This window comes from Miscanthus floridulus, chromosome 5 (genome assembly GCF_019320115.1).
Source record: "Miscanthus floridulus cultivar M001 chromosome 5, ASM1932011v1, whole genome shotgun sequence".
Taxonomy (NCBI): Eukaryota; Viridiplantae; Streptophyta; class Magnoliopsida; order Poales; family Poaceae; genus Miscanthus; species Miscanthus floridulus.
In genome coordinates this window covers 14038034-14109170 of record NC_089584.1, presented here as the reverse complement: position 1 = coordinate 14109170, position 71137 = coordinate 14038034, and the positions used below count along the sequence as shown (strand labels likewise).

General features: G+C 46.6%; 5 protein-coding genes and 2 pseudogenes across 6 annotated transcripts in view; 4 read left to right on the top strand and 3 right to left on the bottom strand.

Moving 5' to 3' along the window:
• The window catches only part of LOC136451572 (wall-associated receptor kinase 3-like), a 23442-nt gene extending 5289 nt beyond the window's left edge, over positions 1–18153 (top strand). The window contains exons 2-4 of the mRNA XM_066452268.1: positions 10064–10108; positions 16321–16525; positions 16704–18153. Of these exons, the coding sequence (XP_066308365.1) occupies positions 10064–10108; positions 16321–16525; positions 16704–18076 (1623 nt within the window). The 3' untranslated portion in view covers positions 18077–18153. The remainder of the gene's footprint in view (positions 1–10063; positions 10109–16320; positions 16526–16703) is intronic.
• Positions 18154–24382: 6229 nt separating this feature from the next.
• Positions 24383–24919, bottom strand: LOC136451571 (histone H4). The gene has a single exon (XM_066452267.1). The coding sequence runs from the start codon at positions 24851–24853 to the stop codon at positions 24542–24544; it is 312 nt and encodes a 103-aa protein (XP_066308364.1). The 5' UTR covers positions 24854–24919; the 3' UTR covers positions 24383–24541.
• A 3034-nt stretch (positions 24920–27953) lies between these two features.
• LOC136454267 (wall-associated receptor kinase 17-like) lies at positions 27954–29124 on the bottom strand (annotated as a pseudogene).
• A 10440-nt stretch (positions 29125–39564) lies between these two features.
• LOC136454266 (wall-associated receptor kinase 2-like) lies at positions 39565–40494 on the top strand. The gene has a single exon (XM_066454746.1). It carries the CDS (start codon positions 39565–39567, stop codon positions 40492–40494), a length of 930 nt encoding a protein of 309 aa, XP_066310843.1.
• Positions 40495–42634: 2140 nt separating this feature from the next.
• On the top strand, positions 42635–47702 carry LOC136449557 (wall-associated receptor kinase 3-like; annotated as a pseudogene).
• A 1615-nt stretch (positions 47703–49317) lies between these two features.
• On the bottom strand, positions 49318–49889 carry LOC136451570 (histone H4). The gene has a single exon (XM_066452266.1). It carries the CDS (start codon positions 49814–49816, stop codon positions 49505–49507), a length of 312 nt encoding a protein of 103 aa, XP_066308363.1. The 5' UTR covers positions 49817–49889; the 3' UTR covers positions 49318–49504.
• Positions 49890–54757: 4868 nt separating this feature from the next.
• Positions 54758–59235, top strand: LOC136449555 (probable staphylococcal-like nuclease CAN1). 2 transcript variants are annotated; one of them, XM_066449602.1, is made up of 9 exons: positions 54770–55289; positions 55429–55484; positions 56544–56658; positions 56751–56861; positions 56949–57130; positions 57215–57274; positions 57390–57549; positions 58267–58335; positions 58474–59235. In XM_066449602.1, the coding sequence occupies exons 1-9, from the start codon at positions 55158–55160 to the stop codon at positions 58573–58575; spliced, it is 987 nt and encodes a 328-aa protein (XP_066305699.1). In that variant the 5' UTR covers positions 54770–55157; the 3' UTR covers positions 58576–59235. The 2 variants fall into 2 exon arrangements, with proteins under 2 accessions (XP_066305700.1, XP_066305699.1); XM_066449603.1 differs by lacking the exons at positions 58267–58335; positions 58474–59235 and adding an exon at positions 57715–57895 and having other exon boundaries at positions 54758–55289.
• The last annotated feature ends 11902 nt before the right edge of the window (positions 59236–71137 follow it).

Sequence of the window (71137 nt, the reverse complement as noted above, 5' to 3'; positions counted from 1 at the left end):
CACCAGCATCGTCTTCAGCCACGCCGATAATCTGTCGTTCGCTTCCTCGCTACAAAGGGAGGCAGATCGACAACACCGACCTGCTCGACTCCATCGATCAGGTCGGCGCCAAGCTTGCTAAAACCCTAGCTCTGGTAGATTCGATTCAAAATCAACCTATCGAGCAGGTAACCACTACCCACAACAGATCTACCCGACCAGCTCGGGCCAGTCGTCCTACACGACTCGGTATGGATCTCGTGGTCACGTCTACTCCTGAAGGGCGCTCCATTCGTCGCCGACCAGCCCCCGCAACGGGTCTCTGGCTCTCCGAGTGCAAAGCCTTGATGGAGAATTACCAGGCTTAGCCCTACGGCCTGCGAAACACTGCTTCCAACTACGCGTACAATATACAACACAGCTCGGATCTGTGTTTTATACATCGACCTCGGCTAAAGCCACGCAACTTCGTCAACATGGTTCGGATTGAGGAGTATCAAGAAGGATTGGTCCACACAGTTCAAGAGGGCGGCTCAAGCTCCCCGTCCGGCATCGCATCTAATGGCTCCATCCACACTGAGCTCCAGCATCGTGATAATGAAGAAGTTGAATACGATCTAGATATCCCATACCACTCCCCGGGGTTCCCACGATTCCCATCCTTCCCACCAAGGCGAGGAGACTTGATCAATGTCGTCAGTAATGACGAACCACCGGTAGTTGGCGAAACAGAACAAGAAAGACTAGCACGCGAAGCACGCAATATTGACTGGTTTAATCGCAGACAAGCCGAAGCCGAGGCAGAAGAGGATGCACGACGCATAAGGTTCCAGCCATGCGATCTCAACAATGCCTTTGATAGGGTAGGGGAAAAGCAGGTCTTCAGGACTCCAAGCGCCAACGTAGCTGTTGCTATGGTGACAATGCAATGACTACCCAATACCCCAGAAATCTAGGCAATTCATGATGATGTACAAGCCTACCTGACGGCTGCTATAGCCCAGACCGCAGAGATTGCAAACCAAGCCCGGGCTTCATCCCTCTCAGTCGAATCAAGCCACAGTCGCCAGTACTCAAGTCGCCCATAGTCACCCAACCAACGTGGCTCGCGCAACAACGACCCACCAGACAACTGTCAAGGCGGAAACGGTGGTCATGATGGTGATCGGGATGACAACCGCCGTAACAACTGGGACGATAATCGATGAGACAACCGTGACAATCGCTGTGATAACCATGGTCGCAGGGTCAACCAGGGTGGCAATCAGGATCGCCGTGATGGCAATAACGATCTCCGCCATTCCCTCGGAGAACGCGATCTGCGCGATCGCATTAACCAAAGAGCCAACGATCGTGCATCCTATGAAAGCTATCGCCGTATGGAATGTGATACTACCCACGGCCCTTCGGGTTTGAAGCAGTTTACTCCTCACCTTCACCAAGTTGTGTGGCCAAAAAACTTCAAGCTCGAAAAACTCTAAAAGTACGACGGCAAGGAGAACCCCGAGTTATGGGTCATGCTCTACGAAACCACGTGTAGATCAGCCATGGCTGACGAGCACGTCATGTCTAATTACTTCCCAGTCACCGTCGGCTATGCAGGCCACCAATGGCTGGTCAGCTTGCCAGCGAACTACTTTGATTCTTGGCAAGAGCCCAAGCAAGCATTCATCGACAACTTCATTGCTACTTGCGAACAATCCGGCAACAAATATGATCTACAGTGGATTTGAGATCGCAAAGATGAGCCACTGTGCGAGTACGTCCGACGCTTCTCGGAGATGCGCATCAAGGTCCCATCAATCTCCGACAATGAGGCAATCAAAGCTTTCATCACTGGTCTCCGCTTCCACGATGCCCTAAGGGACAATCTCCTCCGCAAAAGACCTGAATTGGTCACAGCGCTCCTAGCTACGGCTAAAAAATATGCGGACGCCGATGATGCTAAAAAGATAATCATCGAAGAAGCAGCAAGGGTTCCACGCTCCGACCACCCCCACACCGCGACGACTACCACGATAACCGTGGTCGGAACGACAATTTTGATCGCTGCAACCAGCGCAACGATTCCCGCGACCACCACGTCCAGCGTAATCAGCGACGTAATCGCCGTGGCGATTACAGGGGCAAGCGTGCTCGAGAAGATGACGGTGAAGTCAACATCGTTAAAAAAGGCGACGGACGTCGCAACTATGAAGAAGACTACGCCAAAGCATTGAAAGGACCCTACCAGCTCCATCCCAAGTCAAACCATACCATGGAGAATTGCCGTGTTCTCAAATCCTTCTACACGCGCCAACAGGCTTCGGATAAATCCGACAAGCCTAACGATGCAGGGAAGCAGCGTAACAAGGACAACGATGATGAAGACGTAGATCCCCGTCACAAGTACGTCAAGCCAACCGACTGCGTCCACACCATCATTAGGGGCAGAGTGTCCATCGAGACCAAACGAGAGCGCAAGCTGCTCGCCCACGCTTGCTTGAACGTGGCCAATGCCGACAACCTCATCGTCGATCCGCGGCTCCCTCCTTGGTCTCACCGCGAGATCTCCTTCAGTAGAAAGGACCAATGGGCTGCAATACCTGAGCCAGGGCGTTTTCCTCTTGTTCTTGATCCTTGTATCAACAAGGTTCAGTTCGATAGAGTGCTGATTGACAGCGGTAGTTCCATCGATATACTGTTCAAGAATAGTTTGCCAGCCCTGAAGATAACCCAGGCTGATCTCAAGCCATATGAGGCACAGTTCTAGGGTGTTCTCCCCGGATAGAGCTCCACACCTCTTGGACAGATCGCGCTACCTATGCAATTTGGTACCCAGACCACTTCCGCACCGACTACGTCAACTTCGTGGTCGGCGACTTCGAAGGCACCTACCATGCTATCCTTGGCCGACTAGCGCTCACCAAGTTCATGGCCATACCTCACTACAGGTATTTGGTGCTCAAGATGCCTACTGAGAAGGGGGTTCTAACTCTCAGGGGCAACGTATACGCAGCTTACACCTACGAGGATGATAGCTTCAAAATAGCAGAGGCTCACGCCTCTCTATTCGCATGGCTGAGACCACGCTCGACACCAAGCAGACCCCAGCCGACCACCTGGAGATCCCAGAGCTCGAGGCCCCACGCAAGAACATCAAGTCCAAAGAGCACAAAGAGATCCAACTAGTCGATAGTGATCCCAGCAAAATGGCCCTTATCGGGGCCAACCTGGATCCTAAATAGGAAGACGTGCTCGTCAGGTTCTTGAGGAGCAACGTGAGTGTGTTCACATGGAAACCCACTGACATGCCCGGTGTACCTCGAAACTTGATCGAGCACTCCTTAAATGTCGATGGCAAGGCCAAACCCATCAAGCAGAAGCTACGACGGTTCGCTCACGACAAAAAGGAGGCTATTAGGGTATAAGTTACATGGCTTTTAGCAGTCGGATTTATCAAAGAAGTGTATCATCCAGGTTGGTTAGCCAACCCGGTTCTTGTACGCAAAAAGAATAAGGAATGGAGAATATGCATTGATTACACTGATCTCAACAAACACTGCCCTAAAGATCTCTTTGGCTTACCTCGCATAGACGAGGTCATAGATTCAACTGCCGGTTGCGAGCTGCTTTCCTTTCTCGATTGCTACTCTGGTTATCACCAGATCGCTCTCAAAAAGGACGACCAGATCAAGATATCCTTCATCAGGCCCTTCGGTGCCTACTGCTACACGACCATGTTGTTCAGGCTCAAGAACGCTGGGGCTACCTACCAACGCGCCATACAGGCCTGCCTCAAAGACGAGATAAAAGATGACCTCATCAAGGCTTATGTTGACGATGTAGTTGTTAAAACCAAGGAAGCATACACCCTTGTCGACAACCTAGAACGTACCTTTGCAGCCCTTAACACATTCCAATGGAAATTAAACCCAAAGAAGTGCATCTTTGTTGTTCCATCTGGTATACTGCTCGGCAACGTCGTCAGTCACGATGGCATACGCCCTAACCCAGAGAAAGTAAAAGCTGTCTTGGACATGAAGCCGCCCAAAAAGGTGAAGGTTGTTCAGAAGCTTACCGGATGCATGGCTGCCCTCAGTCGTTTCATATCAAGATTAGGCGAAAAAGGACTACCGTTTTTCCAGCTGCTCAAAGCATCTGAGAAGTTTGAGTGGTCAGAGGAAGTAGACGTTGCCCTTACACAGCTAAAACAATTCCTTACATCACCTCCGGTCCTCACTGCTCCTAGAGAAGACGAAACCCTCCTGCTTTACATTACGGCAACTAATCGAGTGGTCTCCACTGCCATGGTGGTCGAGCGCGACGAGCCCGACCACGTCTACAAGGTACAACGACCAATTTATTTCGTCAGTGAGGTGCTCAGTGAATCCAAGACCAGGTACCCACAGATTCAGAAACTGATCTACGCCATACTAATTACATCCCGAAAGTTGAAACACTACTTCGATGGATATCGTGTGATGGTCATGACCAAGTACCCTCTGGGAGATATCATTCACAACAAGGGTGCAAACGGGCGCATCGTCAAATGGGCAATGGAGCTATGCCCTTTCTCCTTGGAATTTGCAAGCCATACTACAATCAAGTCTCAGGCACTTGTCGATTTCATCGTCGAGTGGACAGACTTAAGCACACCTGCCTCTTAGGGGCCCGCTGAGTATTGGAAGATGTACTTCGACGGCTCTCTCAACATCAACGGTGCAGGAGCAGGAGTCCTTTTCGTATCACCATCCAAGGAGCAGCTCCGATATGTCCTCAGGATTTATTTCTCGGCGTCTAATAACGCCGCCGAGTACAAAGCATGCCTACATGGTCTGTGCATTGTGGTCGAGCTTAGTGTCAAGCGTCTCTATGTCTATGGAGACTCGGCTCTGGTCATCAACCAACTCAACAAGGACTAGGATACGACCAGCAAAAAGATGGACACATACTGCAAAGCGATCAGAAAGCTGGAAGGCAAGTTCTATAGCATCGAGTACACATATGTGGTCTGGGACAAAAATCAAGCAGTAGATGCGCTGTCAAAGTTAGGATCATCCCGAGCCAAAGTCCCACATGGCATATTTGTTCAAGACCTGCTCACGCCCTCCATCAAAGAAGAAGATCCCGCGGTCGACAAGCCTCTAGACCAGCCATTGGTGGCTACGGTTCCGGCGTCAAACACCACCAAACCACCTCCGACCACTAAGAAGCCCGACTAGAGAGTACCTTTCATCAAGTACCTGACAGATGGTAGTGGTTACACCGATCGGACAGAAAATGAACGCCTAATGCGTCGCAGTAAGCAGTATCTGCTCGTCGATGGCAAATTATGGCGCAAGAACGCGAAGGAGGAAATCTTGATGAAGTGTATACCCCAGGAGGATGGTGAACATCTCCTAGACAAAATCCACTCTAGCTCCTGTGGCAACCACGTGGCCTCAAGAATGCTGGTCGGTAAGGCTTTCTGAGTAGGGTTCTATTAGCCATCAGCCGTAGCCGATGCAGAGAAGCTAGTTCGCCATTGTGAAGGTTGTCAGTTTTTCACCAAGAGAATCCACGTACCAGCACACGAGATTCAGACTATACCAGCCTCTAGCCCTTTGCATGCTAGGGACTGGATATGATCGGGCCTTTCAAACCGGCCCCTAGAAAATTTACATGCGTCTTTGTGCTAATCGACAAATTCTCCAAGTGGATAGAGTACATGCCCCTAGTCAAGGCATCTTCAGAAAAGGCTGTCGCATTCCTTAACCAGGTCATCCACCGCTTTGGCATACCCAACAGCATAATCACTGATCTGGGTACTCAGTTCACCGGAAACACTTTTTGGGACTTCTACGATGAAAGGAGCATAGTAGTAAAATACGTCTCGGTGGCACACCCTAGAGCTAATGGACAGGTCGAGTGGGCAAATGGTATGATCCTGGACGCACTTAAGAAGAGGATGTACAGAGAGAATGACAAAGCTCCTGGAAGATGGCTCAAAGAGTTATCAGCCGTGGTCTGGGGTCTCAAAACCCAGCCCAGTCGCAATACCGGCGTATCACCATACTTTATGGTTTATGGCGCTGAGGCAGTGCTCCCAGCAGATATAGCCTTCAGATCAGCACGAGTAGAGAACTTTGACGAAGACAAGGCCAATGAAGTGCAGGAGCTAGAAGTGAATAGTGCAGAAGAGAAGCGGCTCAATTCTTGCGTACGTACAGCCAAATACCTTGTTGTTTTGTGCAGGTACTACAACAAGAACGTCAAGGAGCATTCTTCGTGGTCAGGGACCTAGTCCTGAAGTGGAAGACAAATCAGGCTGGTGTCCACAAACTCACAACCCTATGGGAAGGACCCTTCATGATCAAGGAGGTTACACACCCTATATCTTACAGGTTAGCTCGCCTAGACGGCACAGACGTACCCAATTCCTAGCACATCGACCAGCTTAGGCGTTTCTATGCTTAGCTACTAAGATATGTACCCCTCTTATACTTTTGATTTATTTCAATAAAGCTATTACGATTTCTTCGACCACTCCAATGTGTCACTTCGAAGTCTATTGTTATTCTAACTCTACCAGTTAAAACCGACCACCATTCCTTCTCGGGTTCTCGAAGCAGGCCCTATCTCTGGTTCCTCCCAATGCATGCATGGGTTCCGCTCTCTACCTACGGGTGATCGGCAGGTGCTCTCTGGTTTGACTTGTGTGTTTCTACGTGTGCACAAGCTACGCACCTCACACTCTGACTGCAAGACAAACCAGGGCCATACAAACCTTTCAGGATGACGTGTCGACTAAACTGGTACAACTAAACAGAACGCCAACATGTTCTAACTTAGTTACATCAACATGATATCCGAGCTTAAACACATTTTCTACAAAACAAACAAGCTTATGTTGATATACAAGTACGTTATTATAAGCTTGCTTGAAAAGGTCCAAGCTTACAATAACCCAACTACATCTTCTTCTACAGCTATAGCCTACACTATTGGCTGGTCGGGGCACGCGGCGCCTGCTGCTCGCTGGGCCTGACATCGTGCTCAGGTCTTGGGGACTCTGGCATTGATCGAGCTGAAGAAGATGGCCCCACCGATGCCTGGCTGGTCGAGACCGCAGGCTTCGCCGGTTGGCTTGAAGATAACGGCGCTCCCAGCTGACTTGTTGACGGTGTTCCTTGTACGGGTGGTGTCGCACCTCCACACAGGTTAATATCGCCAATTATTTTCGCTGACAAGTCCAGCTGGGTCATCCGTAGCTCCTCGACCTTGTCTGGATCTACATCCTTCGGGTATCCAGCCTCTAGGCGCTTGAGATCGATTAGGGGGTAGTGAGCACGTACCATGCTTAGCACATGTGCACCTACATACTCGCCCGCCTCCTTCATGAACCCCTAGAACCATCCCCATACCCTTTGGCATCTTTCGATCAATCCCAGCTGCGGCGTCCTTGGCACATCTTCTGCTAGCGCCGGATCAATGAGGTTAAGGACCAGCAAAATGCCCTTTGCCACCTCCTGGCACCGGCATTTCCAGGTGTCACAGTCCTTGGTGGTCTCTTGACATTGCATCTTCCAGCCGTCATGGTCTTTCATCATGGCCTCCAGATGCTTCTTTGCATTGATTTTTATAACTGCAAACCGCACACGCTATTAAAATGTTAGACCACGCCAAACTACGGTAGGCAACAAAAATGAGAAAAGGCGATTGGACAACTTACCTTTCAGCTCCTCTATCATCTTGGTCGTGTGGTTCCGGAGCTGCGACTGGTCTTGTGCCAGTTTTCTGTTGTCCTCATTCAGGCGATCACACTCCCCGACCTCATGACTGTTCTCCTCTCGGAGACGGATCACTTTAGCTTCTAAGCCTGCACTACAGCTGTTACTACCAACAACGCAACAGCACTTGCCAGTAGTCGGTATGATAAAATGGCTACTTACTTATTCTTTCCCACTCTTTCTTACTGAGCTGGATGACCAGGTTCCGGTTCTAGGAATCTTGCACCGTCTTTTCATGATCGGCGGCTTCAAGTCACTAGCACAAGCGGTCCACCTCCACCGTCAGCTCCTTATTGTTTGCAACGATTCCCTCGATCTGGTCGAAGCATTTCTTGCGGTACCTTGCGGTCTTCATTAAGTCCTGTGTGCAGATAGCTAAGTAAGACAACTACGACTAGACCGCAAGACCAGGGGGTGAAGCGAAGCTTACCTGCACTTCCATAACAAGCCGTTTCGCCGCCCGTTCAACTTTCTTGGTTTCTTCGACCTCTGGGATTTCCTCATGGATAACCCATTGGTCGTTCCGCCAACGTGACACATAAACATGTTGTCGCTTGTCTTGTGGATGGCCCAAGACCTCCTCCACCTCGTCCTCTTTGGGCTCTTCTTCGGGTCCTGGTGCTGGCCCGGCGTCAGCAGCATCTATGATCACCACAACCTTCCCATGAGCTGCAGTGTCGGTAAATGTGGTATGTGCTCTCACCTCCGGCCGCTGCTCCTCGGTCTACTCTGTTACACTCGATGCTGAGGTGTTGCCCTCAGCAGGTTTAGTGCTCAGAGCACTCGTGCCCGGCTCGGCTGGTCCCTCGACCACCTACTCAGGGACTATTGTCTGACTGCTCACTTGCTGAGGCCTCGACGGATCTTCTACTATGGCTTCCTCGGTGGTCGGCTGCTGGGAAGTCTGCTCTGTACTTATTGGTGGCGCCACGCCACTTCCGGCTGGCTGGTCCAAACTTTCTGTGGATGCCAAGCTAGTACACCCGAGATAAGTTTAGAAAGCAATCATATTAAATGCAAATTGCTCACTTATATCAAGGGTACAAATACTTACATGTTGGAAGCACGAAATGATATGGAGAAGGCACGTCTCTTCGGCCGTACTTGCTCCACATGCTGTGTGGATGACTCCTGGTCTCCCTCTACATCTAGCACTGTCGCTGGGCCTTGGTGCTCGACCCCTCCGCCACTTGTCCTTCGTGTTGCAGTGGTCGGTGGCGTGCTCAGTTGAGTTGTCGCTCCTGTCGCCGGTCGCGTTCCTTGCCCAGGTACTCCCGAGGTCGACCTGGCTGCATCCTTCACCGCCGTCGGTGATGTGGGTCCCATAGGTGCGGAGGACCCACCTTGCTCCACCGACTCCAGTTGCTTCCTCTTTTTTCGAGGGACAAGTTGAAAGGTGTCTGCATCTTCTCCCTCCTCTGCGCCATCGTCCGACCAAGCAAAAATCGCTTGTCGATGCTTGATGGCCGGGTTCTCCTCTAGGTCCTCCTCGGGCTCATTGATATTCAGCGCTCCCCCGGTGAACAGGGTGGTTACTGATCTCTTCTTTGACTGTTTGGGGGCAGCCGACCGCTTACCAGCAGCTTTGGCCGCTGCCTCCTCTCTAGTTCCGACCTCCGCCCAGTCGATGTCCTCATCCTCGATCTCGACGCTGGTCTGGGTGGTGGGATCAGCTCCTTGTGGCCACTCTGCTCTAGGGGGTGGTGACACAAACAATGTCGCTCTATCCCGACCATTAACCTGGGTAACAAAAGGGAGTGAACACATTAAGTTTCCACTTACCCTACCACAATATAAGACTACGAGTACGCGGCAAGACGACTTACCTTTAGGGGAGGTCGAGCAAGCTTGAAAGCATGCTTGATGTCGCTCAATCTAGCATAATTTGGATCGGCTAAGTTAAATAGCTCGCCAATTCTATCTTTGACTTCGATTTTGTCAAGCGCCCTCTGCCTCATCCTCGTCGGGTCTGCGCTCCCTTGATACTCATAGCCAGGATGTACCCTCCTCTGGTAGGGCTAGACCTGTCGGCTGATGAAACTCCCGACTACGCTTGGACCATCCAGTTTTTTCCACGGGATCATTCCAAATATTCCTGTTATCCGTCCTAGATGCTCGGGCTTCTCCGACTAGCTCGTCTTCTTCTTTGGAATGTAGCCCACGTTGCACAGCGTGATCGTGTTCGGCTCTTCGCGGATGTAGAACCATTTTTTGTACCAGTCATCGAGCGACGTGTTCCATGGGCAGTGCAGGTACTAGGCTTTCATGCTGTCTCGGAGGTTGAGGTATACACCCCCAGCTATCTTCGAACCACTGCTTCCTTTCTTCCACAGACAGAAAAGATGGCGGAAAAAATCGAAATGGGGCTGGAAGCCGCCATACGTTTCGCACAGATGAATAAAAGTGGTGACAAGGAGGATCGAGTTGGGATGCAGATTGCAAATCCCAATCTCGTAGTAAAGATAGAGCCCCTAAAGAAACAGATGTATCAAAACTCCAAATCCCCGTTTAAAGAAATCCTCGAACACCACGATCTCACCTGGTTGTGGATCAGGGTACCTCTCGCCCTTCGGCGCACGCCATCCTGCGAGCTCCTTGTTGTAGAGTACCCCCATAGTGACGAGGTCTTCAATGGTCTGCTCGTTGCTTTTTGACTTCCACCATTCCTTCGCCATGACCCCTGTTTTCTTCTACGCATCACTTTTCACCATTTCCATTCGTTTTCTGCTTCTGACTCCGGCCTTGCTGGTGAATGGGGAGTGCTCTGATCTTCAACAGCAGTGGGGATTAGCAGAGGCGGCAGTCGAAGCGGCGGCGAATTGATTGGTGGTGATTTCGGATGTGTTAGGGTTGGTTGGCGAGAGGAAGACGAAAGCTGCGGTTGCGAATGGCAATGGGGTTTAGTAAATAGTAACTAACCTATCATATACTGTATTTAACCCAAGAGTTATGCCGTTTCGTCTGCCCAGGACTCTTGGGGGACATGCGCACGCGCCGCAGACGGTTGTTTTCATAGCCTCGAGATCTACGCCAATATATGCGCCTCTTCGTAGCTAGTGTGGGAGGGCCCACGCTGACGCACCTACTGACAGGTGCCACGCAACTGTTTGCTTGATAAGACAAAAAGGCAGTATGACGTCCTATACCCGTCTACTTTTTTGACCAGACGTGTCAGACCGGACTTGTCAGAACAAATAAATAAATACATACATAAAATAATAGTAAAAGTGGCATATGGTTTTTTGCCACACTTTTTGTGCTCGGGGACTGTCGCGGCTATCCTCGTGCTCGGGGACTGTCCCGACCACCATCGTGCTCGGGGACTGTTCTGACCACTCTCGTGCTCGGGACTGTCTCGACCGCCATCGTGCTCGGGGACTGTCCCGATTACCTTTGTGTTCGGGGACTATCTCGACTATGGTTATTCTTGGGGATTCGTCGTTTTTCCCATGTTGCGCTCGGGGACTGCCCCGACCACTCTCCGACCATTGCTCGGGGACCGCTCTCCTCGGCTACATGTGATTTGTACTCACATACAGTTGAGAGGTATTTATTTTTTCTCACTTAGACCTTGCTACAAGGCTGATACCTCGCCTTCCAGCAAGCTCGGGGACTACATCGGTACGATGCACCTGCCGGTGCAGCTCGTATCGTTTGTACGATGATTGGATTCTCAACTTAACTGGGAATTCTTTTTAGACCCTGGCATCACGTGCCTACGTCACCTACTACCAGGCTCGGGGACTAAGTGGGCACACTTCACCTTACGATGAATGTGTTTATTTTATCGACCCCTACGCTCTGACTGTTGGCCATAACTACTACTGTACAAGGGTTATTTACATTTCTTTTCAGAAATACAAGTGGACACACTTGATCAGGAAAGAAATCTTTTTCTTTTTTCTTTAGAACACCATGCATTCTTCGGACAACCGGAATCTTCGGCTATAATCATGGTCTACTGCTCTCTGTGCTGACCAGAATACTGGCACATTTGCTTGGTCAATGTTTCAACAGTTGGAGATGACATGAAGACAGACCGTATTAGCCGAAGAAGATCAAATGGCGTGTCGCAACACAATACATGGTGCTCGGGGACTAGCTGTGGGGGTATTAACCCCTATACCTTTACAGCTAGGATTGGGCCGGCCTGGACCAGGGGGTCTGGTCCACTAGAAGACGACGCGTGGCCTAGCCGATCTGCTCGGAGTCCCGCGCAAGGAATCAAGGCAGACTTGGAGATCAATCAAGATCCTGGTCGGTTAGAATAGGAATCCTTATCCGGCCACCTATGGTAATTGTAACTGGTTAGGATTAGTTTCCAGATCTGTAACCCTGCCTCCCAGACTATATAAGGTGGGTAGGGGACCCCTCTCAAAAATCATCTCATTTACATACAGCAATACAATCAGACGCAGGACGTACGTATTACGCCTTCACGGCGGCCGGACCTGGATAAAACCTCGTGTCTGTCTTGCGTCACCATCTCGTTTGTAGCTTGCGCACCTGTCTGCCGATAATCTACTACCTTGGACATACCCCTAGGTAGACTGCCGACCATATTTCGTCGACACCCTGCGGTGGCGAAGGAAGCTCTTGGGCTGTGTTTACAGTAGAGAGGTCTGGGCCATTCTACTGGCCAAACTTCATCTCCTGGATATTGTGCTCGTCAACGAGGAGGATGTCATGGAATGGTGGCTGCGCAATAGAAAGCTCGTTGTCAAACTGGCGAGAAAGGGGTTCGATTCGCTCTTCTTCCTAGTTGGCTAGAGACTGTGGAAGGAGAGGAACTCGCGCACTTTTGATGGAGTTTCTACTGACGCGGCTGGTCTAGCTTGCTCGATCTTGGACGAGGCCGAGGAGTGGTGTTTGGCAGGATAGAAGCACCTCCTGTCCTTGCTAACACTGATGTAGTCTTCATGAGTCATTCCCGTCGTAAGCATAGTAGTATGTAAATCAAATTCGCTTGCTGTCCGTGTGCCGTTGTGCTTTGGTAATCGATGGATTACTATGGCGTTTATTTGTAATTTCGAGTAAACTACCTTCTCCTGCTTAATAAAAACCGTGCCCGAGGCACGTTCGAGGAAAAAAAAAGAAGAACCCAATTAACGAAGACTAGTTTAAAAAGTGATGCCAAAAACATATTCATGGAACGATCGAGTAGCTCTAAATTCCTAGTCCTTCCATCCACAAGTAGCTATCTTTAAGATTGTTTTAAGTTCGAATATTTTTATCCTTGACCACCAATCTCAGAATCTTGGAGCAAAAGAATCTCTAGCACATCTTCTGAATCAATGGACGGAAGCCTCTGTGTAACCGCTTTAATTTTCTTTGTTTCTTTTTGTTTTCTCGAGACTTCTCGGCCTTGATCGGTTGATGTCCAAAACTTACAGAAACCAAAATTTTAGCAGCCATTTAGTTGACTACCAAAATTTGCTAACATCTCACAATTAACATGTCAAATTTATGATAAATATTCTTGTCAAATCTCTGGTACGGCAAATTTTTTTCGTAGGTAACCAAGCAGGCCTGTATCAACATCCTTTCACCCCGCGTCACCCCCTATGGGCGGACCTTGCGCCGCCGCCCAGCCACCCTTCCTCAGCCCTATTCCTTCCGCGCCGCCGCCAGAGCCGGCCACCGGAGGTGTGTTCGACGGCGAGGACGATGGCGGTGAGGCTATTTTTTCCCCAGGTGTTTGCTGGTGGCACTTTCCCTGGTGTTCGCTGCCGGCGTCCAGTGAATGGTGCTTGCGTCGTCAGGTCATCATCAGCTATTTCGGCGTGGCTCCGGCCGGTTCTGGCTGGCACCTGCCCGGATCTTTGTGTCCCTGTCAGGGTTGGCCTGATTTGGTTGGGGTTTGGGCCGGCTTTGCTCAGAGCCTCAGAGCCAGTGCCGTCCGCGCGGGAAGGCCGGATTCGGGGCTCACGAATCCGGATCCGCTTGAGGGTGGCGCCTGAGCATTGCGGACGGCGGGGCGATGGGTTTCTCTTGGTGCCGGTGCCGGTGTGCTGCGAGGTCGGCTACGACGTGCGGAGGTGATTCAAAATTCGACAGTGGTGGAGGCTCTTTCGGCTCTGGCGGGCGGATACACTATTTCCCCGGCCAGATCTGTGAGGGGCAGCACGGAGGCCGCGCGGGCGGTGTGCCGGCGCCTTGCTTGCGAGCTATAGGCGCGGCAGCGCAGCACCAAGCGAGGCGTGCGGGCGTTAGCCAGCAGCACGCGGTCGCGGATGGTGTGCACGATGGCCGGTGAGGCTTGGCACGTTGACGTGGATCTGGATGGTGTGGTGTGGCGTTGGAGGCAGGGGCGGATCCAGAACGGGGCTACGTCCCGGGCTGAGCTGCTGATTCACGTTCAAAATAGTCTGATCTTGCTTCCTAAGTCTCCTTTTGTCTAATTAAGATCATAGTTTTTAGGCTAAACACCACATATGTTAAAGGGGCTACATAGACTCGCCCCGGGCTGCAGCCCGGGCCCTGGATCCGCCCCTGGTTGGAGGCCAGATCTTCGTGTTGGTGGCTGGATCTTGTAAGAAGCCGGACAAGCATGGCGATGCTGCTTGCTCCTACAGGCGGTGCTATTTATCTGGCGGTGAGGCCGAGCAGCTGCCCGTCATCTTCATGGTCTCCATTAGGTGCTTCGTGTCCTGCTCTTGCACTCGGTCTGTCGTTGGGGGTGCTTCCAGCGGTTGGTGCGCAGCCTCGCTGTTGGCGTGACTGTGCCTCACTGTTTTCTACGGGGGTTGGTCGGTTGAGGTCAGGGCGAAAGCTCGGATGGGCATCGCTTCCTCCTTGGAGGCGTGCAACCCGCCCAATCCTGCCGGGCTTCCATAGATGAAAACCTAGTCTATTTGTGGGCTGGTGATGGCGGCATCGTTAGTGTTGTCACCTTCTTGAAGGCATCGTCTTGGAAATCTTGAACCGTGCTTAGTTCCTCGACCGGTGGTGGCACCTAATTACATCTTGTTGAGAAGTCGGAGCTACTGTGTTGAGGTGTCAACGAGCTTGGCAACGATGACTCATAGTTGTGATTAGTCGTGGACAGTGGATGGAACGAGGATCTTAGTGGTAGATTTTCTGGAAGTGCCTGGTAGCTGTTTGGTGCTTTGACAAGGCTTTTGTCTCGTGGTTGTTCTTTTGTTGTATGGTTTTTAGGCCCAATTTCCCTTATAAACTGTGTCAAATTCTCCTCTTTCAAAAGAAAAGACTTTGTGTATCCTTTGATTTATAATATTAGTATATAATCAGTAGGCCGCAACTCCTCATGTTATTCAAGATCTCTAAAACTTTGTTTCGCGATGAATCTACTAACATCATTTTTATGTTGCCAATTTTTGTTTGTTACTAGTCATATTATTGGAAGTTAAAAAGGTTTGACATAGAAGTTGCATTGGTTTGGAGTTATATATTTTTAGTTAATTGTTTGCGTAAGAGCTGTGGTGGGTAATTTATCTTCATCTATACGGACACCTTGCAAAATTGTTCTCTAACTAGAAGTGTACTATTATTTAGGCTTTGAGAGTGATCGTGTAGGATTTTTCCGTTATCCAAACACAAAGCTAGGATAATAAACAGATTTCCCTCCCCCATGCATGCAGATATCGACGAGTGCAAGCTCCCAAGGGATGAGATTGAATGCTTCGGCGACTGTATCAACACGATCGGCTCAATGGAATGCCGGTGCCCGCATGGAACTTTTGGCAATCCCGGCACAAGTGGTGGCTGTGTCAAGATTAAATCCACTAGAGGTCAGTACACCCCTGTACGTACGTCCTGTGGCGCACTAGCTTATTCTTGGACGCATATAATAAAGCTCAGATCAATCAAATGTTGCTGCAGTAAGACTAGTAATTGATTTCATAATATATTTGCAGCAGATGATGTGCTACAGTCGCCTACTGTGGCTCCGGTGCCGTTAGGGCTGCAACCCAACTGCAAGACCAGCTGTGGTGACGTGAGAGTTCCGTACCCCTTCGGCATCGGCCCTGGTTGCTCCTTGCCGGGTTTCAACCTGACCTGCAACACAAGCTATTACCCCCCGCGGCTGCTTCTCGACAGCAACGGCACCCTTGAGGTCGTCAACATCTACTTGGCCGACTCCACGGTGCACGTCATCCATCACGCCAGGATCTTTAGTAATCCCACCAACCTCAAAGACACAACAGTTTCCTATGACATCCCTCACATCGGCGAGCCATATACGCTGTCGGACACGAACGAGTTCATCTTCTCCGGGTGCAACGTGCAAGCCACCCTGTATGGCGAGTCCGACAGCATCATCAGCAGTTGCAACTCCACCTGCAGCTCCAGCCGCAACTACATCCGGTATAAACATGGATATGCTGGGCCACTGGTCCAAAGAAACGCCAACGGCGGATACTACTGCTCCGGCCGAGGTGATGGCTGCTGCCATGCGCCCATCGCTGCAGGCAGCAGCACGCCAAAGAGAATGGAGTTTAAACTTCTCGAGCTGCAAATCCTGCCATATGGCTTGAAGGCAGTCGCCTTAATCTCAGAGGACGGGTTGACTAATCAGTGGGGCATGATCTTAAACAGAACTGATCTGTCGATTTTCACGACCAATTACATGTCATTTCCCCTTGTTCTACGGTGGGCAGTTAAGCAAGGCTTCACAGCGCTGCCCGGCAACTCGTCGGGACAGTGCGCCGGGGACATAACTAGCAGCATTTGCAAGAGCAAGGATAGTTTTTGCCGGCAAGAGAACGAAGGCTTTACGTGTCATTGCAACACCGGATACCAGGGCAACCCTTACATCGCCGACGGATGCAAAGGTCACTACTCACTACTGATTTTACTGTGTACTCCTTAAGCACACATGCACACTCTCTTTCTATTTCACTATGTTTGTTTAAGGAATATGTTTCTCGATGTTTGCATTGCTCATTATATTGGGGGATTTCAATTATATTGTTACTTATTGTTCATTCTGGTCTCGGCTAATGGCTACAGATGTCGACGAGTGCAGCAGCAACACAACAAAGCGGTGCTTCGGCGTCTGCCACAATTTGCCTGGAACATTCAAGTGCCAGTGCCCGCTAGGAACATTTGGCAACCCGCACAAGGGCAACGGCTGCGTCAGTTTATCCACTATTTTGTCTACGTTCATTAAAAAGAATAAAATTGGTTTATCAGCTGCCAGTGGCCCGGTGCTCCTACTTTTGGTTCTGGGCATAATGTTAGTACCCCGTAAGATTGAAGAGCACAGGATGAAAGTATTGAAACAAAAGTATTTCAAGCAAAACCGTGGGCAATTGTTGCAACAGTTGATGTCGCAAAAGGCAGACATTGCAGAAAGGATGATCATACCAATGGAAGAGCTTGCAAAGGCGACAAACAACTTCGACAAAACTCGTGAACTTGGTGGTGGAGGGCATGGTACAGTTTACAAAGGGATCTTATCGGACCTACATGTCGTAGCCATCAAGAAGTCAAAGATTACAGTCCAGAAAGAAATAGACGAGTTCATAAATGAGGTAGCAATCCTCTCACAAGTCAATCACAAGAATATTGTCAAACTCTTTGGATGTTGCCTGGAGACTGAGGTGCCATTGTTGGTTTATGAGTTTATTTCCAATGGAACTCTGTGTCACCATCTCCATGTTGAAGGTCCAAGGTCACTATCATGGGGTAAGAGATTAAGGATTGCAACTGAAATAGCTTCTTCTCTTGCCTATATTCACACGGCAGTTTCGATCCCAATAATCCATAGAGACATCAAGTCCAGTAACATACTTCTTGATGATAAAATGACATCGAAGATATCAGACTTTGGAGCTTCAAGGTACATTCCTATTGACAAAACTGGGTTGACAACAAGAGTCCAGGGAACAATAGGTTACTTGGATCCTATGTACTTTCAGACCGGCCGACTCACGGAGAAAAGTGATGTCTATAGTTTTGGTGTAATTCTGGTGGAGCTACTCACTAGGAAGAAGCCATTTTCATATCTATCCACCGAAGGTGATGGCCTTGTTTCTCATTTTCTTGACCTACATGCCGAGGGAAATCTTGTCCAGATAATGGATCCGCATGTTACAGAGGAGGGAGGCGAAGAAGTCCAAGAAGTTGCTGCACTTGCAGCGTCCTGCATAAACTTCAGAGGTGAAGAACGACCAACAATGCGACAAGTGGAGCATACCCTAGTGGGGCTTTGGGGTTCCAAGAAGTACAAGAGAGAAGATACGGTAGCAGCGGAATTCGAGGATGATAGCATTGTGACTAATTGTCCAACATCAGCTAAAGGAGGACAAAGTTTTAAAGAATCAAGCAGAAGATATAGTTTGGAGCAGGAGATGATGATGTCGGCGAGGTACCCTCGGTAGCATTGCGTGCTCTGTCCCTCATGCATTAGCACAAAAGATTATTCAACATCTAGCAGTAATTGTTGGCGATGATGATAATGTGAACTGGGGTCCTCTGTTTCTTACCATTGCTTTTGTTTTGTTAGCATAATTCAATTGTACCCTATTTGCAAAAAGAAAATCAATTGTGCCCTTTCAGTAAAAAATTACATACCAACTCATAGTTGGTAGATTTTCTTTTGTCTTTGTTGTCGGACAGCGGGATATTTTCCGTGGAAAATGATGCGGAAAGTATGCATTGTTGGTCAAGGTTGCAGGATGTGTCGTTGGTGAGGTTTGTTAAATGAAATCTGGTTCTCCATGCTTTCCTTTCACCTGTTCATTCCTATGTCTTCCCTACTTTTTGGAAAGCTAACCAAACACACAGTGTGTACTATACTACACTCCTTTTTCCGAAAGCTAACCAAACGCAGCACGCTAATCCTTAAAATATATAAAGGTATCTTGCTAATTAGGCTAATATAATGGCCTAATGCCCAAATATATACAAGGCGCACAAGGTATCTTTCAATAAAGTGAAGAAAGAAGTCCGCATTACCCCCTCAACTCTTCGTATAGTCTAAAAATCAACCTCCAACTACGAAACCGTGTATTTGACCCCCCCCCCCCCCCCCCCCGAATTACACAAACCGGGTACGTGAACCCCCCACGCCCATTCCAGCTGGTTTTGATCCACACCGGCCTCCACGTCAGCTTTGGGCTAGATAAAAGGAGGAGGAACAGATCACTCTCCCCTTCCAGCCGCCAGTCCGAACCTAGCAGCTCATGATCTCACGTTGGTGAAGATTAGGTGATTCTGCACCAAACTGAAGGAGATGTGGTAAGACTTGAAGAGATCCTCGGTGATTTAGGTGAGTCCCTTCTCTATATGCTCTAGATCTATATGCTTATCATGATGGGGTTGGGGGCTAAGATTTGTTCTGGTGCTTTGTATACCTCAGATTCTCGTCAGTTTAGATGGATGACATGGATAGCATTGCTGTTAGATTTCATTTTGGAGGAGAGTTTTTCTTTGATGGGAAGAGGATGCATTATATTGGTGGGTCTGAAGGAATGTCTTACATAGATCGGGATTTAATTTCATTGCCTGAGGTTAATGGTCACCTTATGGATCATGGAGTGGTCTCAGATGAGATTTTGTTGCATTGGTTATGTCCTGGTAAAGACCTAGACAGCGGGCTTCGGGTCTTGCATGATGACAAAGTGTGCCAATTAATGTCAGATTGTGTCACGGGCAATGGAGTTGCAGATGTGTTTGTTGAGTCAATGTCAATGCAACTGGAAGCACCTGCAGATGATGAGAGAAGTGTTGGTGAAGCAAATGACAATGCAGATGAGAAGGGGGAAAGAACATTTGTTGATGGTGGTGACTGTAGCTCAGATGAAGTGCAATTCATTGGGGAGAAGAAGGTTACTACTATCCAATCCCCTCCTATCAAAACAGAGGAGCCAAACTAGGAGGTGCAGCTATCCAACTACAAGGTTGGAGAGGAACAAGAAATAGACAACAGTTCTGATAGTGATTACCTCCTTCCTAGTGAATTTTATTCATCAGAAGAGGATGAGGAAGCACAAGAAATCAATAAAAAATTCATGGATTTCAAGAAGAAAGTTAAATCTGGTGAATTGAATAGTTTAGATGATGCTATTTTCAAATATGCTCCTGTCAATGAAATTGGTGAACTTGAAGGTTGTGATCTTGTAGAAGGAAATTCCACTCCATATGGTAACTCTAGTGATGAAGATGAATCATTTGAGGAAGGCCCTGATGGAGAGATTATTAGAAAACAAGATATGTTTCCTAGGTTTGACAGGAAGGCTCATGTTCCTAAATTTGTTATAGGAATGAAGTTCAGTGATAAGAAAGAGTTCAAGGATGCAATTATTAAGTATGGTCTCGCTGAAAGAAAGGTTATGAAATTTGTCAAGGATGAAGGAAATAGGGTTAGAGCTGTACGTGATTGGCCTTTTTGTCCTTGGGTGTGTCTTTTGATGAAGACATCTTTAGCAGAGAGTTGGCTTGTGACTAGCCTGCATGATGAGCATAGCTGCCCCAAAAGGAGAGACAATAAACTAGTGACATCTATAAGAATTGCAGATATATTTGAGAGTTTGATTAGAGCAAATCCAGCATGGAGCTTACATCACCTCCAAGCAACTGTTCAACAAGAAATGTTTGCAAATGTCAGTTTATCTAAGTGCAAGAGAGCCAAAGCAATAGTAATGGCTAGATGGTTGGATAGGACAAAGGGAGAGTACAGCAGAGTGTATGACTACCAGGAAGAATTTTTGAGGAGCAATCCAGGAAGCACAATTGTTGTAAAGTTAGACAAAGATTATCAAGACCATGTGTTTCAAAGGTTCTATGTGTGCTTAAATGTAAGTTAATGTACTAAAATATCAAACATAAATATTGGACCATTGCTTGCTCACTTGGTAACTAATTGCAACCTGGGATGTCAAACCAAAGAATTGTTATGTCAACTGCACAAGGAAGGGTGGCAACTATACCTGGTGGAACAGCTTCAATGAATATAGAGGCCAATCTGCCATCATCACAAGCTAGAGAAAAAGTGTCCATTAATGTCACATCAAGGACTGCAAATGCAATAGTTAAGGCCCGTGAACCATCCAGTCAGAAGGCTGCATCCACATCTTCTGTTGTCACCCAGGGGATCACACGTGTTAAACAACACACAGTGATGTAATAAGATAGATTATAAGCTATTAAGAAATGTAATATGCCAGACAATAGGCTGCTAAAGTCATGTAATCTGCCAAACCATTGGCTACTACTTTCTGTAATATGCTGCCAACCTGTAGGTTGCCACTTCCTGTAATATGCCAAACTAATGGTTCTTATGTCAGTGTAGTGCAATGTTATTGTTGTACAAGCATGCTGATATTAGTTCATTGTTGTACGCGCTTGACCGGGATGAGCTCGCACTCCGGGCACTCGCCATCTCCCTCTGTTGACCGGGCTCAATATGCAAAGAGAGAGGAAATGAGAGAAAGAGGAAGAACGCCACCGACAGAGAGAGATAAGAACGGGTGCTGAGCGTTGATGTGGAAAGCGGGCCGGGCGACGTGGAGGCCAGCGTGGCTCAAAACCAGCTGGAATGGGCGGGGGGTTCATGTACCCGGTTTGTGTAGTTCGGAGGGGTTAGATAGACGGTTTCGTAGTTGAGGGTTGATATTTAGACTATACGAAGAGTTGATGGGGGTAATGTGGACTTCTTTCTAAAGTGAAAGATGTCCGGCTCCGGTATACTTTGGATTGTACTACCTCGTCCCGCAAAGAATGCAACTATGGGTTACGTGCCACAAAAATTAGTTCATGTTTAACCAAGTTTTTAATGAATAATATTCACAGTTATATCTTTAAATTAATTTATTATGAAAATACATTTCGTAATTAATCTGATGGTATTTATTTGGTATCATAAACATGAATACTTTTTTATCTATAATTGGTCAAATTTTTCATACTAAAACGTTACACTGTGTTAGAATTGCATTCTTCTATTCGCTTTGCTGAAAAGCCAGGCTGAAAAATACTGTTCATTAATTTGTTGTGAGAGAAAAACACTATAGCATGGCTTTGCATGGTTGATAAGCCGTGCTGATAAGCGCGCACACTTGTTTTTTAGCGTGTTTGGTGAGTTGTGTTGGTTGCAGTGGCCACAAAGTACCCTGCGACGATTCACTCTCTTGTCACGTCCTTCGAATGCAACTCCTGAATTATAGTTTAGATTCCTAAAATTGGAGAGACTTCAGGGGACATATGTGAATAGAGAGGTCAACGGTAAACTCTAGCAGTCAATGACAAGATTAGAGAGAGGAAGTTGATTGACTAGGGTTGTGCAAAGGGGCAATTATGTATTTGGCACTGAAACAAATCAGTCTTCTTTATTTAGCAATAAAATTTTTGAACTTTCTTATTTGGCATCGAGTTAAAATTTTCTTCTGTAAATGGCACTACCGTCCATTTAGTGCATCCATCCGTCAGTTGACTACGTTGACCCTGTCATGTTTCTTTCCGAAGTATCAAAATGCCCCTCTGTACTCACTCGCGGCCGGCGGCTCGTCTCCTGCCCAGGAGCTCGCGGAGGCGCGGCGGTACAAGATCTACGTGGAGGGGTTCGCATGGTCGGTCAGCCTCAAGTACATCCTGTCGTGCGGATCCATGGCGCTGCTGATCGAGCCGCAGTACCAGGACTTCTTCAGCCGGGGCCTAGAGCGCTGGGTGAACTACTGGCCGGTGACGGAGATGGGCATGTGCGAGTCCATCAGGGACGCCGTCGACTAGGGCAACGCCAACCCCGACGAAGCCGAGCGCATCGGCCGGCGCGGCCAGCGGCTCGTGCACGGCGTCCGCATGCACGCCGTCTACGACTACATGCTGCACCTGCTCACCGAGGCGTGCGAGGCGTCGTTGCTCTGCCTCGCGAACGACAAGTAGCACAGGTTCCTCGAGGTGTCCAGGGCGGAGCTCGCAGCGCGGGGGGCGCGGTGGGGCGGTCTCGCCCGCTGACGCTAGTGCCAGGCCGCGACGCGGGGGACGCGACGGGGCAAGCTCCGCGATGGCCGTTCATGCGCAGCGTGCGTCTCGGCGAGGAGGAGGACGTCGTCGAGCAGCTTCTCTGTCCAGAGATGACGCGATGGAGCTGGAGCTCGACGCGACGCCGGTCATGTGGCTCCGGGCGTGGGACGAGCGGCGGCTGTGCTGCTGCTTGCCCGCATGGCCATGTGGCCGCCGCCGCGATGGCTCGCCAGCTCCACACCGTCCGCGTGCTCCGTGCGCTGCCCAGTTTGCCCGCTTCGCGCTGGCCGCGTCCTCGGCGCGCTGCCCAGGCCGCGAGCTCCATGCGCCGCCAATGGCGAGCAACATCAGCCGCACGTCGGGCGAGCAGCAGCAGCCACCCATCTGGAGAGCAGCAACAGCAGCAGCACATCGAGCGAGCTCCGCAAAGACCGCGTGCTCCGCGCACCGCGCTCCCAGGCCGCTAGCTCCCCGGCTGCGTGCTCCGCGCGTTGCCCGGGCCGCGTGCTCCGCCGGCCATGTGCGCTTGGCGTCAAACGCCATTACGTATTTCAACCAGCAGTCATCCTGAGCCATGCATCCTTGATCTGTGGCTGAGATGAAAGAAAGAGTAAGAGACATAATCTGTACCTGCTATTATCAATTTAAAATTTATTAATTATTTATTTACAGTCTTCAATTATCAAAACTCCACATTTTAGTTCAAAGTATATTTATGATATTTATGATTTTTTTATTTGACAACCTGTCTATTTTTTTCCATATTTAGCACCATTGACTTTTGCTACAGTCAAGGGCATTTATGTCATTTTGCTAGCCACTTGACACCGTTACTTGTCTAAATGGACGGCAGTGCCATTTACGAAAGAAAATTTCAATTCGATGCTAGTTAAGAAAGTTTAAATTTTCTAATGCCAAATATGAATGACCGATTTATTTTAGTGCCAAATACATAATTCTCTCTTGTGCAAATGCTTGAAAATTTCAGGGGATGCAAAGTAGTAGTTCAGTCTTGGTCTCAGCGGTTCACTAAGCCAGTGATATCCTAGAGCTAGGACTGACAGCATGCATATATCCATGGCAACATATAATCAGCAGCTGAAAGTGAACCATTTATTTTGCAGTCTTTTACAAAACAAACAAAATCCTATCCAAGCAGGCCTTTCATCGAAATCAAATAGAGAGAGGAATAAGCTTGCTGTACAGTCGTGCAGATATGCAATGTGAGTAGGAGTTAGGACACATCATGGCTCAAGTTTTTTAATTGAACTGAAATTGCAAGTCTGAAGTTCAGCAAAAAGAACTGAAATGGTTCACACTTGTACAAACAAAAGCGCAGTCAACAGCCACAGCAACGACAGAGTTTATGTGTGAACACATGGAGCATGTTTGAATCTGAGCAAGTCAGCATTGGCATTTCTTCAGACACGCACTGCACATGTATCTGAAAGTGAATTATTTACTCTGCCGACTTTTACAGAACAAACCAAACCCTATCCTATCACATCCTTAATGAAACAACTCATCGAAATGAAATGGGAACAGAGGTAATCGCCTATCCAGTATGCAATAAATAAGCCTGCTGTACAGAGATGCAATGTGCGTAGGACACATCATGGCTCAAGTTACAGCCACGGAACTGATAAGTCTGAAGTTCAGCAAAAGAACTGAAATGGTTCGCACTAGTACAAACGAAGCAGTCAAATGGAGCATGTTCGGAATCCTGAACAAGTCATCATCATTGCCATTTCTTCAAAGATAAGATTCAATATGAAACAGACAACATACGCACCATGGTTGCTCAGTTCTACAATAACTAGCATTTTCCCCACCCAGGCACAACTTGCAAATTGCAGCAACACTGGAACCATAGGGACAGCGGCCTAGCCGCCGAAGCCGTAGAGGGTGCGGCCCTGGCGCTTGAGCGCGTAGACGACGTCCATGGCGGTGACGGTCTTGCGGCGCGCGTGCTCAGTGTAGGTGACGGCGTCGCGGATGACGTTCTCGAGGAAGATCTTGAGCACGCCGCGGGTCTCCTCGTAGATGAGCCCGGAGATGCGCTTCACGCCGCCTCTCCGCGCCAGCCTCCGGATCGCCGGCTTCGTGATCCCCTGGATGTTGTCGCGGAGCACCTTCCGGTGACGCTTCGCGCCGCCCTTGCCCAGGCCCTTGCCGCCCTTGCCGCGCCCTGACATCTTCGCCGCGGAGACGAGGGATTAGGGATTTTTCGCTTGCTGTTGGGGTGGTGGTGGTCTGGTGGATTGTGAATTGGAGGGGGGCGGACGGGTGAGGAGGGGGAACAATATAGAGGCGGGAGAAAGCTGGGAGGCGTCGGATGGAGGCGCGATCCGCGTGAAGGGCGCGAGGGATAGCGCTAGCCGTTGGATGGGGATGGCTCCGCTCCTGTTGGCGGAGGAGCGGGAGGGCGGATCGAGCAGCGCGTGCGTTTTCCTGGCTTTGGCGGGCGCTGCGCGCGTGGGGATTCCACGTTACCTCCTTCCGTTTTTTTTTAGTCTGGAGTCTGAAACCGGACTCCTCGACTTTGAAACCATTCATCTTACCTCTCTATGTCCTGTTATAAACAGTTTTAAAGGTAATTTTATCTTTTTCTTTTTTATTTATTTCGACTCGATCTTTAAAAAATCATAGTAAATCATAGAAAATTATAAAATCAAAAATCTAATTTTGTTGGACTCCACATGAGTAGATCTACACAGTGAACATATGATATAGTTTGCTTTAGTATAAAGTTTTTGCTATGGCTTTAGATTTATGCTTTTCTGTAATTAATTGGAATAATTCATAGCTGCAGTTTCTATAGTCCAATTATGATGAAATTTTTATAGTGAGCTAATTATTGTATGATTGAACTGTAGTAAAAATTTCATACTTATTTGATCATGTATATCTTAGTTATAGATTTATTTATATTTAACAAGCATAAACCTAAATAAAATGTATAACTAAGTTATATATGATCCAATGAGTATGAAATTTTGACTGCAGTTTAAGCATACAATAATTAGTCCACCATAAAAATTTCACCACAATTAGACCATAGAAACTGCAGACATGAATTATTCCATTTAATTTAGAAAAGCATAGATCTAAAGCTACAACAAAAACTTTATAATAAAGCATATCATATTATATGTTCACTGTATAGATCTACTCATGTGGAGTCTAACAAAAATGGATTTTTATTTTATGATTTTTCTATGATTTACTATGATTTTTTAAAGATTCAGCCGAAATAAAAAAAAGACAAAACCGCCTTCAAAACCGTTTATAACCGGGCCAGGGAGCTGTCGATGTTTGACCACCGATAGCCTGCCACGGGGGTACCCGGGGCAGTATGTTCGGGCTTCAGCGTATGCAGAACTCGACGGTAAACGCAAGAGACAGTCGATTTATTCTGGTTCAGGCCCTTGATCGTGGATCGAGTAATAGCCCTACGTCCAGTCGGTGTTAGCCTTCGCATTGGATTGATCGTAAAGTGTTGTACAATTGTTGTCTTGAACTCCCGATCTAAGGAACCATGTCCACCTTTATATAGTCAGGAGACCAGAGTCCTAGCCGATTTACAATGAGAGTTCCTATTAGAATTATAGAGTAATACTACTACTAAGATCACAGTAGAAGAATACTAATTAGACTAGGTCTTCTCTCTTCCTTGTGGGGTATCCCATGGGTCCCGCACCGATAAGCCCCCGAGCACTTCATGGTTGAGTTCTGGAAGCCTCGTCTTGTTCCTTCAAGTCTCGTCGAGTAGGAATAAGCGTCGCCCGAGTGCTTTCTTGAATGAAACCGTGTAGCGTTTCATGAGATCTTTGCGTGGTGTGTACCTTTTTGAAGAAAAAAGTACTCCTATTTGTATGTAGCCCCCGAGCCTCTTACTGTTTGGCACAAGGAGCTTTGAGGGTCTTTTATTGAAATCTCTCTTACTCTTCGTCGAAAGGTTCCCGAGCATATACCCGTTTTCTTTGTTGAGAAGAGTTTGGATTTAGCTATGTTCGGGTTCTTTTTATCGAAAAGAGCTCGGATATAGCTATGTCCGGGTTCTTTTTATCTTGTGGCCTTGAAGTCGTCTGTCCTGAAGAAGTCTTCCGAGTGACGTGCGTTTTTTTTTAAAAGAGCACTCACTGAGTGTAGCCCCCGAGCCTCTTGCTATTTGGAACAAAAAGTTGGAGGGTCTTGAATCTGAGTTGTCCTGGAAAAACTGTATACCTTTCCTTTTGCAGCCCCTGAGCGTATATCCGGGTTGTTTTGTTCAGGAAGAACTCGGATGCAGAATCTTGGCGTATTCTCTGGTAGTCTGCTGTTTGTCAGATGTAGTTGTGTGGTGGTTGAGTGAAAATCCAATTTTATTTGTAATTAATTAGAATTTATCTATAACTAAGTTATACATAGTCCAATGAGTACAAAATTTTTACTATAGTTCAAGCATACAATAATTAGCGTACCATAAAAATTTCACCACAATTGGACCATAGAAGCTGCAGCTATGAATTATTCCAATTAATTACAGACAAAATTAGATTTTTCAATTAATCTAAGGCTACAGTAAAAAATTTGTACTAAAGCATACCGTATTATATATTCACTATGTAGATCTACTCATGTGGAGTCCAACAAAATTAGATTTTTTATTTTATGATTTTTCTATGATTTACTGTGATTTTTCAAAGATTCACCGAAAATAAAAAAAGAAAATTCAAACTCACCGTTACTGTAGCAAAACCGATGTCAAAAACCGCCCGGGGGGGTAAAATAGACGGTTTTGGAAAATTCAGGGAGTAAAACAGACGGTTTTATAGTTGGAGGGTGAAGTAGACCATGTATGAAAGGTGGTGGGTTAAGTAGACTTTTTCCTATATTTTAAGGATTAGCGTGCTGCGTTTGGTTAGCTTTCGGAAAAAGTAAGGAGTGTAGTATAGTACACCCTGTGTTTGGTTAGCTTTCCAAAACGTAGGGAAGACATAGGAATGAACAGGTGAAAGGAAAGCATGGAGAACCAGATTTCATTTAACAAACCTCACCAACGACACATCCTGCAACCTTGACCAACAATGCATACTTTCCGCATCATTTTCCACGGAAAATATCCCGCTGTCCGACAACAAAGACAAAAGAAAATCTACCAACTATGAGTTGGTATGTATTTTTTTACTGAAAGGGCACAATTGATTTAGCCATATGCAAATAGGGTAGAATTGAATTATGCTAACAAAACAAAAGCAATGGTAAGAAACAGAGGACCCCAGTTCACATTATCATCGTCGCCAATACAATTACTGCTAGATGTTGAATAATCTTTTGTGCTAATGCATGAGGGACAGAGCACGCAATGCTACCGAGGGTACCTCGCCGACATCATCATCTCCTGCTCCAAACTATATCTTCTGCTTGATTCTTTAAAACTTTGTCCTCCTTTAGCTGATGACGGACAATTAGTCACAATGCTATCATCCTCGAATTCCGCTGCCACCGTATCTTCTCTCTTGTGCTTCTTGGAACCCCAAAGCCCATCTAGGGTATGCTCCACTTGTCGCATTGTTGGTCGTTCTTCACCTTTGAAGTTTATGCAGGACGCTGCAAGTGCAGCAACTACTTGGACTTCTTCGCCTCCCTTCTCTGTAACATGTGGATCCATTATCTGGACAAGATTTCCCTCGGCATGTAGGTCAAGAAAATGAGAAACAAGGCCATCACCTTCGGTGGATAGATATGAAAATGGCTTCTTCCTAGTGAGTAGCTCCACCAAAATTACACCAAAACTATAGACATTACTTTTCTCCGTGAATCGGCCGGTCTGAAAGTACATAGGATCCAAGTAACCTATTGTTCCCTGGACTCTTGTTGTCAGCCCAGTTTTGTCAATAGGAATGTACCTTGAAGCTCCAAAGTCTGATATCTTCGATGTCATTTTATCATCAAGAAGTATGTTACTGGACTTTATGTCTCTATGGATTATTGGGATTGAAACTGCCGTGTGAATATAGGCAAGAGAAGAAGCTATTTCAGTTGCAATCCTTAATCTCTTACCCCATGATAGTGACCTTGGACCTTCAACATGGAGATGGTGACAAAGAGTTCCATTGGAAATAAACTCATAATCCAACAATGGCACCTCAGTCTCCAGGCAACATCCAAAGAGTTTGACAATATTCTTGTGATTGACTTGTGAGAGGATTGCTACCTCATTTATGAACTCGTCTATTTCTTTCTAGACTGTAATCTTTGACTTCTTGATGGCTACGACATGTAGGTCCGATAAGATCCCTTTGTAAACTGTACCATGCCCTCCACCACCAAGTTCACGAGTTTTGTCGAAGTTGTTTGTCGCCTTTGCAAGCTCCTCCATTGGTATGATCATCCTTTCTGCAATGTCTGCCTTTTGCGACATCAACTGTTGCAACAATTGCCCACGGTTTTGCTTGAAATATTTTTGTTTCAATACTTTCATACTGTAGCAAACCCACCGTTACTGTAGATCTACTCATGTGGAGTCCAACAAAATTAGTTTTTTATTTTATGATTTTCTATGATTTACTGTGATTTTCAAAGATTCAGTGAAAATAAAAAAAAGGAAATTCAAACCCACCGTTACTGTAGTAAAACCGCTGTCAAAAACCGTCCGGGGGTAAAATAGACGGTTTTGGAAAATTCAGAGGGTAAAACAGACGGTTTCATAGTTGGGGGGTGAAGTAGACCATGTATGAAAGATGGGGGGTTAAGTAGACTTTTTCCGCTGATGACTAAAGCACTAAAGCGTCAACCAGACTCGCAGGCTCCCGATTTCATTCATGGCCTTGTTTAGATTGGGGTTAGGAATCAGTATTTGACACTGTAGCACTTTCATTTGTATTTGACAATTATTGTCCAATTATGGCCTAACTAGGCTCAAAAGATTTGTCTCGTAATTTACAATCAAACTGTGTAATTAGTTATTTTTTTATCTATATTTAATACTCCATGCATGTATCCAAAGATTTGATGTGAAGGAGAGAGTGAAAAAACTTGCAATCTAAACCAGGCTCATGTTGTTCTGCTCATGCTAATCGTGCCACCGACGAGGACCTTGCAGTTGCAGCCCTCAAAAGCACCATCAGGTCTGGGCTGTCCAGGTCAGATCTCCTCCTCTCTATCTCTGACTACCTCGCTGTGCTACTCAGTCCTCGTTAGGGATGAAAACAGATAGGATACGGACGGATATCACCGATATTATATTTGTTTTCATATTTCTGTCCGGATTCGGATTCGAATACGGGTAGTGTCAACTATGTCGGATAGGATACGATTGGATATTGACATCATAAATATGCGATTTAAGTATTCGGATACGGATACGGATACGGTATTGGATGTTGGATATCCGGATTCGGATACGGACAGATCTCAACCCCTCTAAACGGATTCGGTTTCGAATACGGTCGGAAAATATCCGTACCATTTTCATCCCTGGTCCTCATGGATCATGCATGCAATTCATAGTTTCAGTACACCAATGATGCCAAAATCAACAAGGAAAACCCAAGCATGTTTCCATGAGTAAAAAGTGAAAATATGTTTATGGAAGCTAGAGAATTTACTGGAATATTCTGTGGCTAACACTTGAAGCATGAAATCTGATGCTATTCAGAATTCTATATTGATGGTCTTTATTTGATTCAACAATTTGTTAAGCATCTAAACTAAAAACAAGCAGGCTATATCTTTCTGAGTGTACTGATATTTTTCTGCAAGAATTTGCAATGTGCTTACCTATTTATGGCAAGACTGGAGGTAATGATTCAGCGATATGCAGTGCATTTGGACCTTTTTCTATTTTTTAGGGATGGACCATTTTCTATGGATACACCAAATAAGCACCTTATAAAAGTTAAAAGCACTGCAATGTTACACATTGAGAGTACAGACTATGATGTTTTCAGTCATTGACTTGTATCTGCTTCCCCTATGTTGGAGCATAAATAAAAAAATATATTTATTCACAGTGAGTTTGAGTTTGAGATTGGTATGGGTTGTTAAGCATCTTAACTAAAAACAAGCAGGCTATATCTTTCTGAGTGTACTGATATTTTTCTGCAAGAATTTGCAATGTGCTTACCTATAAATGGCAAGACCGGAGGTATACTGAATAATCTACTGTTTCCTTGTATGAACACACGGCAGAGGAAGGCGGCGCCGAAAAGATACCCTACTATGGTACTGTAGCCACAGCAGGGGCAGGCGCCGAACGGCTCACCTGCCACACCGTAGCCACAGTAGGAGCAGGCGCCAGAGTCAGCCCTGCTGTCTCAGCTAATCACTGTAGCAGCATGGCATCTGTACTAGGACTAGATGGATATAGTTGTATATATAGTTTGCCACTCAGAAAAGATAGAGCGAGTTCAGTTTTGTCATCTCCTCTGTAGAGCTCCGCCAACGCCGGTGCTTCTGCGGTGTGTGTATGTTCTGTTCTCTCTCCCTTCTTCTATCTCTAGTCATAGTGTGTGGTCGGACAACATTTGTCGTGGTCGGCAAGACTGGTGAGAGGTCGACTTACCTGAGCTGGTGATCCTGTGGGCCAACAAGGTAATGATTCAGCAATATGCAGTATATTTGGACATTTTACTGTTTTTTAGGGATGGACCATTTTCTATGGATACACCAAATAAGCACCTTAAAAGCACTGCAATGTTACACATTGAGAATACAGACTATGATGTTTTCAGTCATTGACGTGTATCTGCTTCCCCTATGTTGGAGCATAAATAAAAATGTATATATTTATTCACAATGAGTTAGAGTTTGAGATTGGTATGGGCGCTGTTAATAATAAGATTGAATCATTTGTGATTCAGCTGTCAATGAATCGATATGCACATTTTGTAGCTAACTGCCTCCTAGGTATTTAATCCTAGCCGCAGCTTCTGAGTTCTCACATGACCTTTGCAATTGTATCTCAAGGTGGGCCACCTAATCTTATTATTTTATTTCAGCAACATTTTTTAATTAGGCTGCAGTATATGTACATATTTTAAACATTGTTGCAAGTTTTCTGTAAGGTTTGTAGATAACTGAACCATCAAAATCCTCCATTTTGTAAGCAAAGAATTGAATTTGTTATCTGGCATATCAACGGGCTGTATGCTACCACACCTGTAAACTCTCCCTTCATTCTCTTGTTCCTTACTATTCAAGAAAACTATTTGTCGGGTTCATAAATCTGGGGTCCCTCATGGACCGGCTTCCCAGGAAAGGCTCGGCCCAACAGACAACGTTGCGAACGACGCGCAACTCTTGGGCCGGCCCAAACACGTAAACGACAGGGCAGAAGGACAATCCAATCTCCGACCGGAAGGCCTGGCCGAGGAGGAACGGTGCCCGCTTCCGACTCTGGCCCGCCTCTCCGACCGGAAGGCCTCACGGAGGAGGAACAACGCTCGCTTTCGACACCAGCCCACCTCCGGACAGACTCTCCTACCGGAAGGCCTGGCCAAAACACCACTTCCGATTTCGACCCGCTTCTTCGACCGGGAATGCGCCAAACCCCTGCTTACAGCTCCTCTCCGACTGGCGCAATCAGAGCCGACTGGGACCGACTGACCGGGGACGCCCGCTCGGTAAGGACTAGGAAACGGACGGAGAAAGTAAGGCAGGGCACTCAAGTCAACCGCAATACCAAGGACCGTACTCTGTACACCTGCAGGACAGTACCCTGCGACCTCCCTGGCATGACAGAACCGAAGCAGTGTTGTAGGCGCCGACATTTTCCCCTATAGTGTTGTGGGCGCCATCAACTCCCATACCAAACAAATACGGTTAGGCTCCCCCCACATGCCTATGAGGCATCAACAGTGTGTGGGCTTCGGCATTTACCTTACCAGGTAAACATGGTAAAACCCTCTGCATGCCTCTGGGTATTAACAATATGGCAGAAACCGACGTCTGCCATACCTGAAGAAGACGATGCAACCTCCCACGTGCATATGACATTAAATAGTATTGTGGGCGTCTACCATCATCTTGTACCCGCCGGCATGGGCAGTAAGACTTTACAGCATATGTACTCTCTCTTTCTCACTTGTAAGGCTATCCCCTTCATATATAAAAGGGGATGAGCTCTCTTCCAACACAGAGATCGATCAGTTCACTTGCTTTGATTCACCCCCTGTAGCTTTAGACACTCTAAAGTTATACCGAGCACACACTCGAACACTCAGCACATAGTGGGGCTCCTGTCACTCTCGGCCCTTCAGACCAGAGTCCGACCGGACCTCTGGTACCCCTATCTTTCTCCTTTTCGTTTGTAACCCCACAACAAACTTTAAGCACCTGGGCTCAGGAATAAAGTCACCGACCAACTCAAACTGGATGTATGGCACGTTGCCTGAACCAGTATAAACCATGTGTCATTGAGTGCTAGGCCACCTCCGATCACAACGTATAACAAAACTACAAATATTTACATATTGGTCACTTTCTGCACCGACACTATTGTTCTTTTCACTACGAAGGTGATATTATGACTCATGAATTTACAGTAGAATGTATGAAGGCATCCACTTTTTCATATTGATTTTCTATTTTATGATATGATTACAACCGTTTAAAAAATGATTTTCATTTACTCGTGCGTGCCGCACGCTCATGTTCACTAGTTTTTCATGAAGCGGCAATGGTTTCTTTCCTTCTGTCTTTTTTTAATGGTTCCGCGAGTCGTATTTGACAGCTTGCTTAAAGAGGTTTATTCATAGGATCAATGGCCTCGGGAAGTGTGGCCCCCAATGGCACGTGTTCAGGATAATTGAAAAAGAAAACTTTCTGAGTAATATGAGTTCAGTGTGAAATGCTCCCTCCGTTCCAATTATAAGTTATTTTAACTTTCTTAGAGAATTAAAGTATCTCAAGTTAGATCAAAATTATAGAGGAAGTTACAAAAATTTATGACATCAAATAAATACACTATGAAAATATAATTTAAGAAGAATTTAATGATACTTAGTTGTTGGTATCATAAATTTTATATTTTATTGTACAAATTTAGTTAAACTTGAGAAGTTTTGACTCTCTGAAAAGTTAAAATAATTTCTAATTTGGGATGAAGGGAGTAGATATAGACCTAGACCTTGATTATTGTGAAGTTATGTATACATGGGAGTACTACTGTACGGAAGCTGTGCAGGCAGCCATTTCCATGCTTGTTAAAAGGCATAATACTAGAACATATGGTGCGCGTTGCGCACCCTGTCATGAGATTAATTGTAGAAACAATTCATTTTAGATTTGAGAACCAAAATGATAAAAATTAATACACAAGTAAGGTTGAGTCCGATTTGCTTCAACTCCAACAGCAACAGGTCGACCACATGCGAAGACCGATCTTCCTAGCCTGGGAACAAAAGAATATACAAGCACAATATCAGGATCAAAACAACAACAACAACAACAAAAAGAAACTTTAGGCTTTACACCATGAAATGAAATACTAATATTCCAAACAGTATACACTTCAGTGTAGCGTGTATCTAAATATCAACATGCAGCAAAATGATTGGTCTCACTTCACAATAGTCTATAAGTTACCAATGGAATTCTGGATAATCATCTATTCCATAAAAAGCTACATTTTTCCAATTCCACAAATTTCTCTGTTTTTCCTAACCCCATCCTATTAAATTATTTTGGTCTGTAGACAAATTCACCAGCACCTAATGCACCATCGGTAAAAAGTCAACAAAAGGTAATCATGTGGGAGAAAATATTTCCTGTGCTCATCTGATGGGTGGAATTTGTCCCATAAGCTAGAATAACTCAACAGAAAAACGTGCAGCTCAAGAATAAGTTCAGTGATATCCGTCCCAGCATGCAGTAAGCAGAGAATATAGAGTTGTTTTTTGAGGGAAACTGGAGGGGTTTGCACCCCTACTGGACATTTTATTGAAACATAAATAGACAGGACAGGAAGGAACTAAGAAGTTCAGGAGACAAAGAAAGAACAGAGAATATAGAGTTAACATCACATGCATCATTAGCAGTTCAGACTAAATCCACCAAATGCAGTATCACAACTATGTTTACTCCTTATCAAGTATAAAGGATCCATATCACAAGCAGAATGCACAAATATGTTGTTTACTCCTTATTAAGTATAAATCACAAGCTATATTATCACTTGTTTCATAACACTGGACACAATCTTATAGGCACTCATTTCCCGTTTAGACACGTTGAAGTCCATGAAAATTGAGAGCAAGTCTCTCATCTCATCACCATTGCCAGCAAATAGGCTGCGTGAAAGGTCCCTAGTTTGGTTTTGGTAATTGAGTGACAACCTAGGTGAATTAATGTATTTAAATATGAGATACACAGGTGATTAGTCCACAAGTACATATGTGTGAGCAACTCATGCCATGATTGTGAAGATGGTTTGGATTTGTTGGCAAGGCTCACACATGTGATGAAGGAGCTCATTGCATATGAGACATGACATTGAGTCATGTGACTAAAGTGGAGAAGATCAAGACAAGACTTGGCTTGATGGACCTGTTGCAAGTGTGAAGCGCCGATGGACCGAAGCAACGGTGAAGAGCAAGTGAAGTCAAGATCGATGAACCAATACGGTCATGTGATGATATGAAGTGGATCATATCATTTGTTGATCAATGTTGGTGCATGTGTTGCATCAACATTGAAGGAGATGGAATGGAATACGCAAGGCAAAGGTATAACCTAGGGCATTTTATTTCACCGGTCATAGGTTTGTAGAGAAGTTTATGATCGGGTTTAGGATAGATAGCCGTACTATAAAGAGGGAAAATCTTTTAGTTACAACGGTTATCTAGTGCCACTGAGTGTGAGTTTCATTTGCATATGCAATGCGCTTAGTGACGTGGTGAGGTGCATGAGAAAGCCCAAGAAAAATCTTTATAAAAATGCTAACTCAAGTGCTAATTTTGGTTTAATACCTTGGAGGAGTTAGTGCCTTGAGAAAGGGTGAAAAAGGAGAAGTTTGAGACTGCCGCTGGAATTTCTTGCTCACTGGGCTTATTATTCTAGTTAGGGGTGCTCTGTTGGTTTAGCGTTATTAACTGGAATAATATCCTGCCCGAGCTGGAATTTCTAGTGCGGTAGGCACACTGTTGTGTGGTGCGTCCACGCCCAAGAAAATCCAGTCCGTCACTAGAATTTCCAGTGTGGAAGTCCTCCCGTTCTAACCGTTGGAGAAAGAGCCGTTGGGGGACGTTTGGTCCGCTCCTGCACTGGAATTCCAAGGCCGCGCTGACTGGAATTTCTAGTGCGGGTCTGAGGGCTCAGGGAGGGTGTGCATGAGGGGATAAGGCTGCCTCCTCCCCTCCTTCCTCACCTCTTCTATTCCCCATTGTTGCCATTGGAAGCTAGGGTTCATCCCTCTCCTCTCTCTCCCATGATTTGAGCTAAAATTCCTAGAGAGATTGAGTGCCCTTTGTGGTTGTGGATGAAAGATTGAAGATCCACCTCTTCCCCTTCCTCTCCCTCTCAAGATTGGTGCTAATTAAAGTGAGAGATTGAGAGCCTAGTGTGTGCATTCGGGATTTGTATTTGGTGGCACTAGGAAATCATTATGATTGGGGATTTCTTGTTACTCTTGGTGATTGACATCAACTAAACGGTTTGGAGGTTGTGGTCTCCATCGAAGCACGCGAAGAAGATTGTACGGTGCTCCGGAGAAGTGATTGTGAGGGGTATTATGCTCACCCTGTGGGAGCTACGAAGAGCAACTCTAGTAGAGCGAGACACGAAAAGCGACAAGTGGTCCGGCCGCGTCAAAGTGCTAGAGCTTGTGGTAAGCACTCCACGTGAAAGAGTGTGACTTGTGGGTCACCACTGGTAAGAGGACCGGGGGCAACCTTGGAGCTTGTCTCAACGGAGACTAGCGTGTTGGCAAGCACGTGAACCTCGGGATAAAAATCACGGTGTCATCCTTGTCTTCCTATTGGTTTGCATTCCTCTTTACACAAGCTTGTATTTACATTTCATATATTGTGCCTGTGTAGTTACCCTTATAATTAGTTAGCTTGTGTAGCTTGTTAGTTACCTTCTTGCTTGTGTAGCATAGAAGTAGCTCTCTTGCATAACTAATTTGGCTTGAGTAGCCTTGTTAGTTACATTACTTAGTTTGTGTAGCTAAGTAATTTGAGCTCTCTAATTTGGCTTGTGTAGCCTTGTTATTGAGCATTGCTACTGAGGTTAGGGGCTTTGTGCTTTTGCTCGCTAGTTTCTGTAGGAGCTCTCCCGGTTGCTTAAGGTACAAGTTGCATAGGTTTGTGTGACCTTGCTATTAGAATTGGTTAGGTGAGCTCTTGCTAGCCCGATACCTTAGTTGCTGTCGATACGGGACCCACTGGATACCCCATAATGCAGGGAGAAGATCTAGTCTAACTAGGATTTCTTTTCCTGTAAACTTAGTAGTAGTATTATTTTGTAATCCTACTAGGAATCTTATTATAAATCGACTAGGACTCTGGCCTCCTGACTATATAAAGGAGGGCGGAGTTCCTGGAGAAAAAAGGTGACACAACACAAGGCAACACTTTACAATCAATCCAACGCAAAGGCTAACGCCGACTGGACGTAGGGCTATTACTCGATCACGGTTGAGGGCCTGAACCAGGATAAATCGACTGTCTCTTGCGTTTACCGTCGAGTTCTGCATACACTGAAGCCCGAACAAACTGCCCCAGGTACCCCCGTGACAGGCTATCGGTGGTGAAACATCGACAGTTGCTTTTTAGGATCTTTTATAAGGTGCTTGAGAACATAGATAGAGGGGTATAGTCTTAGCTAGACCGATAGTTTTAATTCCGTATTTGTTTCGGTTAGCCGGTGCGTTTATTTTTTAAAAGGACTATTCACCCTCTCTAGTACGTCATCTTGACCCTACATCACGGCCATTTATTACTGATAGTAAGATTAGAATAATGGGGCTGAACAAAATATAGAAGATAATCAAGGATATCAAGCTGTTTCACCACTAATTCTTAGTGGTAATGCTTACACACAGGCGTCCGATCGTCCGGACACGCTCAGGTTGGCGTGGGCCGCAATGTTCCGAAAGACCCAACAACTTTGTCCTACGCTCGTGTTCGTGTCTCTTTATATTCGGCTGTTGTCTTCACTTAGAAAAGTCACTCTCTACTCGTCGCAGCGCGGTCCACTGCGACCACCTCACCATAACGTTCTCCACCACCCTCGCCCGACCAGCGACCTCCATCCTTCATCTCCACTGCATCCGAGCGCCGGCGACCTCCTTCCTCCCTCTCCACCGCACTCACTGACCATTGCGCGACTTCCTTCTCCATCATGCTCGCCCGACCACTTTGGTCCCTCTCCAGCGGCAGCTCGCGCCAAGAGTGGTGACCAATCGGCCTTCCTCTCTTTCTCCACCGCGCCCAATCCGCTTACTCGCTTGCGCGATCCTCACTAGGTAGGCCGTGGCCGCTGGCAACGTCGTGTTTCAAGTATTTCAGGTGTTTTAGACTAATGTTTCAAGTGTTTAATTTGGATATTATAAAAATAGATCTGGGATGTTGCATATGTTCCAATGATAATATACGCATACTGCAAGCCTATGTTTCAAGTGTTTCAGATGTATGTTTCAAGTGTTTCATCTGAATGTTGCATATGTTGCAGGTGTTTTCAGATATATGTTGCAAGTATTTCATCTAGATGTTTTAAAAGTAGATTTGGAGGAGCACATGTTACAATGGCGCCGGTGGTGTTGGCGGACAGTGGCCAGCCGCAGCCGCCTGATACTGTTGTTGGGGCGCCGTAGTGGGTCACTGTGTGGACGCATGAGGCTAGTAGGCGCCTTCGCGGCGCGCATCCACATGCCGAGGCAGGTGACTGGGACCCACGTCGGTTCCCCACGTGTGGGTACAACAGTCATCGGCCCCGTTCGCTGGTCTGAAACTTGGCTGAAACTGGCTAAAAACACTGTTTCGGCTGAATTGTTATGAGAGAAAAACACTGTTCCGGCTAGAAAAAAAAGCCGAACAAACCGAATATGGGTTAAGCTGAACATGGCCATCAGGTGAATCAGAGCGAGTGCAATGATAGGGCGGGAAGCAACATGGGGTCCACACGGTGGGGCGCACCAAAACAGGTGGGTGCAGGCTCCTTTTCGAGTGTGGCACGGTCTCCTGCCTGCATGTTAGGACGGACACGGGTGCCCGTCCAAACGTCTTGGGCTAGTGTCTCCGAATTATTATAAAGAATATAAAAGGCAGCAAGCTAATCAAATCAGGCATGCATTTGGTTAAACATAAAAAAAAGCAAATACGGTATCTCTCAACAAAGTTAGGCCGTGTTTAGTTACTCCAAACTCCTGAAAAGTGCACTATGCAAAAAGAAGATTTTCCATCACATCAAACTTACGGTACATGTATTGAGTACTAAATGTAGACGAAATCAAAAACTAATTGCACAGTTTGCTTTAACTTTGCAAGACGAATCTTTTGAGCCTAATTAGTCAATGTTTAGACAATAATTCACAAATACAAACGAAATGCTACAGTAGAGAATCTTCACTATACAAAGTTTGTCTACGCAAACTTTGCCTAACTAAACACCGCCTTAATGATGCGTGGCTCCAAAGTGCATGACTTTTATATATAGCTTGCAGATGTTTGTCCGCAGTACGTACTTGTTTCTGCACGTGGTTGGTTGAGTTGTGCTGTTTGCACTTGCAGTAGCCACGAAGTATCCTGTGCTGTGCTACTCCCGCTCGCTATTTGGTCACGTGCATCGCTAGCCAGCAAGACCAGCTTGTCAGCTAGTAGATTGCATCGCTAGCTAGGCGCGCGCGCACGCGTAGTCCTTGATGTCGCCAACAACCTCTGCGGTTGTTCTAGTACCAGCAGTGGCAGTGGCAGTGGCACTGATGGCATTGGCGCTGCAGCTCTCGGCTGCAGCCGCTGCGGCGGCGCCACCCATAGGGCTGCCCGGCTGCAACACAACCTGCGGCAACGTGAGGGTGCCGTACCCCTTCGGCATCAACCCTGGCTGCCACTGGCCCGGGCTCTACCTCAACTGCGACAGGAACCACGACCCCCCACGGCTCCTGATCGGCGACGGCACTCTCCGCGTCACCAACATCTCCCTCAAGGATACAACCGTGCGCGTGATGCGCACCGGCCCTATCATAAATGTAACCGGCGACTCCATCTCCGAGGGCTGGACGAACGCCTCGTTCGGCCGCGGCTTCACGGCGCACGGCTACCTGCTGTCGTCTGGAAACGAGCTGGTCGTCCTGGGGTGCAACGTTGTCGCGATGCTCCTCGCGGACGGCGTTGGGGTAAAAGCCCCGGGGAGCATCGGCGGCTGCGCTAGTTTATGCAGCATGGCATACGGTGGCGACATAAATAGCATCGACGTGTACGGGCCAATAAGGGGGCAGCAATGCACCGGCACCTCGGGTTGCTGCCAGTCCAGCGTCACTAGTGTTGCCAACCCACCCAGTAGAGTGCAGGCCAAGCGGCTCTACACTGGAAGCGACACCGTGGACGAGATGCAGGCGCCGTTGAACGTGTTTGTCGCGGAGACGGGGTGGATCCAGCAGCTGACCAGCCTCCACGACGTCCAGGAGGTTCCTTTTCTCCTCGGGTGGAGCGTCACGCAGGGCGTGCGGCCACGCCCGCAAAGAATCGACGACGACCTTACGCGGTGCGATGACGACGTCCGCGGCAAGCTGTGCAAGAGCGGACACAGTTATTGCTGGACCGGCTACCAAGCTCCAGGCTATACGTGCGAATGCGAGCATGGTTACGACGGCAACCCTTACCTCGCCGGCCCCGGTGGGTGCCAAGGTTAGTTGGTCCAGGTCTACTCATTACTCAAGTTAGTTTATTACTCGGATCCTAGTTTAGTTGTTGTACGTGCGCATGAATTACTACATAGCAAGAGTGAATTCCTCTCATCATATATTAATTAGTTATTTGTGACAAACGGAAGTATATAGTACTTGGTTGATACCAATGGCGGATGCACGGTGCGGGATAAGGGGGGCTAAAACAATGGAGATGTTGATTTGCATGAAGATTTAATGGTGAAATTAAGCTTTTGCTACAGTGATTAGGCTTGAAATCAAGAAATTAGGGGGGCTGGAGCCCCCCCAGCCCCCCCTTTGGATCCGCCGCTGGTTGATACGAATAGTGAGTATATATTTGCTCCGTTCGCTGATCTAAAACTTGGCTGAAACTGGCTGAAAACACTGTTCCGGTTGAATTGTTTTGAGAGAAAAACACTATTTCGGCTGAAAAAAGAAGCCGAATATAGGGTAAGCCGAATAGGACCATTATTGAAGAAAAAAATATACAACTAGTTTCATATGGAGTTTGCTAATTATCTGTTGGTGGATTTTTTAGTTATAAATCTGTTAGTTTTTTATACGTTTGATTGTGTTTTAGTATTTGTGCTACAACTGTCTACCTAGTCAAATTTATTAAAAAAATGATAGATTTGAAAATAAAAATCCATCGACGGATAACTAGGCACTCCCGTTTCATATTTCAGAAAGCTATAAAAACATATGCAGGCTTCTGTAGTGTTCTGTACTTGGGCTATAAATTAGGTATCGTATAGGCTCTGTTCGACTTATACATAAGCCGATTGATAAGTCGACTGAAACTATTTTATTGTCCAGAGAAAAATAATATAGATTCTAACTGATAAGTCGGCTGATAAGTTTAAACGAGCATTAAATTTTTGCCATCCTTACCAGGCCAGTTGACAACTTTAGTTTAGCGATTACACATTTGTCATATGAAGAGTTCTCGGTGCATTATTTTTTTGTCATTTTTTGCGACGCAGCATGGACTAGGCATGTGAAATGACCGTATTGCCCTGTCTCCATATCCCCTCGCACGGGCCCACTTGTCAGGTCCATCCCAAACCTCTAGCCGGGCCCTTCTCTCCCTCTCGGCCTTTCCTCCTTCCATCCATGGCAGCTGCTCCGGCAGTGGATAGTGGAGAACCAGGGGACGACGGAGGTGGCAGCGGCTCCGGCGGTGCTCGGATCAGGCGCAAGTCAAGGTGCGGGCGCAGAAGAGGGGGCATGGTCGAGATCCCGACGACGACGGCCTCGGCTCGTGCGGCTGCCGCAATCATCGGCTGCACCAGCTGCACGCGGCATTGGAAGCGGGGGCAAGAGCACCCAGCGCCGCCGACGCTACCGGCGAGGGTGATGACTCGACGCGGCGGAAGGGCAGGTGTCCGGGTCTGGGCCCGGCGTCCGTGACCGTGACACCTCCGATGCCTCAAAGCTTTGCCATTTCGGCAAGTGACGACTCAACGCGTTGGAAGCGCAGGTGTGCGGGTCCGGCCCCGGCGTCCATGACCGTGACACCTCCGATGAGTCAAACCTTTGCCATTTCGGCAGCGCCACCGCAGGGAATGGGAATGACGCCATGTGGGACATCGTTTGATGGAGCCTGGGGCGACAACGAGATCTCCATGCCGCCCAGGATCTGCAGCCTGGCCCAAGCTCTACAGCTCTGCAGCCAGGACGACGCCACGCGGAGCACGAACCTGGTGGACGAGCTCCACGCGCATGGCGAGCTCCCGCTGTGCTTCCTTCGCCGCTGCCTGCGCGTGTGCCCGCTCGGCCGCCCCAAGATCCGGCGGTGCCCAGTACTGCCCAGGCTGTGCCTCTTGCAGTGACGCGATGCCAGCGAGCGCTCTACGCGGGCGGTGCGCTGGGCCGGCCCCGCGAACCCCGGCCACATGCGCGCCTGCCCCGCCGCGCCCGTGCCGCCGCCGCCGCCGCCGTGCTGTGCCGGTCATGCGCACGCCCACCCTGCCACGCCCCTGCTCCTGCCGCCGCGCTGGGCCGGCCCCGCAAGCCCCAGCTACGCGCACGCGCCCTGTGCCAGGCCGGCTTCTTGGTCACCATGGAAAGAAGGTGCGAGCGGGAGGTAGAAGATGACAGGCGGGGTCCACGTGGAAGTGAGGCAGCGAGAGGGAGGAGATGGGCTAAAAGAGATCAAGCAAGGGCACAAGGGTCATTTCCGACGGCCTGTACACGCAAGCGAGATGAGCTGGCTTGCCACATCGCCCATAGTGGTAAATATATAGCACCGTCTGCTGTTTGTGTGGTAAATACACGATTGCCAAACTAGAGAGGACAACTGGAGGAGTGTCTCTGGCAGCAAGGATGGTAAAAATTTAAATTTCACTCGCGGAGGAGCGAACAGGCATCACTTCGTTACATTCTGTCAAAATTATACAACGAGTCATATTTCACAGCACTAAAAATTAATTGAGTTATAGGAGAAACCAATTAACGAAGACTAGTTTAAAAAGTGAAGCCAAAAACATATTCATGGAACGATCGAGTAGCTCTAAATTCCTAGTCCTTCCATCCACAAGTAGCTATCTTTAAGATTGTTTTAAGTTCGAATATTTTTATCCTTGACCACCAATCTCAGAATCTTGGAGCAAAGAATCTCTAGCACATCTTCTGAATCAATGGACGGAAGCCTCTGTTTAACCCCTTTAATTTTCTTTGTTTTTTTTTCTCGAGACTTCTTGGCCTTGATCGGTTGATGTCCAAAACTTAGAGAAACCAAAATTTTAGCAGCCATTTAGAATTTGCTAACATCTCACAATTAACATGTCAAATTTATGATAAATATTCTTGTCAAATCTCTGGTACGGCATATTGTTTTCGTAGGTAACCAAGCAGGCCTGTATCAACATCCTTTCACCCCGCGTCACCCCCTATGGGCGGACCTTGCGCCGCCGCCCAGCCACCCTTCCTCAGCCCTATTCCTTCCGCGCCGCCGCCAGAGCCGGCCACCGGAGGTGTGTTCGACGGCGAGGACGATGGCGGTGAGGCTATTTTTTTCCCCAGGTGTTTGCTGGTGGCACTTTCCCTGGTGTTCGCTGCCGGCGTCCTGTGGATGGTGCTTGCGTCGTCAGGTCATCATCAGCTATTTCGGCGTGGCTCCGGCCGGTTCTGGCTGGCACCTGCCCGGATCTTTGTGTCCCTGGCAGGGTTGGCCTGATTTGGTTGGGGTCTGGGCCGGCTTTGCTCAGAGCCGGTGCCGTCCGCGCGGGAAGGCCGGATTCGGGGCTCACGAATCCGGATCCGCTTGAGGGTGGCGCCTGAGCATTGCGGACGGCGGGGCGACGGGTTTCTCTTGGTGCCGGTGCCGGTGTGCTGCGAGGTCGGCTACGACGTTCGGAGGTGGTTCAACATTCGACAGTGGTGGAGGCTCTTTCGGCTCTGGCGGGCGGATACACTATTTCCCCGGCCGGATCTGTGAGGGGCAGCACGGAGGCCGCGCGGGCGGTGTGCCGGCGCCTTGCTTGCGAGCTATAGGCGCGGCAGCGCAGCACCAAGCGAGGCGTGCGGGCGTTAGCCAGCAGCATGCGGTCGCGGATGGTGTGCACGATGGCCGGTGAGGCTTGGCATGTTGACTTGGACCTGGATGGTGTGGTGTGGCGTTGGAGGCCAGATCTTCGTGTTGGTGGCTGGATCTTGTAAGAAGCCGGACAAGCATGGTGATGCTGCTTGCTCCTACAGGCGGTGCTATTTATCTGGCGGTGAGGCCGAGCAGCTGCCCGTCATCTTCATGGTCTCCATTAGGTGCTTCGTGTCCTGCTCTTGCACTCGGTCAAATTCTCCTCTTTCAAAAGAAAAGACTTTGTGTATCCTTTGATTTATAATATTAATATATAATCAGTAGGCCGCAACTCATGTTATTCAAGATCTCTAAAACTTTGTTTCGCTATGAATCTACTAACATCATTTTTATGTTGCCAATTTTTGTTTGTTACTAGTCATATTATTGGAAGTTAAAAAGGTTTGACATAGAAGTTGCATTGGTTTGGAGTTATATATTTTTAGTTAATTGTTTGCATAAGAGCTGTGGTGGGTAATTTATCTTCATCTATACGGACACCTTGCAAAATTGTTCTCTAACTAGAAGTGTACTAGTATTTAGGCTTTGAGAGTGATCGTGTAGGATTTTTTCCGTTATCCAAACACAAAGCTAGGATAATAAACAGATTTCCCTCCGCCATGCATGCAGATATCGATGAGTGCAAGCTCCCAAGGGATGAGATTGAATGCTTCGGCGACTGTATCAACACGATCAGCTCAATGGAATGCCGGTGCCCGCATGGAACTTTTGGCAATCCCGGCACAAGTGGTGGCTGTGTCAAGATTAAATCCACTAGAGGTCAGTACACCCCTGTACGTACGTCCTGTGGCGCACTAGCTTATTCTTGGACGCAAATAATAAAGCTCAGATCAATCAAATGTTGCTGCAGTAAGACTAGTAATTAATTTCATAATATATTTGCAGCAGATGATGCGCTACAGTCGCCTACTGTGGCTCCGGTGCCGTTAGGGCTGCACCCCAACTGCAAGACCAGCTGTGGTGACGTGAGAGTTCCGTACCCCTTCGGCATCGGCCCTGGTTGCTCCTTGCCAGGTTTCAACCTGACCTGCAACACAAGCTATTACCCCCCGCGGCTGCTTCTCGACAGCAACAGCACCCTTGAGGTCGTCAACATCTACTTGGCCGACTCCACGGTGCACGTCATCCATCACGCCGGGATCTTTAGTAATCCCACCAACCTCAAAGACAACGAGACAATAGTTTTCTATGACATCCCTCACATCGGCGAGCCATATACGCTGTCGGCCACGAACGAGTTCATCTTCTCCGGGTGCAACGTGCAAGCCACCCTGTATGGCGAGTCCGACAGCATCATCAGCAGTTGCAACTCCACCTGCAGCTCCAGCCGCAACTACATCCTGTATAAAGATGGATATGCTGGGCCACTGGTCCAAATGAACACCAACGGCGGATACTACTGCTCCGGCCGAGGTGATGGCTGCTGCCATGCGCCCATCGCTGCAGGCAGCAGCACGCCAAAGAGAATGGAGTTTAAACTTCTCGAGCATGATCCCCTTGAGCAGCACGCCCATGGCTTGGAGGCAGTCACCTTCATCTCAGAGGACGGGTTGACTAATCAGTGGGGCATGATCTTAAACAGAACTGATCTGTCGATTTTCACGACCAATTACATGTCATTTCCCCTTGTTCTACGGTGGGCAGTTAAGCAAGGCTTCACAGCGCTGCCCGGCAACTCGTCGGGACAGTGCGCCGGGGACATAACTAGCAGCATTTGCAAGAGCAAGGATAGTTTTTGCCGGCAAGAGAACGAAGGCTTTACGTGTCATTGCAACACCGGATACCAGGGCAACCCTTACATCGCCGACGGATGCAAAGGTCACTACTCACTACTGATTTTACTGTGTACTCCTTAAGCACACATGCACACTCTCTTTCTATTTCACTATGTTTGTTTAAGGAATATGTTTCTCGATGTTTGCATTGCTCATTATATTGGGGGATTTCAATTATATTGTTACTAATTGTTCATTCTGGTCTCGGCTAATGGCTACAGATGTCGACGAGTGCAGCAGCAACACAGCAAAGCGGTGCTTCGGCGTCTGCCACAATTTGCCTGGAACATTCAACAAGTGCCAGTGCCCGCTAGGAACATTTGGCAACCCGCACAAGCGCAACGGCTGCTTCAGTTTATCCACTATTTTGTCTGTCAGTGGCACGGTGCTCCTACTTTTGGTTCTGGGCATAATGGTAGTACCCCATAAGATTGAAGAGCACAGGATGAAAGTATTGAAACAAAAGTATTTCAAGCAAAACCGTGGGCAATTGTTGCAACAGTTGATGTCGCAAAAGGCAGACATTGCAGAAAGGATGATCATACCAATGGAGGAGCTTGCAAAGGCGACAAACAACTTCGACAAAACTCGTGAACTTGGTGGTGGAGGGCATGGTACAGTTTACAAAGGGATCTTATCGGACCTACATATCGTAGCCATCAAGAAGTCAAAGATTACAGTCCAGAAAGAAATAGACGAGTTCATAAATGAGGTAGCAATCCTCTCACAAGTCAATCACAAGAATATTGTCAAACTCTTTGGATGTTGCCTGGAGACTGAGGTGCCATTGTTGGTTTATGAGTTTATTTCCAATGGAACTCTTTGTCACCATCTCCATGTTGAAGGTCCAGGGTCACTATCATGGGGTAAGAGATTAAGGATTGCAACTGAAATAGCTTCTTCTCTTGCCTATATTCACACGGCAGTTTCGATCCCAATAATCCATAGAGACATCAAGTCCAGTAACATACTTCTTGATGATAAAATGACATCGAAGATATCAGACTTTGGAGCTTCAAGGTACATTCCTATTGACAAAACTGGGTTGACAACAAGAGTCCAGGGAACAATAGGTTACTTGGATCCTATGTACTTTCAGACCGGCCGACTCACGGAGAAAAGTGATGTCTATAGTTTTGGTGTAATTCTGGTGGAGCTACTCACTAGGAAGAAGCCATTTTCATATCTATCCACCGAAGGTGATGGCCTTGTTTCTCATTTTCTTGACCTACATGCCGAGGGAAATCTTGTCCAGATAATGGATCCACATGTTACAGAGGAGGGAGGCGAAGAAGTCCAGCGTCCTGCATAAACTTCAGAGGTGAAGAACGACCAACAATGCGACAAGTGGAGCATACCCTAGAGGGGCTTTGGGGTTCCAAGAAGTACAAGAGAGAAGATACGGTAGCAGCAGAATTCGAGGATGATAGCATTGTGACTAATTGTCCGTCATCAGCTAAAGGAGGACAAAGTTTTAAAGAATCAAGCAGAAGATATAGTTTGGAGCAGGAGATGATGATGTCGGCGAGGTACCCTCGGTAGCATTGCGTGCTCTGTCCCTCATGCATTAGCACAAAAGATTATTCAACATCTAGCAGTAATTGTATTGGCGATGATGATAATGTGAACTGGGGTCCTCTGTTTCTTACCATTGCTTTTGTTTTGTTGGCATAATTCAATTGTACCCTATTTGCAAAAAGAAAATCAATTGTGCCCTTTCAGTAAAAAAAATACATACCAACTCATAGTTGGTAGATTTTCTTTTGTCTTTGTTGTCGGACAGCGGGATATTTTCCGTGGAAAATGATGCGGAAAGTATGCATTGTTGGTCAAGGTTGCAGGATGTGTCGTTGGTGAGGTTTGTTAAATGAAATCTGGTTCTCCATGCTTTCCTTTCACTTGTTTATTCCTATGTCTTCGCTACGTTTTGGAAAGCTAACCAAACACAGTGTGTACTATACTACACTCCTTACTTTTTTTGAAAGCTAACCAAACGCAGCACGCTAATCCTTAAAATATATAAAGGTATCTTGCTAATTAGGCTAATATAATGGCCTAATGCCCAAATATATAAAAGGCGCACAAGGTAACTTTCAATAAAGTGAAAGATGTCCGGCTCCGGTATACTTTGGATCGTACTACCTCGTCCTGCAAAGAATGTAGCTATGGGTTACGTGCCACGAAAATTAGTTCATGTTTAACCAAGTTTTTAATGAATAATATTCACAGTTATATCTTTAAATTAATTTATTATGAAAATACATTTCGTAATTAATCTGATGATATTTATTTGGTATCGTAAATATGGATACTTTTTTATCTATAATTGGTCAAACTTTTCATACTAAAACGTTACACTATGTTAGAATTGCATTCTTCTATTCGCTTTGCTGAAAAGTCAGGCTGAAAAGTATTGTTCACTGATTTGTTGTGAGAGAAAAACGTTATACCATAGCTGATAAGCCGTGCTGATAAGTGCACACACTTGTTTTTTAGCGTGTTTGGTGAGTTGTGTTGGTTGCAGTGGCCACAAAGTACCCTGCGACGATTCACTCTCTTGTCACGTCCTTCGAATGCAACTCCTGAATTATAGTTTAGATTCCTAAAATTGGAGACTTCAGGGGACATATGTGAATAGAGAGCTCAACGGTAAACTCTAGCAGTCAATGACAAGATTAGAGAGAGGAAGTTGATTGACTAGGGTTGTGCAAATGCTTGAAAATTTTTCAGGGGATGCAAAGTAGTTCAGTCTTGGTCTCTGCGGTTCACCAAGCCAGTGATATCCTAGAGCTAGGACTGACAGCATGCATATATCCATGGCAACATATAATCAGCAGCTGAAAGTGAACCATTTATTTTGCAGTCTTTTACAAAACAAACAAAATCCTATCCAAGCAGGCCTTTCATCGAAATTAAATAGAGAAAGAGGAATAAGCTTGATGTACAGTCGTGCAGATATGCAATGTGCGTAGGAGTTAGGACACATCATGGCTCAAGTTTTTTAATGGAACTGAAATTGCAAGTCTGAAGTTCAGCAAAAAGAACTGAAATGGTTCACAGTTGTACAAACAAAAGCGCAGTCAACAGCCACAGCAACGACAGAGTTTATGTGAACACATGGAGCCTGTTTGAATCTGAGCAAGTCAGCATTGGCATTTCTTCAGACACGCACAGCACATGTATCTGAAAGTGAATTATTTACTCTGCCGACTTTTACAGAACAAACCAAACCCTATCCTATCACATCCTTAATGAAACAACTCATCGAAATGAAATGGGAACAGAGGTAATCGCCTATCCAGTATGCAGTAAATAAGCCTGCTGTACAGAGATGCAATGTGCGTAGGACACATCATGGCTCAAGTTAAAGCCACGTAACTGATAAGTCTGAAGTTCAGCAAAAGAACTGAAATGGTTCGCACTAGTACAAACGAAGCAGTCAAATGGAGCATGTTCGGAATCCTGAACAAGTCATCATCATTGCCATTTCTTCAAAGATAAGATTCAATATGAAACAGACAACATATGCACCATGGTTGCTCAGTTCTACAGCAACTAGCATTTTCCCCACCCAGGCACAACTTGCAAATTGCAGCAACACTGGAACCATAGCGACAGCGGCCTAGCCGCCGAAGCCGTAGAGGGTGCGGCCCTGGCGCTTGAGCGCGTAGACGACGTCCATGGCGGTGACGGTCTTGCGGCGCGCGTGCTCGGTGTAGGTGACGGCGTCGCGGATGACGTTCTCGAGGAAGATCTTGAGCACGCCGCGGGTCTCCTCGTAGATGAGCCCGGAGATGCGCTTCACGCCGCCTCTCCGCGCCAGCCTCCGGATCGCCGGCTTCGTGATCCCCTGGATGTTGTCGCGGAGCACCTTCCGGTGACGCTTCGCGCCGCCCTTGCCCAGGCCCTTGCCGCCCTTGCCGCGCCCTGACATCTTCGCCGCGGAGACGAGGGATTGGGGATTTTTCGCTTGCTGTCGGAGTGGTGGCGGTCTGGTGGATTGTGAATTGGATGGGGGCGAACGGGTGAGGAGGGGGAACAATATAGAGGCGGGAGAAAGCTGGGAGGCGTCGGATGGAGGCGCGATCCGCGTGAAGGGCGCGAGGGATAGCGCTAGCCGTTGGATGGGGATGGCTCCGCTCCTATTGGCGGAGGAGTGGGAGGGCGGATCGAGCAGCGCGTGCGTTTTCCTGGCTTTGGCGGGCGCTGCGCGCCTGGGGAATCCACGTTACCTCCCTCCGTTTTTTCTCTCTACGCTCCAAAACCGAATAAAAGTATAAAACACCTCCCCCAACTTTTACCATTCATCTCACCTCGTCCTTATATAAACAGTTTTGAAGACGGTTTTGTTTTTTTTTTTTATTTCGACTTAATTTTTAAAAAATCTTAGTAAATCATAGAAAATTTATAAAATAGAAATTTCAATTTTATTGGATTCCACATGAGTAGATCTACACAGTGAACATATGATACGGTTTGTTTTAGTACAAAGTTTTTGCTGTGGCTTTATATCTATGTTTTTCTGTAATTAATTGAAATAATTCATAGCTGCAGTTTTTATGGTCTAATTGTGATGAAATTTTTATAGTGGGCTAATTATTGTATGATTGAACTGTAGTAAATATTTCATACTCATTGGATCATGTATAGCTTAGTTATAGATTTATTTATATTTAACAAGCATAAACCTAAGTAAAATATATAACTAAGTTATACATGATCTAATGAGTATGAAATTTTGAATGCAGTTTAAGCATACAATAATTAGCCCATCATAAAAATTTTACCACAATTGGACCATAAAAATTGTAGGCATGAATTATTCCATTTAATTACAGAAAAGTATAGATCTAAAGCTACAACAAAAACTTTATAATAAAGTATACCATATTATATGTTCACTGTGTAGATCTACTCATGTGAAGTCCAACAAGAATGGATTTTTCATTTTATGATTTTTCTATGATTTACTGTGATTTTTTAAAGATTCAGCCGAAATAAATAAATAAGACAAAACCGTCTTTAAAATCGTTTATAACCGGCCAGGGAGGTAAGAAGAATGGTTTTAAAAGTTGAAGGAGGCGTTTTCTCTGGTTTTGAAGTTCAGCAAGGAAAAACGGACTTTCGCACGAAAGCTAAGAAAGGTAATGTGGACTTTTTCCGACTGTGAATGGGTTCGGAAGTTTGGATTTCTGGTGGTGGGAAACACTGTTTCGGGCTTGGGGAGGTTGCGGGCGTTGCTAAATGTTGATGGGGCGTGGGTTGGATTTCGACGGAAGCTAGTTGCGCTTTGCAGCATGGCTTACATTTTAACAAGCGGGCCAGAGTCTTCCCAGGCCCATCAACATCATGAGGCCATAAACACGCATGCATTGTGCAAACTGCAAACCGGTTTACATGACTAACCGAAACAGATTTTGGCCTTGAAACTATCCATTTTGACAGTATACGAGGATGGGCATCTTGACAAATGTGGAACCAGGGAACCTTCGCTCGCAAATGCTTACACGGTCGTCCGTCCCGTCCGCACGCTGTCTTACTGGGCCTGCGCAGCGAACAGGCCCAACAGGCGTGCTCACCTCTGTGCTTCTTCTACCTCCGAATTTTTTCCCCACTCGCAATCACATCGGTGTTGTGGCCTCACTGCGTATCCAGCCACCCACTCTGCCCTGGCGCGGCCCCTTCCCCCACCTCAGCCCGTCAACCGCCACGTCGTGCCCTTTCCCTCACCGCACTGCACCCCATCACCAGCCACGCCGCACCCTAACCCACGTGAGCGGATGGCGCTGGACGACTGCAGCCGAGGAGCGGTGGCACTGGAATAGCAGCAGCAGCCCCGTGCAGATGGCGCGAGCCGGGGCCTGCGAGCAGGCGTTGTAGAATGGCAGGAGGAGCGATAGGCCACGCCGATGGACGCGAGCGCGCGGAGCGACGTCCCCCTGACCCGAGCTTGCTAGCTACCGTAGTTCCCCACCAGGTAGATCGTGTCCACCGACGACCCCATGTATCAAGTGTTTAAGACGTTTTAGCCTTATGTTTCAAATATTTCATCTAGATGTTGCAAAAGTATATCTAAGATGTTGCATATGTTGAAATGACAATATACGCATGTTGCAAGTGTATATTTTCAAGTGTTTTAGACATATGTTTCAAGTGTTTGATCTGGATGTTGCAAAAGCATATTTGGATGATGCATATACATGCATGTTGTAGGAGTACGTTTTCAAGTGTTTTGGGTGTTGCATATGTATGTTGCAAGTGTTTCATCCGGATGTTGCATATGTTTTGCAATGGCTACACACGTGTTTTTCAAGTGTTTCAGACGTATCTTGCAAGTGTTTCAGCTGTTTCGGTCGTATGTTGCAAGTGTTTCAGCCGAGTGTTGCAAAATGTAGATCTAAGGTTGTACTTGCACATGTTGTAACGAGACCCACCTACTGCAGCCACTTGCTGTAGTCGTTGGGGCGCTGTGCATGCGCGTGGGAAGCGGAGGGATATGGAGGCAGGGGCGTGGCGCGAGCGGTCCTTGGTGCGTGAAACGGGTGTTGTAGGGGCGCCGTGCATGCACCGGGCACAGGAAGCTTATAGGAATGGGCGTGGGGCCCGTGTGCATGCGGGCGCTGAAAAGTAGAGTGGGCGCACGTGCTGAACGGGAGGCGCGGAGGTTCTCACGCGTGCGCGACGCGCGTGAAATGGAGTAGCAGCGCCGGCATCCAGACACAGGTGTCCGTCCGGACGTCCAGGCGCTAGCCACGCCCTTACTCGTTTTCTCATTTTCGCGAGTCATGAAAGAGCAGTTAATGTGCGCGATCCCGAGCCAGACAAACTCTAGTTTTTCCGGAGGAGATTCAATTCAGATGTTGTGGGTTTTGCTTTTATTTTGAAATTGGTGTGCTGGACAAAAACATATAGTGAGACATGAAAGCATATTTCTCCAATAATAGAAGACAAGTGATAGCCTATCGACAGTGATGAAAAAAATCAGTTGAGCATTCAGAGGTTTATGTATCTCCCTAACACCTTCTTGCCTTATATTACTCTAAATACTCTAAGGGGTGTTTGGTTTGCGAAATGAAGTGGTCCACCATCATCTCACTCTCTAGTTTTTTTTGTTTGGTTTATGAAATAAAATGAGTTGATCAATTATCACCATATTCCTCACAAGCTAATAATTGTATAAGGAATGAGGTCGTTCCACTAAATTTAATTATGCATCACCACATATAGAATGAATTAGTTGCCCAAACAAAACACTCCATAAAAGAAACTTAAAACACGTAGATGAAAGGACTATTAAAGTTTGGTGTGGACAATAGGGCTAGGCATACGTAAACCAAAAACCGAATCAAACAGAAGTGTTTTTTTTCCCGGTTTCGGTTTCAGTTTTAACAGTCGAGAAGTTCGGTTCTCGACTTCAGGTTTGATTTCAGGCCCCAATCGAATCAATGAACCGACAAAACCAAATTAGAAGTCTGTTAAAATATGTATTTGATAGCTATCCGTTAAAATAGTTTGACTTTGATCTAGCGTAGTCGCATAGAATTTCATTTTTTGGAATAAAGGATGAATGTTTTGGACTCATCGTTGCTAATTTTTGCACGTACTCCTTCGTTTCTAAATTACAAGCCCTTGTGTGGCTTTTCTAAATACATAGCTTATACGATATATATATATATATATATCAAAATATGTATATTGAAAAATAAGAATGATTTATAATTTGTAACATGAATAAGTAGTTATTAGCAGGCATCATCCAAATAGGTCCTCTTACAATTTTCCTTCGCGTGGCACTTACCGTATCTTTTAACTTTTCGTACAACACTCGCTGGCCGCCGCGCAGGTGGAAACATGCCGCGAAGCTATTTAGGGGCCGTTTGTTTGGGGTCCTGCGTGCTCAGCTCCGGCTCCTTCTTCCCTGTTAGGAACCGTGCAGTCTTGTAGCGACGAAAAAAGGCTCCGGCTCCAGCTCCGACACAGCCCGGAGAGGAGACGACAGAGCTACGGTTTGGAGGCTCCTCCCGGCTCTGCTACAGTTGCGCTACAGTGCAGAGCCAGAGCCCCTTGAGCCACACCGAACACAGCCTCAGTATTCGCCGCCAACGATTGCTCTACCGCTCTTCACTTGAGGTGGCGCAAGTACCACGTCACTACCCATATCGGTCATCCCTTTTAAAATTTTGCTCCAGGAATCGATTTATTCGTGGACAAATTTTTTTCCTGTAGGCATTAATTGTTTCAAGGGCTGAGGGAGTAAAAAGTAATTACGCCTTATATATTTTAATATTTGGTGTTATCTACCTAGATCTAGATACGAATGTGAATTGACTTTGATCTAGTGTAGAATTGCACCTTTTTGGAATGGAGGGATACACGTTTTTGATCCATCATTGCTCATTTTATCGCACTAGTTATTACTAGCACGCACGCACCACCGGAACAGGTCCTACCCTTGCAATTTTCCTTCGCGTGGTACTTATGTTTCTACCGAGAATTCGAAACTGAACTTCTGGAACACAGATTTAAACACGCATATTGAGACGCTATTCAGTATTCACCGCCAGTGATTGCTGTACCACTCTTCGCTTGAGGTGGCGCAGGTACCACGTCAGTGCCCGCACCGGTCATCTCTTTTAAAAAATTCGCTGCATTGCATTTGCATGCCACCTAGTAGTAGCTAGTACTCCTCGCTACTACGAAATGCCCAGGAAAACATTCGGAAGCCGTAGGCAAGCAGGCAACTGCCGACGCCTGGACACGCTGGCGTGCTTGGCAATCAGCGTCAACGGGCACACGTGTGCACGCGACGCGCTCACGCACCCGCCCGCGGCGCCCCGCAACAAATCCGGCGCGGCCGGTCGCCCCCACCCACCGGCTCGGGCACCGCCGCCAGCCAACAGTGCGCCTCCACGTCGCAGATCTCGCTGCGGGGCCTTGGGCTCGACAGGCCAGCCGCTGCAACAGCTTTCGATCGATCCATCCCTTCCTTCCCGTTCACTTTCTCCTCCTCGTGAAGCGAGCTCCCCCCCTGCCCATGCGATTCCATTCCACCCCGTCCGGAAACGGCTTCCCACTTCAAACGGCGCAGATCCACACGCACAGGCAGGCAGGCGGACAGGACTGCCGCCGCAGGTTTCAAATCCCGGGGCGGATTTCCCCTGCAGAGATAGAGAGACGACGGAGCCCAGCAGTAGCGCCACCGGGATCTCGCCCTCTCGTCGTCCACCTGTGGCGCCGGTGACCGAGCCAAGGGGCGCTAGCTAGAGGCTAGAGCCATGGGCAACAGCATCTACCAGTTCCTGTGCGGCCTGTGCGCGCCCTCGTCGTCGGAGCACGGGCTCCACGGCGCGCACCCCGCCGTCGCCGCGCTCGGCCGCGACATCCTCAGTTTCCAGGGCACCTCGCAGGTGAGCTACCCGCGAGCTGAATTCCCCGATTGCACGTTTGCTCCGCCGCCGTTCGGTGTGGGTTTTGCTGGCAATTACCTCTACATGAGCTTGATTAATTTGGCGGGGTCCTGTCTGCTGTGTTGTGGTTTTTTTTAAGGTTCCGGACGACCTGAGCCGGCACGTCGTCTCCTCCAAGAAAGCGCAGGCGAATTGGTACGCGAGTTCTCTATTTACTCCGTTCCCTTCGCTAAACACTGTTTCGGTTGATTTATTGTGAGAGAAAAACATTGTTCCGGTTGAAAAAACAAGCTGAAAAGTATGAATTATAAGAGAAACGAACAGGCCATTGTTTTTCTTCCTTCTCTGCTTGATTTCTTCGATCTGTGCACCGGCTGGAGCTATCGTGGTTGTGAGGGTTTCGATAAGTGGAGTTGAGAAAGAGACCTTATCTTAGAAATTAATGGAAAACATAGCGGCGGTAATTAACCTAAGATTCTTCTGAATTTTGTGGCCACAGAACAAGACAGTGACATAAATTTAGTGCAGCGTGTGGTAGCATATTTATCTAGTGCAGTGTACCCACATAAATAAAAAGGATGCAGTGTACCCACATAAATAAAAAGAAAATAGCGTTTTCTACTTATGTGAGTACACTGCACTAGATAAATATGGCAAGAACGAAGGACAGATGGCAGTAGACTCGTTCAAGTGCCATAACAGTGAGCTACTAGTACGAGTACTAGAGCAAGTATAATAAGAGGCTGCAAGCTAAGCTAAATGCTGAGGTGGATGAGAGGGGAGAGAGGGGAGAAGTAGGCTGTAAGTTTACAGTCGGTTTGGACACAAGAACCAAAAAACCCAATAAGAGAGACAAGTGGACCATGTATTAATAGTGAAGATGTAACTACTATATGAGTGAGCTAAGAGGTAGGCTACAAAGATTCATACAACCACCAGCCGACTGTATTATTAGCCTTGCTCTTAGTATACTCTACATACTTTCTTTACAACCGAAGAAGTTTTGATAACAAAAAAAAATACTGAGTTGTTGTACTAGTAGATCTAGTATAGCCGTCTGATTTATCACTGAAGTAAATTACGTCATTTAATTGCTAGTAAATTCGTTGAAAAATTGACTGTGGTAGCTGGTAGTGGTACTAGTAGGCTGTGGATTTCTCGTTCATCATGATGATAACTGACGAGTAGCGAGCACTAACATCTCGCTGCGATTGTAAAATGCTGTCTTGACAAAACTCCTTGCGCTCATGTAAGGTACAAGAAGCTGCTGGTGGCATGGAAGAAAGCCCGACCGCCTCCGAAGACACCTGAGGAAGCCGCGGCCTTCGTTGTGCAGACACTCAAGAACCATCAGAAAGCAGACGTGGAGGTACCTTCAGCTTCCCAGCTGTACGCGTACCTCCAACCAACAATGGTGCTCAACAACTATAAAAATATTGGTTCCTGCTTGTGTTCACCCAGGGCCTGTTGTCTTTCTACGGCCTGCCGCATCCGAACGCGGCAGCAGGCGCACCCGCTGCTCCTCCACCGCCCAAGCCTCAGGGCGCCAAGTTCGAGCTGCACACGCTCCCCGTAAGACTCCGGCCGGCCGGCTCCCGTTTCCTGAATCTTTCCGTGGTCGTGTCTACTGGTTAACGAGCGTTCTTGCCGGTTTATCAGATTGACCCCAAGTCTGTAGCCGACGGCGACACGGTCAACGTGTACGTCGACACGGCGGACCCCCGGGAGGCCGTGCCCCGCGAGGTGCAGAAGGCTGCGGCGGAGCGGGCCAAGGCGCGGGCCGCCAAGAACTACCAGAAGGCCGACGCGCTGCAGAAGATCATAGTCGACGCAGGATACAGGTGATCACTACGTTACTGACTTCTGAAACATTTGGTTCAGGCTGTGACGGTTCTGTTTCTGAAACTTTGCGCGATGCGATGCAGGCCGGTTCCTAACGCGAGAGGCGAGGAGGTGCTAGCGAAGAAGTACAGGATCAGGCTGAGGTTTGTGCCACTACCACGCGTGCTGTTTTATTTACCAATGACAAGGAGCATGTGCCTTGATTCCTCTGCAATCAGGTCAATACTGAAGCAGTGAGATTTGAATGTGCATGTGCAGGGGTATCGATGCGCCCGAGAGCGCGATGCCATATGGCAAGGAAGCCAAAGAGGCGCTGCTCAAGCTTGTCCAGGGGAAGAGCTTGAAGGTCTACGTGTATGACGAGGACCGGTACGGTAGATGCGTTGGAGACATCTACTGCGACGGCGTATTTGTGCAGGTAGGATTATTGCACTCGCTTGCATGTGCCTTCTTGAAAATTGCCTTTTCACCAGATCGTGAAACCCACTTGTTGTGAGAGAAAAACACCATAACATAGCTGATAAATCCCCGTGGATTATTCATTATTTTTTATTTATTTTCACGTTTGCTTGTTTGGAGGAAGACGAGGGATGTTTTTCGTTTCTTAGGGTCATGATGAAAAGCTTAGATGTTGCACAAAGCAGATGCAGAACTAAAGACCTCTGCATTTTGCAAGAACCTGTCAAAATCTTTGAGCTCTGACATCATCAGCAATGCACTGTAACAAAGAATTAGAGGGTGTTTGGATCCGGTGACTAAAATTTTGGATGTGTCAAATGAGGGTGTCGCATGGGATGTTCGGATACTAATAAAAAACAAATTACATAATCCGTCAGTACTCAACGAGACGAAATTTTAAGCCTAATTAATCCATCATTAGCACATGTTTACTGGAGCACCACATTGTCAAATCATGGACTAATTAGGCTTAAAAGATTCGTCTCGCAAATTAGTCGCACGTTGTGCAATTAGTTTCGTAATTAGTCTATATTAAATACTCCATGCATGGGTCGAAATATCTGATAGGACAGCGACTAAATTTAGGAGGAGAAACCAAACACCCACTTAGCCTATCCTGAACGCCTAACACTCCTTTCACTAATATGGGATTGTCCAACTTGCTTTCTATGCACAGGAGCAAATGCTGAAGAAAGGTTTTGCCTGGCACTACACCGCCTATGATCAACGCCCAGAGCTGGCCAAGGTAAGCAGCGCTCGTTTGACGCCATACAGAGATGTCAATCACTTGACTGAAAAACATCATGCACCTTATGAACTACCCCGAAATAATGGTCCAATGCATAATGTCTGAAAAAGCAATGCCCTTCTCCTTAACCAACAGTGGGAGAAACAAGCACAGACTGGCCGGAAGGGCTTGTGGGCGTCGTCAAAGCCACAGAAACCATGGGAGTGGAGGAAGGACAAGCGCAACGGGACAGCATGAACAGACCCCCGACGTTCAGTATGTGCGGTGTGTGTTATTAGCCATGAACACAATCATACTACACCGTTACATGGCTCAGTAGCGGTGTAGTATGATTGTGTGTGTACACTAGACGATTCCTAAGGGAAGTGTGGAACTGAGACAGTGAGTGTGAGAGTGTGATCGGTGAGAGAGTGAGAGTGTCTATTTCTATGTATGTGAGTGTGGGACCGAGACAGTGAGTGTGAGTGTGATCTGTGCTGTGAGAGAGTGAGAGTGTATGTGATTGTGAGTGTGGGACCGAGACACTGAGTGTGAGAGTGATATGTGAGAGAGTGAGAGACTTAGAGTGTGTGACTTTGAGTGTGGGACTGAGATAGTGAGTGAGAGTGTAAGAGAGTGTCTCTGAGACTTGTCTATCATTTGAACAATGGTTTGTAAGACTTAATTAAGAGCTGGTTGCACTCTTTTTTCTTTCTTTCTAGGGTTTCTCACAAATGTGAGTTTTACCTAGAAAGGTTTTTAATGAGGCAGCATTGCACTAAACAGCTTATTTTGGTTATTTCTGTTATCTGTTGGCTTTGGAGTTCGATATCTCTGTTGGACTGTGAATGTATTGGACTTTGATTCTGTATCTGTACGATTCTGTGAATGAAATAAAAGTATGAAGCTATGAATGCATTGGACTTTGACTCTATTTGATTCTGTGAATGCAAGGGCAACGGGCTGTGGGCTGGCACGGCCCGTAATTCTTATCGTGCTTAGCGGGCCGGCACGGCACGAAAAACGGCCCATAGTGTCGTGCCTGGGCCGAAGGCCAGGCCCGTAGCCCTAAGAGGCACGGCCGGGGAGATCCGGCGTGCTGTGCTGGCTCGACCCTCATCGGGCCATGCTTTCACGGGCCCGTGTCGTGTCGTGCCAGGCCGGCCCGTTGGCCATCTATGGCTGTGAAGCAGGGCGGAAGAGATTGGTGTGATCCCTAATTTCGTATGGGGATTTGTCGAACAATTGTATAAAATGCATTGTAGCACCATTTATACTGCTGTGAAGCAGAGTAACTGAGACTGAAGCCACTGCTGATGGTGGGAGCAGTTCAATGCAGCCGACATTACCACGGACAACTTAATCAAGGTGGGCAAAATCGATTAACCAAGGCTATCATATCAGCATAAGGCAACCGCCTAGTATTAACCGAGGTGGGCATCTTCGAACCCACGACCTAGCGCTCAACACTACCACGTCTCTAACACTGTACCACACAGTCATTCATGTCTATATATAATATGTAATCTTTTTATATCAATATTTCGTAATCTTATATTGGATATTTTAGCTACTAAACGAACTTAAATGAAAAAAAATTCAACTACAAAGTTTTAAATCTTGTGAAGTACTATAATTTTGGTATAGGATGTATCTCTATCAGAGATAGTTTGAAAATTTTTAAAAATTGAGTCTTACAACATGTGAATTTCAAACACATATTCGAGACTCTATGTGACTTTAAATCAAAAATTTGTCAATATCAAACATGTAGATCAGGTCGGCCACTAGAACTTTGGTATTAACTATGTGAACATTTGAGATCGTTTAGAAATTCAAAATTTTAAATTTCAAAATCTATAACCTTTGAACACATATTTGGGACTCTAAACATCTTCAAATTAAAAACTTTTTAACTACAAAATTGTAGATTCTATTGATAACTATAACTTTTGTATAGACCATGTCAACATCTGAGATCGTTTGATAATTTTAAATTTTAAATTTCAAAATCTATGTACTTAAAACAATATTTTGGGACCCTAAACGGTATCATTTTAAAAACTTTTCAACTACGAAGTTGTAGGTCTCGTCGAGATCTACAATTTTGATATAAAGTTTGTCTTCATCCATGTTCATATAAAAAAATTATAAATTATTTTTTTTGCAACCATTAATCGAAGCGGGCAACTTAAGACCAACCGCCTCTGTTTAATCGTATATTAACCGAGGCGGTTGCCTTGTACCAACCGTCTCAGTTAATGAATCGAGGCGGGTATTATAAGCGTCCGCCTCAGTTAATCGACGGTTGTTTTAAGACAACCGTCTCAGTTAATCGATATTAACCGAGGCTTTATAATGCCCGCCTCTGTTAAGCATTAACCGAGGCGGTTGCTGGGCCGGCCGCCCTGCCATGAATAATCGAGGCGGGCAACCGGCCCAACCGCCTCGGAGGCCATTTTGGAAACGCTTTGTAAATTTTTTTGTGTAGTAGTGCGAGCCAAGTTTACAATCAAATTTTGACACGATAGCTAAACGGTGGGATTGTGGGAAGTTACCGCGAGGATCATACCGAAGACCAAAAACACATTTTCAATGGAATAGTAATATATATTTGTTGGAACGTGTGGAAAGAGCAAAATATAAAAATGGGAGGATTTAGCATTGAGACTCGAGCTTGTAAAGACCTTGTCTTTTCTACTTCGTTTGGCTTTGGGCTCTTTAACTTGTGTCTTCATGCGCTCTGGAAGAGGTTGAAGGAGCTTCTCATACGCCCCTTTAATAATTTGTTGTTCTTCAAGTTTCTCGGTGAAATTTTGGGACTAATCGTAATTTCTCATTTTTCATGACGTAAGAGCATCTAAAGAGATTCTCCATATCCTTTCTAAATACTAAGAATACAGATTTGGTGAAAAACTACCTTACAACAGTTTTTCTAAATGGTCATCGAAATATAGCCATTTTATATTCTGAAATTTTCGCTAGCCAAAAATAGAAGATGAGAATGACTTTGTAGAGTGCACATGACATAGAGAGAAACTTTTAAAGAGTAAAAAGATATAGAAAACGATTTTTATGTAAATGGCTCTCTAAATAATAATTTAGACAGTGAGATTTAGAAAGGCTCATGCTTTAACTTAGCCGGATGTCATCGTAACATCGTTATTCCGAAGTATCGAAATCTTTTCCACCTTCACTAGCTGGTTTTCACATGCGAAATGCCAAGTCCGCGTCTAGTGTGAGTGTGACAGATACCGAGTCTGGTTCTCCTGCGAAATGTTATGGTTTCCTGCACGTAGACAGCCATGCCAAGGTTAGCAATTTTTATATGGTCATATGCGAAGTAGTATCAGTTTTCGTTTTCAGGCTACAGCACTTAGCCTAACCATACTCAAAGTCCAGGATATATTGTTTCGCTGTGCACTCTCCTTTGCGATGCAACTGTTCGAGGGTCTCTGGTCTTTCGCTCCTTCAACAAATGCAAAGGCGCCTTCCAGCTTCCGTCTCCAGGCTTCACAAAGATGCAAATGAACTGGTTTTCACCTGCTGGCTTTCTTCATGAATCAACAGACTTCATTGTCCAGTTTACTCCGAATAATTGGTTTCCTACTGGTAGCCATCTCTTCGTCTTCGGCGCTGTTCGCTTTGCTGAAAAGTCATGGTTGAAAATATTGTTCGCTGATTTGTTGTGAGAGAAAAACACTGTTCGTTCGCTGAAATAGTACGACTCATAAGACAAGCGAACAGGGCCTTCATCACAACCACTAGCTTGCTCATCACCACTTGATTCTTCTTTCTTTGCTTTGTCCCTTAGATAATGTGTCGGCCTTGAATGCCAAACTACTCTTCTTCTTCTTGGATGCCCCCATCCCGTTCCACACACTACTACACAAATGATTTTGCGCGATACCCCTCCGGAGGCCACCGAGGCGGGCACCTATTTTTGCCCGTCACGGTAAATGCCACGGTTTATCTAGGCGGGCATTTTTTTATTTACCACGGCGGGCATTTTTGCCCGCCACGGTAAATTGATTTACCGTGGCGGACGTCTTAAGATGTCCGCCACGGTAAATACCCTATTTTCCGCGGCGGACATTTTAGGATGCCCGCCACGGTAAATCGATTTACCGTGGCGGACATCTTAAGACGTCCACCACGGTAAATACCCTATTTTCCGCGGCGGACATCTTAAGACGTCCGCCACGGTAAATCAATTTACCGTGGCGGGCATCCTAAAATGTCCACCACGGTAAATACCATATTTTCCGCGGCGGACATCTTAAGACGTCCGCCACGGTAAATCGATTTACCGTGGCGGGCATCCTAAAATGTCCGCCACGGTAAATCGATTCACTGAAACATATCACCCACATCCCTCGCACCATCGTCGCCGCCTCCCCCACTCTCTCTGTCAGCTCCCCGCCTCACCCACTCTCTCTCTCTCAGCTCTCCGCCTCCCCCACTCTCTCTCTGCCTCCCTCTACTCTCCCTCTACTCTCCCTCGATGCAGGCAGCGGCCTCCTCTAAGGGCGCGCGAGGCCTCCAGACAGCGGATCAAGGGCGCGCAGGGCGACGGCGCGCGCGGGACGACGGCGACGGCTGCGCCCTCCTCCTCCCCCATGGATCCTCCATGAAACGACGACGGCGCGGGGCTAGGGTTTCAAATCTAGTGAGTTCATCTCCCTCTTTCTCTCCATCTCCCTCTTCCTCTCTCCATCTCCCTCACTCCTCCCTCTTCCTCTCTCCAGATCCGGCGACGACGACCTCTTCCTCCACGGATCCGGCGGCAGCGACTTCCTCCCCCACGGATCTGGCGGCTGCACCCTCCTCCTCCGTGGATCTGGCGGTGGAGCGACCGAATCCGGCGGTGGATCTCCACCACGGCCACGACGCCGGGATCCACCACGGCCACGACGCTGGGACCTCCACCACGACGGGCAAGAACGCGTCGGCACGGCGGCCTCCCTTCACCACGGCGCAGCGGGATCTGTGAGGAGGCACGGGTGAAAGCATCTAGGCCCCTAGTTGGATTTCGGTGATTAATGTCAATACAAGATTACTATGACTAACGTGTGTTTTGCAGAGGCAATTAAGTTAGGTCATGGTAATGGAGATCGATTGGGCAATCGAGGTTGTCATGCCCCTACGATGGAAATCGTTTCGGTTTTCAGAGGATGGACGACAAGGTTAAGGATAACTAGTTCTAAGTGTCGATTGGAGTTGGAGAGACACTTAGAGTAGTTTAGGACTTTGTTTTTCCTTTGGCCGTACTATGAAGGGGGGTATGAACGGGTAGCTTGACCTAGTTGAGTCTAGTGAGTTAGGTGTGGTGCACACTTGTTAAAACTAGCTCTAGGTAGCTCCTATGAATGCCTAAGATCCTTTGGAGCAAACTTCATTCACATATGTTCGAAAGTTGAAAGTGAATGGAGGGTCAAACACTGACCGGACGCTGGCTCCGGTGCGACCGGACGCTGGCCGCAGGGTCCGGTCAGTTCGTTTGACTGAGGTGGTTAAGTCTGTTGTGACCGGACGCTGGAGGGTCGTGTGACCGGACGCTGAGAGCTAGCGTCCGGTCGACTCCAGTAAGGGTCTAGACTTGGAAAAGTGTGACCGGACGCGTCCGGTCAGTGCGACCGGACCCTGAGGGTTCAGCGTCCGGTCGAGTCCAGTAAGGTTCCAGTAAGGGTTTTATGCGACCGGACGCGTCCGGTCAGTGCTGACCGGACCCTGCCAGCGTCCGGTCGACTCTTTAAATACTGGTTCGCGGGTAGAACTGACCGGAGCGTCCGGTCATCACGACCGGAGCGTCCGGTCACCCCGCAGAAGCTCATAACGGATAGTTTTTCAGGCTGCCTTATAAATAGAAGCTCCACTCGTGAGTGGAGTGACTTTTGCTCATTCCAACAGCTGAGAAACACGTTTGTGAGTGCCAAGAAGAGCAAGGTCCTAGTGAGGTGTTTGTGATTTGAGAATCCAAGAGAGTAGCCTCACTAGCAAATTAAGAGTAGCAAAGTGTGCATCCATCGTCTCATTAGGCTTCGCGTGGTCAAGTGGGAGTTCGTGCTTGTTACTCTTGGTGATCGCCATCACCTAGACGGTTTGGTGGTGATTGGGAGTTTGGTGTTCACCCGGCGGAGCTTGTGGGTGACCCGACTCAAAGTTGTGAGCGGCTTTGGGTGATTCGCCGCGACGGAGTGTCGAAGAATCAACCCGTAAAGAGCACTTGATCCTTGCGCGGATCAAGGGGGAGCTACACCCTTGCGCGGGTGCTCCAACGAGGACTAGTGGAGAGTGGCGACTCTTTGATACCTCGGCAAAACATCGCCGCGTTCCTTTCTCTCCCTATTTACTTTGAGCACTTACTTTGAGTATTTACTTTAAGCAATTCAATACTTGTTTTACATCCATAGAATTGCTTGCTTGAGTAAGGTTGGAACATAGGTGGTGAGTTCGTTGTGCATTAGTTTGATAGAAATACTTTTCTAGGCACAAGGGGTTAATTGGGCTATCCGTAGGATTTGTTTATTGCAAGAGAATTTCGAATTAGCCCAATTCACCCCCCCTCTTGGGCATCTTGATCCTTTCAATTGGTATCAGAGCCTCGTGCTCACGTTTTTAAGCTTAATCGCTTAGAGCAAGATGTCTCACGGGGATGGACCTCCTCCTATCTTTGAGGGAGATGATTTTCCATATTGGAAAATCCGCATGGAGGCATACTTAGAAGCTCTAGATATTGGAATTCTTAGAGCCGCCTCCCAAGGGTTCCCCGCACCTAGGAATGCCGCACAACTTCAAGGCGATGAAGTAAATTATGAAAAATGGAATGCAAAGGCTCGCAACACCATTTTTAGAGGCCTTTGCAAAGAGGTGTTCAATCGTGTAAGGAACCACAAAGACGCCCATGCACTATGGTCGGACGTTTGTGCGCTCCATGAGGGAACCAAGAGTGAGCGTGAGGAACGCTATCATCTTGTGATTAAAAAGCTAAATTCTTTTGAGATGTTTCCCAAAGAAAGTGCTAATGAAATGTATTCTCGATTAAATGTTCTTGTAGAGGAAGTCAATGGGCTTGGACTTACTCAAATGTCACCATCCGACGTTGTGAGAAGAATCTTGAGTGTCCTCCCCATTGACAAATATGGGCACATTGTGACCGTGCTACATCAAGGTGATCTTTCCGCCGCTACACCGACACAAATCTTGGGAAAGATCAATGCTCATGAGATGTACATGCACATCACACCACAAGATGGCTCATCCTCTACAAAGAAGAAAGAGAAGGACTTAGCATTCAAAGCTAGTCAAGACAAGGGCAAAGCAAAACTTGAGTATGAGAGCTCAAGTGATGAAGATGATGAAGAAAGCCTTGCCCTCATGGTGAAGAAGACCACCAAGATGCTAAAAAGGCTAAATAAGAGTGGCATCAAGTTTGATGGCAAGAAGAAGAAGTTCTTCACAAGCTCAAGAAGAAAGCCAATCTCCGAGATGGATTGCTACAATTGTGGCGAACTTGGCCATCTAGCTCATCAATGCACAAAGCCCAAGAAAGACAAGTTCAAGAACAAGGGCAAGAAAGATGAGTCAAGTGATGAAGATGAAAAGAAGAAGAAGCCATACAAGAAGAGAGATGGCAAAAAGAGGGACTTCTACAAGAAGAAGAAGAGTGGCAAGGCCTACATTGTCGGTGATTGGCTCACGGACATTGATTCATCAAGTGGATCATCCGATGATGAGAGTGACGATGAAAAGGTGGCCGCCATTGCTATTGATCTTGCATCTTCACCGCCACCATCGCCATCATCCTCTACACACCTATGCCTTATGGCCAAAGGTGAACGCAAGGTAACTAAGAGTGATGATAGTAGTGATGATGAACATGCCAGTGATGATGATAGTGATAGCGATGATGATGACTCACCTACATATGATGATCTTGTCAAAATACTAAGAAAATATACTAAGATCATTAGAAAGAGTAGAGCTACAAATGAAAAACTTGATGCTAAAAATGATTCACTCTTAGCTAAGTGTGATACATTAGAAAAGACTAATGATGAGCTCAAAGAAACAAATGATTCCATATCATCCAAACTTAAGGAGCTCAAATCTTCTAAGAAAGAGCTTAAAGATAAAAATGATAAACTTGAGTGGGTGCACAATGAGCTTATCACTAGTCACAATAAGCTAAAAGATGAATATACAACTCTAAAGATCAATTATGATACTCTTATTATTGCACAAGAATTCTTACCAAATGAGCCACATGATGCTACTAACCATGTTGTTAAGATTGATATAGCTACCTCATGTGATGATTTAATTGATGAAAGCATTGAGCATGGATCTAGTAGCAAGGGCAAGCAAGTGGTTGAGTGCAATGACTATGATGAGTTTGTCAAGCTCAAGAGTGACAATGAAAAGCTCATGAAAGATCTTGAAGAGATGAAAAGTCACAACACCATTGTGCTAGAAACTCTTGATCATGACAAAGAGGTGATCCTTGAGAATGAGAAGCTAAAAGAAGAAATCAAGAAACTCAAGGAGGAGAAGAACAATGATATTCTCAAGGAAGAGAATAAGAAGCTCAAGATGGAGAAAGAGCATCTTAAGGTGGGATTGAGCAAGTTTGCTAGAGGCAAGCATCTCCAAAGTGAGCTACTCATGAATACCGTCATGAAGATGGATAGAAGTGGCATTGGATATATGGCAAGTGTAGAGAAGAAGAAGGCTCAAGCTCAACACCAACAATCAAAGCCAAAGCCAAAGCCAAAGAGATGTTTTGAGTGTGGACAAGAAGGCCACTTTGCTCATGAGTGTCAAACTCCACCACCACAACCCTTGCCCAAGCATGCTAGACCCTTTGCCTTCAATGCTCACTACATGCTTAGAAAAGATTCGAGTGGAAAGATGAAAGTCATGTTCTTAGGTCCCCCCAACAAGAGTAGGCCTAAGAAAATTTGGGTGGCTAAGTCACTTGTTGAGAAGGTGAAGGGCCCTCAACAAGCTTGGATCCCTAAAGCTTGAATCTCTTGTGTGTAGGTGAACTACAAGACCGGTGGAAGTCATTGGGTTATTGATAGTGGTTGCACTCAACATATGACCGGTGATCCTCGTATGTTCACCTCACTAGATGAAAAGGTAGATGGACAAGAGAAAATAACATTTGGAGATAATTCAAAGGGCAAGGTCAAAGGATTGGGCAAAGTGGCAATATCAAATGATTATTCCATCTCCAATGTGCTCTATGTTGCTTCATTAAGTTTCAACTTGCTATCCGTTGGACAATTGTGTGATCTTGGCTTCCAATGCTTGTTCACCGAGAAGGAGGTTGTTGTATCCAAGGTAGATGACAAGCAAGTGATATTCAATGGATTTAGATACAGCAACTTATATCTAGTTGACTTCACCTCCGAAGATGCAAACTTGAAGACTTGCCTATTCACCAAAACAACACTTGGGTGGCTATGGCATAGAAGACTTGCTCATGTTGGGATGAGCTCACTCAAGAAGCTTATGAAGAATGATTTGGTGAGAGGATTGAAGGATGTCAAGTTTGAGAAGGACAAGCTTTGTAGTGCATGTCAAGCCGGCAAGCAAGTTGCAAACACTCATCCAACCAAAGCCTTCATGTCAACCACAAGAGTGCTAGAACTCCTACACATGGATTTATTTGGACCAACAACATACAAGAGTTTGGGAGGAAATCTCTATTGTCTTGTGATTGTGGATGACTATTCAAGATATACATGGGTGTTCTTCCTTCATGACAAATCCGAAGTTGCATCATGTTTCAAGAAGTTTGCCAAGAGAGCTCAAAATGAATTTGAAGTGAAGCTAAAGAAGATAAGAAGTGACAATGGCAAAGAGTTTGACAACACAAATATAGAAGCTTATTGTGATGAAGTTGGAATCAAACATGAAGTCTCCGCAACCTATACTCCTCAACAAAATGGTGTAGTTGAGAGGAAGAACCGGACTTTGATCACTCTTGCAAGGACAATGCTAGATGAGTACAACACCCCCGAAGCTCTATGGGCGGAAGCAATCAACACCGCATGTTATGCATCCAACCGCCTATTTCTTCAAAAGTTCCTTGTCAAGACACCATATGAGTTGCTCAATGGGAAGAAGCCGGACGTCTCCTTCTTTAGGGTGTTTGGTTGCAAGTGCTACATCTACAAGAAGCGGCAACACCTAGGGAAGTTTCAAAGGCGTTGTGACATAGGTTTTCTTGTTGGTTACTCATTGAAGTCCAAAGCATATAGAGTATTTAATCATGCCACCGGCTTGGTTGAAGAAACATATGATGTGGAATTTGATGAATCTAACGGCTCCCAAGGAGCACATGAGAATCTTGATGATGTAGGTGATGAACCATTGAGGGAGGCTATGAAGAACATTCCGGTGGGAGACATCAAGCCAAAAGATGATGAAGATGATGTACAAGTCATTAACCAACCTTCTTCATCAAATGTACCACAAGATGGTGAAAAAGTTGGGAGAGTAGAAAATGAAGATACTCATATCTCCCATGAGCAAATGGTGGTACAAGCACAAGATGTTGATGCTCCACAACCTCCTCCTCAAGTGGTCAATAGAAGAAATACACCTCTCCTACAAGATCATCCACAAGATCTCATCATAGGGAGTCCAACAAAGGGGGTGATGACTCGATCTCAAAAACTTACTTCATTTATTGCTCATCACTCTTTTGTCTCTTGCTATGAGCCTACCAAGGTAGAAGATGCTCTTAAAGATCCGGATTGGATCAATGCCATGCATGAAGAGTTGAACAACTTCACTCGCAATGAAGTTTGGAATCTTGAAGAGCGACCAAAAGGTGCAAGAGTCATTGGAACGAAGTGGGTGTTCCGCAACAAGCAAGATGATCAAGGTGTTGTTGTGAGGAACAAGGCAAGACTAGTTGCAAAGGGGTTCTCTCAAGTTGAAGGTTTAGATTTTGGAGAAACCTTTGCACCGGTTGCAAGATTAGAAGCCATCCGTATCCTTCTTGCATATGCATCACACCATGAAATGAAACTATATCAAATGGATGTGAAAAGTGCATTCTTAAATGGCTTTATTAATGAACTAGTCTATGTTGATCAACCTCCCGGGTTTGAAGACCCTAGATATCCTAATCATGTTTATAGGTTGTCCAAGGCACTATATGGGCTTAAGCAAGCCCCAAGAGCTTGGTATGAGCGCCTTCGGGACTTCCTTATTGAGAAGGGCTTCACCATTGGGAAGGTCGACACCACACTATTCACCAAGAAGCTTGATGGGCATATCTTCATTTGTCAAGTATATGTTGATGATATCATCTTTGGATCGTCAAATGAAGACTCATGCAAAGAATTTGGTGAATTGATGTCTAAGGAGTTCGAGATGTCAATGATTGGTGAGCTTACATTCTTTCTTGGTTTTCAAGTCAAGCAAATGAAAGAAGGCATCTTCATCTCTCAAGAGAAATACACAAAAGATCTTCTCAAGAGATTCAAGATGGATGAATGTAAGCCAATCAAGACCCCAATGCCTACAAATGGACATCTCGACCTAGATGAGGGAGGTAACTCGGTTGATCAAACTCTCTACCGTTCTATGATTGGTAGCTTGTTATATTTAACCGCATCTAGGCCCGACATCATGTTTAGTGTGTGTATGTGTGCTAGATTTCAAGCAAGTCCTAAGGAAACACATTTAATTGCCGTAAAAAGAATCCTTAGGTATCTTAAGCACACACCAAGCATTGGCCTTTGGTATCCCAAAGGAGCTTTATTTGAATTAATTGGCTATTCCGATTCGGACTACGCCGGATGCAAAGTTGATAGAAAGAGCACATCCGGAGGGTGCCATTTGCTTGGTAGATCTCTTGTGTCTTGGTCCTCCAAGAAACAAAATAGTGTGGCTTTGTCCACCGCCGAAGCGGAATACATTGCCGCGGGTGCTTGTTGTGCACAAATATTATACATGAAACAAACTTTACTAGACTATGGAGTAGTTCTAGAGAAAGTACCCTCTTTTGTGCGACAATGAAAGTGCGGTAAAACTTGCAAATAATCCGGTTCAACACTCTCGCACCAAGCATATAGATATCCGCCATCACTTTCTAAGAGATCATGTAGCCAAAAATGATATATCACTAGAAGGTGTAAGATCCGAAAATCAATTAGCGGATATCTTCACTAAACCGCTAGATGAAGCTACATTTTGTAGATTGCGGAACGAGCTCAATGTACTTGATTTTAGTAACTTCACAAAAAATTGAGCTTGTGTTGTCCCTTGCATTCATTGTAAAATACAACATGTTTAATTTGTGGCAATGCATATAGGGCTTGTCTAACATGGTTAAGATAACCGCCGAAAAGCGTGTGAAGAAGCTTAACCTTGGATCAAACTTGACAAGCAACTAGATTTACTTACAAGCATTACATATGCATGAATGTTGTTTTGTCGTTTTGTTCCATTTGCCCTCTTGTTGCCTACTTTCTTAAAAAGAATTATAGCCTAAGGCAAAATATTTTGAAAAATATGAGGGTTTGAGAGAGGTCACTCACATCAGTCCCAATTGGTGTTTATTTGGATCTTATTCAAGTTGGGACTTGATTGGGAACAGGTAGCGCGAAGGTATGTTGAAGAATTGCTGGAAAAGGTGCACCGGACGCTGCACCGGACGCTGCTGTCCAGCGTCCGGTCAGTTCACAGGAGGTGAACTGCTGTTGAAGGAGTGACCGGACGCTGCGTCTGTGCGTCCGGTCAGGAAGGGTTCTGCGTCCGGTCGATCGGAGGATGACAAAGTTGTACTGACCGGACCCTG

Bases quoted from the DNA above. Each gene is read 5' to 3' on its own strand.
- LOC136451571 (XM_066452267.1), bottom strand. From the start codon at position 24,853: ATGTCAGGGCGCGGCAAGGGCGGCAAGGGCCTGGGCAAGGGCGGCGCG.
- LOC136454266 (XM_066454746.1), top strand. From the start codon at position 39,565: ATGGCATTGGCGCTGCAGCTCTCGGCTGCAGCCGCTGCGGCGGCGCCA.
- LOC136451570 (XM_066452266.1), bottom strand. From the start codon at position 49,816: ATGTCAGGGCGCGGCAAGGGCGGCAAGGGCCTGGGCAAGGGCGGCGCG.
- LOC136449555 (XM_066449602.1), top strand. From the start codon at position 55,158: ATGGGCAACAGCATCTACCAGTTCCTGTGCGGCCTGTGCGCGCCCTCG. The intron at 56,862-56,948 runs GTAAGACTCCGG...CCGGTTTATCAG, and splicing joins TCGAGCTGCACACGCTCCCC to ATTGACCCCAAGTCTGTAGC. The intron at 58,336-58,473 runs GTAAGCAGCGCT...CTTAACCAACAG, and splicing joins AACGCCCAGAGCTGGCCAAG to TGGGAGAAACAAGCACAGAC.